A 72,089-nucleotide genomic window follows, 5' to 3' on the forward strand; every position below is an offset into this window, starting at 1 on the left:
AAACCTGCAGCTCTCTGCACTCGGGGTTGAGTGTAGAAAGGAGAGTACGGGACAGCGGAGAGAGAGAGCGCGAAAACATATAAAGTTAACAATTGCTATATTTAAACAAATATACTTGTTTCTATTTGTTTGGCCATCGCGCCTTTTTGTTTTGTGTTTTGTTCATTGTTTAAATCTTTTGTTTTGTTTATTAAACACGCTGAGTGCCATTGCACTCAGCTTCACCCGCCCATCCACTGTTTGATTTCAGTTACTTCCTGGTCCGTGATGTCATCAACCTCACCACTGCGAGCCAGACTGTCACAATAAGTCTCCACCCCTCTGAGTTATTACTTGGTGGAAGCACCTTTGGCAGCAATTACAGCTGTGAGTCTGTTGGGATAGGTCTCTACCAACTTTGCACACCTAGATTTGGCAATATTTGACCATTCTTCTTTACAAAACTGTTCAAGCTCTGTCAAGTTCCTTGGGGAGCGTTGATGGACAGCAATCTTCATGTCATGCCACAACTTTTCAATTGGATTTAGGTCGGGGCTCTGACTGGGCCACTCAAGGACATTTACCTTTTTTTTCCTTAGCCACTCCAGTGTAGCTTTGGCTGTGTGCTTTGGGTCGTTGTCATGCTGAAAGGTGAACTTCCATCCCAGTTTCAGCTTTCTTGCAGAGGGCAGCAGGTTTTCCTCAAGGACTTTTGTGTACTTTGCTCCATTCATTTTCCCTTCTATCCTGACAAGTGCCCCAATCCCTGCCGATGAGAAACATCCCCATAACATGATGCTGCCACCACCATCCTTCACAGTAAGGATGGTGTTCTTTGGGTGATGTGCTATGTTGGGTTTGCACCAAACAGAATGCTTTGCATTTAGGCCAAAAAGTTCAATTTTAGTTTCGTCAGACCACAAAACTTTTTGCCACATGGCTACAGAATCTCCTGAGTTTTTCTGCATGCTTCAAATGGGATTCAAAGTGGGCTTTCTTGAGTAATGGCTTCCTTCTTGCCACCCTACCATACAGGCCAGATTTGTGGAGTGCTTGGGATATTATTGTCACATGCCCACTTTGACCAGTCTTGGCCATAAAAGCCTGTAGCTCTTGCAAAGTTGCCATTGGCCTCTTGGCAGCCTCTCTGATCAGTCTCTTTCTTGCTAGGTCATCCAGTTTGGAGGGACGGCCTGATCTAGGCAGGGTCTCGGTGGTGCCATACACCTTGCACTTCTTAATAATCGTCTTGACCGTGCCCCAAGGGATATTTAAGGCCTTTGATATTTTTTTATACCCATCCCCTGATCTGTGCCTTTCAACAACTTTGTCCCGGAGTTCTTTTGAAAGGGCCTTAGTGCTCATGGTTGAATCTTTGCTTTGAAATGCACTACCCAGCAGAAGGAACCTACAGGAACTGCTGAATTTATCCTGAAATCATGTGAATTGCTGCAATTTAATACAGGTGGAGGCCACTTAACTTGGTGTGTAATTTTGAAGGCGATTGGTTACACCTGAGCTAATTTAGGATTGCTATTACAAGGTGGGTGGATACTTACCCAACAAAGCTATTTCAGTTTTTATTTTTAATTAATTTTCTACAAATTTCTAGAATATTTTTTTTTCACTTGGAAGTTGTGGGGTAGGATGTGTAGATAAATGACAAAAAAATATATTTTAATGCATTCGAATTCCAGGCTATAAGGCAACAAAAGGTGAAAAAAATGAAAGGGTGTGTAGACTTTCTATAGGCATTGTATATATATATAGTAAATGAACCGCACCCACTCGGGTTCGTTGCCCCTTTAAAAGCACAGACCCAGGACACAGGAATGGAATTTTTAAAGCACGGATGCGCTATTTTTAATTCACCAAACACAAAATCAAAATAAACAAAACAAACACCTAGCTCTTTTTTTGAACAAATAACTAATACACAAACAGGAACCTAAACTAACCCGCAAGACGACTAAGCCGTTTACCTGCCCAACAACAAAACACTCCGTTCTGTAAACTTACACTTTTTCTGTCCTTTTCACGACTGCTTGGAAGCAAAGCACCCCTTCTGCCTCCTTCTCCTCAGCAGCCCTGAGCAGACTGACTGCTTCTCTTTTATACCCTGCACCTGGCTCTAATTTAATAATAATCACCAGGTGCAGGGGATAATCACCAATAAAATAATTAACAAAACTAATTAAGCAATAAAACAAACTAAAAAAACTGTGCCTGCACACATGTCTTACGCAGGGAGGATTTTAACCCCCTGCCTGCTATGTTTATATATATATATATATATATATATATATATATATATATATATATATATATACAGATGTGCTCAAATTTGTTGGTACCCTTACAGCTCATTGAAATAATGCTTCATTCCTCCTGAAAAGTGATGAAATTAAAAGCTATTTTATCATGTATACTTCCATGCCTTTGGTATGTCATAGAATAAAGCAAAGAAGCTGTGAAAAGAGATTAATTATTGCTTATTCTACAAAGATACTCTGAAATGGCCTGGACACATTTGTTGGTACCCCTTAGAAAAGATAATAAATAATTGGATTATAGTGATATTTCAAACTAATTAGCTTCTTTAATTAGTATCACACATGTCTCCAATCTTGTAATTAGTCATTCAGCCTATTTAAATGGAGAAAAGTAGTCACTGTGCTGTTTGGTATCATTGTGTGCACCACACTGAACATGGACCAGAGAAAGCAAATGAGAGAGTTGTCTGAGGAGATCAGAAAGAAAATAATAGACAAGCATGGTAAAGGTAAAGGCTACAAGACCATCTTCAAGCAGCTTGATGTTCCTGTGACAACAGTTGCAAATATTATTAAGAAGTTTAAGGTCCATGGAACTGTAGCCAACCTCCCTGGGCGCGGCCGCAAGATTAAAATCGACCCCAGAGTGAACAGAAGAATAGTGCGAATGGTAGAAAAAGAACCAAGGATAACTGCCAAAGAGATACAAGCTGAACTCCAAGGTGAAGGTACGTCAGTTTCTGATCGCACCATCCGTCGCTTTTTGAGCGAAAGCGGGCTCCATGGAAGAAGACCCAGGAGGACTCCAGTTTTGAAAGAAAAACATAAAAAAGCCAGACTGGAATTTGCTAAAATGCATATTGACAAGTCACAATCCTTCTGGTAGAATGTCCTTTGGACAGATAAGTCAAAACTGGAGCTTTTTGGCAAGTCACATCAGCTCTATGTTCACAGACGAAAAAATGAAGCTTTCAAAGAAAAGAACACCATACCTACAGTGAAACATGGAGGAGGCTCGGTTATGTTTTGGGGCTGCTTTGCTGCGCCTGGCACAGGGTGCCTTGAATCTGTGCAGGGCACAATGAAATCTCAAGACTATCAAGGCATTCTGGAGCGAAACGTACTGCCCAGTGTCAGAAAGCTCTGTCTCAGTCGCAGGTCATGGGTCCTCCAACAAGATAATGACCCAAAACACACAGCTAAAAGCACCCAAGAATGGATAAGAACAAAACATTGGACTATTCTGAAGTGGCCTTCTATGAGTCCTGATCTGAATCTTATCGAACATCTATGGAAAGAGCTGAAACTTGCAGTCTGGAGAAGGCACCCATCAAACCTGAGACAGCTGGAGCAGTTTGCTCAGGAAGAGTGGGCCAAACTACCTGTTAACAGGTGCAGAAGTCTCATTGAGAGCTACAGAAAACATTTGATTGCAGTGATTGCCTCTAAAGGTTGTGCAACAAAATATTAGGCTAGCGGTCCCATCATTTTTGTCCATGCCATTTTCATTTGTTTTCTTATTTACAATATTATGTTGAATAAAAAATCAAAAGCAAAGTCTGATTTCTATTAAATATGGAATAAACAATGGTGGATGCCAATTACTTTTGTCAGTTTCAAGTTATTTCAGAGAAAATTGTGCATTCTTCGTTTTTTATGGAGGGGTACCAACAAATTTGAGCACGTCTGTATATATATATATATATATATATACAGGGAAAGCATATGTAAGGTTTGTAAAGCACAGCGAGGTATAAGGTAGCCCTTATAAAAGATCATAAAATCCAACCACAGGAACTGAAAAATCCTGAAAAACTGTCAGAGGCATTAACTGTCTAATTATATTGATGACTTTAATATGCCACACATGCAATTAATTTCAAATAGGAAGAAAAAAGGAACACAGAGCCACAAATGGGAAAATGCAGGAGAAACTTTAGAGGTTGTTTAAGATGCCTAATTCAAAGCAGCAAGTGGTCTAACATCAAATTACACCAGAGATTTTGAGAAAGTGCACAGACACAATGCCAAAAAGATGTCAAGCTGTTATTGATGCCAAAGGAGACCAGACTAAATATGCGCATTAAAGACACTGTCAGACTCATGTCAGATGAGTTTGCAAAAATGATTTCTGTATGAATAAATGTTTTTGTGTGTAAAGCACAGTAAATGACACATCTTGAGGTGTTATATACATGTATTTTTATTTAGACAGAGATAACAAATGTCCCGCCCCCAAAGTAACACAAGCTAGACCCCTGTTCTTCTGAGTCTGTATAAAGAGTATCTTTGCTTCTTTTCTACTGAAGCCTACAGGAAGCCTTTTAACCACACATAGCTTACCTGTCAACCTGCTAAAGCCTGCTGTAAACACTCACAAGCCCCCCTCTGCTACTGTGCAGAGCTGGGAGGGTATATAAAGACAGCACAGCTTTAGTCATCGATTGTCATTCGGTTGGAGTGAAAGACTAGTTGACTGCATTTGAATTTTCAGGTAAGGGCATTTCTAGATCCTTATATCAATTCTGCAGTATTCCCTCTGGATATGCTGCACATCTACCACAGTTTGCCATGTTTTTAAAGATGCATCTGCTTTCCACACTGTAAATGCCCTTATAAAAGTTTGCCGCAGTAAACTGCAAGGTAACTTTACAGTTTTCCTATTGCTTGCTAACGTTATTGATGTTAAGAGTGGTCATACTAAATATTAGCATGAAAGACACTTTCAGACAGAGCTGAGTTTCTATTTCTAAATTAGTTTCATGTAAGATGAGTTTGCAGAAATTAATAGATAATTTATGCAGCATATACAGTATATATATATAGTATATATATACAGTACTGTGCAAAAGTTTTAGGCAGGTGTGAAAAAATGCTGTAAAGTAAGAATGCTTTCAAAAATAGACATGTTAATAGTTTATATTTATCAATTAACAAAATGCAAAGTGAGTGAACAGAAGAAAAATCTACATCAAATCAATATTTGGTGTGATCACCCTTTGCCTTCAAAACAGAATCAATTCTTCTAGGTACACTTCCTGTAGTTATTGATTACTCTCTCATAGCGCCATGGAGGAATTTTGTCCCATTCCTCCATGCAGAACTGCTTTATTTGTGGGTTTTCGTGACATTTGTGGGTTTTCGAGCATGAACTGCTCGTTTCAGGTCCTGCCACAACATCTCAATGGGGTTTAGGTCTGGACTTTGACAAGGCCATTCCAAAACTTTAAATTTCTTGTTCTTCAACCATTCTGATGTAGACTTGCTTGTGTGTTTTGGATCATTGTCTTGCTGCATGACCCAGCTGTGCTTCAGCTTCATCTCACGGACGGATGGCCTGACATTCTCCTGTAGAATTCTCTGATACAGAGCAAAATTCATGGTTCCTTCAATGATGGCAAGACGTCCAGGTCCATATGCAGCAAAGCATCCCCAAACCATGACACTACCACCACCATGCTTGACCGTTGGTATGAGGTTCTTACCATGGAATGCAATGTTTGGTTTTCACCAGACATAACGGGGCCCATGTCGGCCAAAAAGTTCCACTTTTGACTCATCTGTCCATAGAATATTGTTCCAGAACTCTTGAGGATCATTCAGGTGCTTTTTGGCAAACTTGAGACAAGCATTCATGTTCTTCTTAGTGAGCAATGGTTTCCGCCTTGCTACTCTGCCATGAATCCCATTTTTGCCCAGTGTCTTTCTGATGGTGGAGTCATGAACACTGACCTTAGCCGAGGTGAGAGAGGCCTGCAGATCCCTGGATGTTGTTCTAGGGTTCTTTGTGACTTCCTGGACGATTTTACGCCTTGCTCTTGGAGAGATTTTGGCAGGACGGCCACTCATGGGAAGATTCACTACTGTCCCAAACGTTCTCCATTTGGACAATATGGCTCTGACTGTGGTTCAGTGGAGCCCCAGAGCCTTAGAAATGGCTTTGTAACCCTTTCCAGACTGATAGGCATCAATAACTTTTTTCCAGAGGTCTACAGGAATTTCTTTTGTTCGTGGCATGATGTCCCTCTAGAACCTGTGTGCTGACAACTTCACTCTGACGGTACATGCCCAAAATGTATGCGTCCCGTCCATCAGATACTAAACGATATCACAGAGGCTAATAAACTCCAGGGATGTGCATTTTGGTACATTGTTATGAACGATTAAACGCTCTGCTATATCACAGTTTAAGGAATCTCTGTCTGTGTATAGATATGCATATGAATACTGACACACTTTTCTTTATGCTTAGGGTGCGTTCGTAAACTCAATCTCAGAGTGTCAGAGAGCACTCTGACCGTTCGTAAACTCCCGGAGTGCTCTGTGGTGTCGTTTGTAAACTCAGAGGAGATGAATTTTGGAGTGCTCAGAGCACACGCTGGCCGCTCCAGCTTCAGAGCTGGATTCAGAGTGTTCACTTTCAAAATGGCTAATAGCTCTCTGTGGTGGATGCAGGTATATTGTAAACCTATGTTTTTATTATTTATTTCTATATTTGTCATTTTAATGTTTTTTTGAAAAAAAACAAAACATATGCCTTTAAAGATTGGGTTTTACATTTTGAAGCGAGTGAAGGGTAGAGGGGGGAGGAGTTGTCTACACGCTAGCCTTGTTCAGCACCAGTTAGTGCTGACCAGTTTTTCTTTCTTTCTTTTTTTAAACAGTACCACTGCACAAAACAAAACAAAAATTCAAACTGAATAGCAGCAGTAATAATTACAGTAGTATTAGACTCATAAAAAATATATAAATAAATAAATGGTTATATCGGTCTAAGAAAAAGCCATTAAAAGGCACAACTGTATAATGATCATAGTTAATAATAGTACTATCAATATTAAACCGTTTTAGGTTGTTCGAAAACTAAAGAGATTTCTCAAGGTATGACACAGGCCCGGTTTTTGGGATGGAACCGCAACAGTCTCGCGTTTTGATTGGTCCATGTCTGTCACAGGAACATGTCATCACACAAGTGGGGAAGCTTGCAGGCATTTTTAAATTTATCTTCCACACTATTATGGTTTTGTTACAGGATACATTAGTTTATCTCTAATGTAATCACAGTTTTACATATAGACTGCCCCTGTTTTCATTTACGTGACTACGTCCCAAATAGGCTGCTTTGCTTTTCAGATAACGTCATAAATTCCGGGCCGCTCTGATAATGTCCCAAATTCTGGGCCGCTTTGCATTTTTGAATTCAGCCCAGTTTCTGGGACTCCGCTGACAGCCGAGTTTCTAAGGCATGCATGCACAATTTACCATAAACTGGATCGTGAGTTACCCTTAGTACATGAATCAAAGTTAATGTATTTTTTACTATCCCCAGAAAACACTATTTTTTATGAAGAAACAGAAATAAAATAGAAATGTAAAAACAAAAACTTATTTCTTTATTACAATGAAGAAACTACATTGCACTGAAATAGATACATGAAAATTAATTAAAGCAGTCGTTTTCATTTATTAAAACCTAATATTAAAACACATTTTTGAGAAGGAACATGGTATTCCAAAAAAAGAACATCTCATTTGCTTATGTAACGTCCATCAATATATTGTAGCGTTTCGGGTTCTTTTTGGGACAAAAATGAGACTGCAACCGTAAGTAGATGAAGGCTGTTTATTTTGACAAAATTAAATCATAAAGTGAGGGAAAGGGGACTGGGAGTAGAAAGTGAAAATAAATGATTGTAGTAGTTTTTCTTTTACCCTACCCTTCCATGTCTTTTCCCTGCACCCCCTTATATGCCCTCGCCTCCCGCCCCCTCTTTTGCGCCAAACCTGCACTCCAATTCCCCTCCATATACATATACACACAACCCCTGCATGCACAAACCACCATGCGACCCCTGCACGCACACACCACCATGCGACCCCTGCACGCACACACCACCATGCGACCCCTGCACGCACACACCACCATGCAAACCCTGCACACACACACCACCATGCGACCCCTGCACGCACACACTACCATGCAACCCCTACATGCACACACCACCATGCGACCCCTGCACGCACACACCACCATGCAACCCCTACATGCACACACCACCATGCGACCCCTGCATGCACAAACCACCATGCAACCCCTGCACGCACACACCACCATGCAATCCCTGCACGCACAAACCACCATGCGACCCCTCTCTCTCTCCTGCTCTGTAAGTGTGAACAAAGTGAAACCTAAATTAGCAAATCTGGCGTTTATCAACACAAAACAATATTACAACTAATGAAATATATAATTAAAGTTCGGGAGGAGGGTCAGACACCAGTCTCCTTGTCACCAAATTGAATCATTCAATTTACACATGAGCTAATTAAGACTGTTAGCACTATAAATACTCTCTTTACTTACCTCTCAGTTGTGTTTTGATTTCATCGTAACCCACCACCTCCCCATCTCCACCTTTCTTAATAACAGTTTTTATGTTTTATCAATGGGGGTCTCAGCCTCGTCCAGTCGGCCAGGCAGCGAGCCCTCAAACCAAGCTAGGTTTGGTTCCAAATGAATGTGTATATACAACATACTTCTCTGTAAAATCGCATACTCCGCATTCTCCACAATAAATATTTGTACTAAAACATTTTGTGATTGGTGTTTGTCCCGAACTACTGAAATGAAATTTATAATTAAAATTCGGCACGCTCTGTATTTGTGGTTCATTTCATTTTAACTTTTCATTCATACTTTTTCTAAAAAACATGTTTTCATTTAAAATGAGTTATTCACCTGCTACTTTGTTGCATCCGATAAAGTGAATTAAACAGCCATGTTGAGCAGTTTAATAAAAGTTACCTCAGTGTGTTGCAACCTGGTGTCTGTCTCTGTGTCAGAAGTAAAAAGCTTAGCAAATTCCACTTTCCAAGAAATACAGACTGCCCAGTGAGTCCTACTGAGAGAAAACACAGTTTGGAAATGTTTTTTTTTTTTTAAAGTAAATGGAACAGTTTGAACGTGTGCAAGTCTAGTGCTTCTGCATTCTCTGTGTATACTAGAGAGAGTGCCTGCACCTGCGTTGCTGAACCACTTCCTTAGAGTTGACTGACTGCCAAGCCCCAGTGCTATGTGAAGGACAAACAAAGCTGGCTGCCTGCCAGAAAAGTCAACAAACAATGTAAACTAGTAAAAAAAAAAAAAAAAAAACTGTAAATCTAAAAATCTTAATATATAAAGAAGAATGTTTGTCTGTCTGTTGCTTTATGCATTCGGACCCTGCAGGAGCCAGTGCAACCAAACTTTGCATGGCCTCCTCTTTCATCCCGGGGAAGGTCGAGGGCTATGTTTTGACCCCCAGGGTACTTTATTTAGTAACCCCATTGCTGGATCACTACATTAGCCGTGTATCTCAAATTAAAGAAACACACAAACAACAAAAAATAAATAAAAAGAACAAAAAGTTATAAAAAGGGAAAAGTGTCCGAGTGCATTGTGCGACACCCAAGATCAGTAACTTATAGGAAACCATAAGGCTACTGTTCCCCAATTTGTCATGCGTGAAATATTGAAATACAACGCCAGGTACTTCAGCTAGTAATAAATAAAAATAATAAAATAGCCACAACCCCCCCCCCCCCCCCCAACAAATTAAAATATAATAGCATCAACAGTAATACAGATTTCACCTTTATAAAAGTTTGACTTCTCCTTTACTGGTGATTGGCCGAAGTGGATCAGACGGTCTGAACACTTTCATCTTGCATCAGACTTTAATGAAAAGTCTGACGAGTACCAGGTGAACTGTACACAAGGGGGGGTGAAGCCAATGACATTGTGTGTGTCCTATCTCTAAGTGATGAAGACAAGAAGTGCGAGCCAGTCAAAACAAGCCTTTGAACAGCATTGTGAGGGGCAGCACAATGCTATTTATGAGAGGCCAAGATTCAACATGAAACAACAAGAATCAGGTTAAAGTGTAGAAATATTTATCACACAGTGCCATCTGAATTAGTGTTATTGGTGTCTGATTCAGACTCCAAAATCACATCTACTGTGTAGTTTGGCTTCCCAAAAGGTCAAATTGTACATACAGTTGGTTAGTCATGTTTAATGCGATAACTTTAAATATGGTGTGACAGAGTGGCTAAGTGGTGACGTCAGGCCAGAGTGCAGGAACAGAAAAACACACAAAGGCAGTACTGCAGTTCCGAAAGGCGTGGCGTGCGCAGTTTATTTTCAAACAACAAAAATAAAATAAATATTTAAACACAAAACACTGCTCACATAGCAAAATAAAGGTTTAAACAAAAATAATCACGAACACAAGCAATACGATCCCAGGTCAGGCTGGGCAGTTGCTGTCACTGTTCCTGGAATCTTAGCTTTAAATAAATCTCTCTCTCTCTCTCTCTCTCTCTCTCTCTCTCTCTCTCTCTCTCTCTCTCTCTCTCTCTCTCTCTCTCTCTCTCTCTCTCTCTCTCTCTCTCTCTCTCTCTCTCTCTCTCTCTCTCTCTCTCTCTCTCTCTCTCTCTCTCTCTCTCTCTCTCTCTCTGTAAGTGTGAACAAAGTGAAATCTAAATGAGCAAAACGGGCGTTCATCAACACAAAACAATATTACAACTACTACTGTAAATGGCACGCTCTGTATTTTTGGTTCATTTCATTTTAACATTTCATTCATACTTTTTCTAAAAAACATGTTTTCATTTAAAATGAGTTATTCACCTGCTACTTTGTTGCAACCGATAAAGTGAATTTGCTGTTCCAGGGTTACTGAAACGGATCTGATGCCGTTCTATATTACTGTCCTACCGTGGCCAACTATTGGAGTGAATGTCCGACAAACCATTACCGTATATTCCAGCTTCAGTACCACTGAAAAAATACATGTTGCATTCCTCCATACTGATGCTCAAAAAGATAGAAACCCACGCAGCTAACATTGTTAATACCTTGAATTTGGCCACTCACCCATTTACAACACCAAATACTTCACAATCAAGAAGCAACCAATCAAATGATCAACAATTAAAACACATGCTTCAAATACTGAAAAATACCATTTACTTTGTAAAAATGACATACCGGAAAAACAAATTAAATGTGATATTAAACATCTCTTTGGGGCATAAATTTGTAAAAGCCCTTAATCTTGGAGGATGCATTAGTGGGACCTCCTGTTTTGTTCATTTGAGGTGAAACGAGTTTAATTGCCTCACTTAATCCTTAGTCAGTTGCATGATAGTTGGATGCTCTTGGGGATGTGCTTTCTTAGTGTCTAGAGGAATGTGGATAATGATAATTTTGAATTATAAAACACACTTAATATGTACATGTTAAGCACTGAATTCAAAGAATCCAAAATTATTATTATTATTATTATATTTTATGTATTCATAGTCAGTAATAACGAAACAGTCGTTAACATTTAATTCGTCAGCGTGTTTATGCCATTTAATATCACAGTACTGCAAGCAAATAAATTACTATTTTTATTTTTGCAATGTACAATCCATGTTGTCATTCTGGTTTGATAAATCTACACTTCCTGGTTATCATTTTACAACAGGCGTTACATATAGTATAGAAAAACCCACTGTTGGGGAACCTGATTGTCTGCTGGCAAAAATATGTTTCACTTCAGAGTCACAAACCTGAAAACTATTTGACCCAGACCCCCCCTCCCTACGCTGGCATCATATTACCAGAATCACTTTTGTGTAGCCAATCATGAAATTCTACACTGAGAGAGTTTCTGAGCAGTATATTCAGTTCCTGGTTGACAAAAGGTAGAAGGTTTCCGTTGCAAATATTCATTATACAAAAACTGTCATTGTTTATAACCGAGTATTGGATTGAAATATATTGCTTTCCTGAGATGATCCGAAAGACTGTACTCTGGATTCTCTGCTGGGTTCATGCAGCTGCCGCAGGTCAGTTTTTACACTAGAAATATTTAGTTTCTTCAAATACATATACAGCACAAATACTGGGACTTCCTCACGGCACTTGCTTGCTTTAAGAAAAAGAAAAAAAAACATTTAACACTGGTAGTAAAACTAGTTTTGGGTGAATGTTAAGAAGGCATTACTTCTGATGAGCCTGTTGCACTGTTGTTAGTTACTGTTTGTAGACCTGATTTAGACCTGATAAAAAATAATGATGCTTGTGGCGAGGAAGAAAAGCCCTGTACGTAATTACAGGGGGCCTGCATGTAAATACATGTGTTTGTTTAAGCACGGGTTAATGCAACGTGTTATTTAAAAGAGAAATGCATTGTTTGTTTATTTTAGAACGTATGGCTTAAATGTATTTTGTGTTTAAGAAATCTATGTATTATGATTCAAAAAGAGAAATGTATTTTGTCTTTGAGTTAAAAAAAAAAAACACGCCTCTTTGTTATTGTTTGGTTTGAATGTGGTCTGGCAGAGGCAGTGTTAGCAGCTCGTCTCTGACAGACAGCTCGTGCGAATGCATGGTCGGCAGTCTGTGATTATTGACTGTGTGCCATGCAAACTAAAACCCCGTGTAGAATATGACCATCTCCGAAATTGATTAATTTAGTGTTAATTCAGAGATGGTCAGAGGTACGGAAGAAAGAAAGAAAGAAAGAAAGAAAGAAAGAAAGAAAGAAAGAAAGAAGGAAATTGCTACTCGTGCTGGGCAGACCAGCTCAGTATTTGTTTGGTGTTTTGTGTTCTGTGTTTTGTGTTCAAACTTTTATTTTGCTCAGTGAGCAGTGTTTTTTTTTTAATATTTATTTTATTTTTGTCTAATAAAAACGGTGATGCAGTGCGCTTTTCACCTGAGTACCTGCCTGTGTTGTCTCTGTCAACTTTCTGGTCTGGGATCGTCAACCTTCGGCTACCCTAACATAGATGAACTGACTAAAACAGCCAAATGCAAAAGTATTGAAAGAAAATAGTCAGCTGAGGTCCTGAACAAGAGTGAAACTGGAAGAAGCAGTGAAGTGGGTGAAGCTGCACAACAAGTGAAAGGGAAGCTGCAAGCATGGAGCAACTTGATAGTAATTTGAGGAAGGTCCATAATTAGAAAAATAAGCAGCTGGATTCAAAGGGGCGTGTTGCATAGAGCCGAGTGCAAATATCTGGAAGGTGCTTTAAATTACTAGATGCTTCTGTGAGCACATCAGTTTGTTTGTTATTAAGCAAGGTAGTTTAATTTACTATGCATGTACTGTAGTTCTTTGTTAATTGTTGCTGCTTGTCGGTACATTGATCAAATTCAAGTGTAAGGATCTTATCCATAGATTCCTATGTATTGCAGTAACGGGCTACAATAAACCAGCAAACTAAACAAGAACTTTGCGTATGGTTTTTTTGGGGGTGGGCTGATGGCAGGTCTGCTACTTTGTTGCAACCGATAAAGTGAATTTGCTGTTCCAGGGTTACTGAAACGGATCTGATGCCGTTCTATATTACTGTCCTACCGTGGCCAACAATTGGAGTGAATGTCCGACAAACCATTAACGTATAAGAACATAAGAACATAAGAAAGTTTACAAACGAGAGGAGGCCATTCAGCCCATCTTGCTCATTTGGTTTTTAGTAGCTTATTGATCCCAGAATCTCATCCAGCAGCTTCTTGAAGGATCCCAGGGTGTCAGCTTCAACAACATTACTGGGGAGTTGGTTCCAGACCCTCACAATTCTCTGTGTAAAAAAGTGCCTCCTATTTTCTGTTCTGAATGCTCCTTTATCTAATCTCCATTTGTGACCCCATTTGTTGGTTTAAAAAAAAAAAAAGTATTGCGATTGAAGCTCTCTCCAATTTCCCTGCTATCATCAGTGATCTGTGTGGTAACAAAAAGGGACATCCATCACACTGATACTAGGTACGCGTACTGTACGTTTTAGTCACAAGAATTTAAAAATGCCAATAATATGTTTTCGTAGTGAGGTCAGCTGTAGAGATGCGTGGATAGTGAACTTTTCGCCTTATTTTCTGTAATTTTATTATCAATAAAAATACATGATTGCTATTTGGTATGTCATTTCTGAGTGATTGAGGCTAGCACTGAGGCTTCGTTGATTTCACCGTGTAACAAATGTTTTTTTTTTTTTTTTGGTTCCTGGGTAGTAAGTGTTATTTCCTAATTGCTTATGCCTCAAAAGTATAGAAAATGGCTATTATTCCCCACAAACTTTGCTTTTGTGACCAGGACAGTGATATTTTGAAATTTACCTATTTTCCAGAACATTCCAGATAGATTCAGTGCTGAATAAACTTGGAGTAACTTCTAGAACTTTCTAGAACTTTCCAGTAATATAAATAGTAGTATAAATACAGGGGCCTTAAGCCCACCAGTTCAGTTTAGTTCCAGCTGCCTAAGTGGATAAATATCTGCATTTTTCTGAGATGGCATCAAGAGGCTGCAAGCATCCGGCAGACGCATTTTGCTGTCTGCGGCCAATTTATCAAGACGAGCGAAAAAGTACTCCGTGGAAGCATCTGCTAAGATGTGTGAGGCCTACAAGGCATATTTCGGCATGCCTGTCGGGGATCAAGACAAACCCTGGGCACCTCATTTCACCTGCGAGCACTGCAAAAAAACTCTGGAAGGTAAGATGGACAATTGTTGCTCGGAATTTTATGTTATAAAATTTGTTACAATTTTTAAAATTGTAAAAGTTTTTAATTTTAAAATGTTTTACAATTTTCAATGTTATTGAAAAAATATATCATATATGAAAAATGTTGCGAGAATCTCTTACACATTAGTCATGGGTGAAATAAATGTCTTTTTGTAGGATGGTACAGAGGGGAAAAGAGAGCCATGAAGTTCGCTATCCCAAGAATTTGGCGGGAACCCACTGACCACTCAAGCAACTGCTACTTCTGCATGGTGGACCCTTTCAAACGTCGGACTGGCAAGAATTCACCTGCTATCACGTATCCGGACCTTCCTTCATCCATCGCCCGGTGCCACACTGCCATTAGCTCCCCGTACCCACTCCTCCGGAGAAAGAGCAGCCGTCTTTAGAAGAGAGCAGCAAGTCAGACAGCGAGGAAGACGTTGTAGATCCAGATGACAATTTCAGAGGTGGAGCTGAGGAGAGAAACCCATACTACCCCAACCGAAAAGACCTCAACGACTTGATTAGAGATCTTGGTCTCACCAAGGCCAATGCCAAGCTTTTGACGTCTAGGCTCAAGCAGTGGAACTTGTTGGATGAAAGTGTGCAAGTCGCAGATCAGAGGAAGTGTCACCAACCTTTTTCCAGCTTCTTCACCCATCAAGATGGGCTCTGCTTCTGCCACAATGTGACCAGTCTGTTCGAGGCAATTGGAATCGCCTGTAACCAGAATGAGTGGCGCCTCTTCATTGACAGCTCATCCAGGAGCCTCAAAGCCGTGCTGCTCCATAACGGTAACAAGTACCCGTCTCTTCCCCTGGCTCACTCGGTGCACCTCAAAGAGGATTACAACAGCATCAAGACCTTGCTGGATGCCTTGAAGTATGATGAGTACGGCTGGGAGGTCATAGGAGACTTCAAAATGGTGGCATTCCTGATGGGTCTCCAAGGCGGTTTGACCAAGTTTCCCTGCTATCTTTGCCTTTGGGACAGCAGGGACATCAAGGCGCACTACCACAGGCGGGACTGGCCACAGCGGACTGAGTTCTCTGTGTGGAGGAACAACGTCAAGTGGGAGCCACTGGTGGACCCCCGGAAGGTGCTGATGCCACCACTGCACATCAAATTGGGCCTTATGAAACAATTTGTCAGAGCTCTAGATAAGGAGTCGGCAGCCTTCAAGTACCTTCAAGACTTCTTCCCTAAGCTGTCTGAGGCAAAGGTCAAAGCCGGTGTCTTCATCGGACCACAGATAAAGAAGATCCTGGAGTGCAATGAAGTCCCCAAAAAGCTCACTAGTAAGGAGAAAGCGGCTTGGAACAGCTTTGTCGCAGTGGTTCGGGCTTCCTGGGCAATCACAAGGCCGAAAACTATGTGGAGCTGGTTGAGACTCTGGTGAAGAACTATGGCACAGTGGGCTGTAGGATGTCCCTCAAAGTCCATATCCTTGATGCTCATCTTGATAAATTCAAGGAGAACATGGGAGCGTACTCGGAGGAGCAAGGCGAGCGCTTCCACCAGGATATACTGGACTTTGAACGCCGCTACCAAGGACAGTATAACGAGAACATGATGGGAGACTACATTTCGGGGCTGATTCGTGAAAGTGATTTACAGTATAATCATAAATCTCGAAAAACTACTCACTTCTAAATCTTTTGTAGTCATTTTTGTATTACTTTAGTATAAATACATGTTAATTTGGATTCATATGTTGTTTTTTCTGACTTTATGTGAACGAAAAGACACAAATTCGTCCGTTTTCTCATTGGAAATAGGTAAATTTCAAAATAGCACTGTCCTGGTCACAAAAGCAAAGTCTGTGGGGGAATAATAGCCATTTTCTATACTTTTGAGGCATAAGCAATTAGGAAATAACAATTACTACCCAGGAACAAAAATTGTGTTACATAGTGTTTTAATTGATAATTAATTACAATAAAATGATGTTGATATTTCCAACAACTAGAAACCTGTTTGAGGGACTATTTTTATCCAAAAGTAAATATATATTTTTCCGTTATAATACTGTAACTTTTATAATTGTGTCCATCACACACTCCAAGGCTTGTGCGTTCTTTTGTTGTATCATGTTATTGTACAGACTTTCTTTCTGTTTTCATTTTATTATGCCCATCTCAGATGGGGGTACGCAGGGGACGACATTTTTTGAAAAGGGTTACGCAGCTTACAAAGATTGAAAATCCCTGTTCTAATGTGATTTGGTACAATCCTCTACTCAGTGGTACACCAGCGTCACTGTGACACATTTCCCAATATTTTCCCCAAAAGTGACAGTGAGTATTGTAGAGACTGTCACAAAGACGGCCAGAGTGGGTGGCGTCAGACCAGATCCAGGAAATAAAACGACAGAGACTTGGGGTTTTGGTGAAGCTGAGCGCGTGATCGCGCTCAGCATTTAATAACTAACAGACAGAAAATAAAAGGTTTGAACACAAAACAGGACACGGCACTCTACGCCAAAATAAAATAGACAAACAAAACGTACTAAACAGTAAACAGACAAACGAAACACGGTGAGCGAGACACTTCTTTTCTTATTATTATTCTTTTTACCTCCTTCTCCACACTTGTTCTCCACTCACCGAACACCCAACCCCGAGTGAGTGCTACGTGTCTCTATATATACTGTTGTGCTGGGATTCAATTACTAATTAATTATTCACTTGAATCCCAGCACGTGAATTGATCACATGCAACCTTGTGCGCGCATATTACTTACTTTAAATGCACGTGCAGTGATGTGCAATCCCGTGCCTAAATATAATTATACAATTTTAAATACACATGAAACACAGACTTGTTTATATCCCGTGTACCAATCTCTATACACCAACATTTACACACCACACGCAATATACAACATATAACACACACATGCACACAGGGGCGGGGCACATTGCCACAAGACACCTTGGTTGTATCTACAGCTTTACAGTTTTATTTTTTGTTCTTCAGAAACAAAAGGTCAGTAAACTCTGTTGGCATATTTAAAGCAAACAAAAATAAGAAATGGTGGTTGGTTCTGAATGAAACATATTGACCCCCTCACTAAAGAAAATGTCCCCCTAAAATGTTGAGAGGGGGCCACATTGACCCTCATTCTGTAAGTCCTGGAGCAAAAACTGACTGTATACAATTGCAGTTAACAAATTTAATTATTTCAAATGAGCCTTGTTACAAATACGACTACAGCAAATGAATAAATAATAATAATAATAATAATAATAATAATAATAATAATAATAATAATAATAATAATAATTTGTTATTAAGTACACTGTCTAAATTGTTTGTAATTCAAATAATTAAAACAATGTTTATTTAAAACGTAGACTGTTTTTGGAAGTTTTTGTTTGCTCCTCCTACCCTTCTTTCTCAAGATTGAGCATACCTCAGGGTTGCCTTCCATACAGCAGCTCAAAGGGAGAGAACCCGGTCGAGCTCTGAGGCACCTTTCTCACTGCAAATATTAGGTAGGGGAGGAGCTTCGCCCAATGTTTCTGTTTCAAAGTCTGATTAAAACATTCCACCAAACCGTATGTCTGCGGATGATAAACGGAGGTCTGAATGGACCGAATTTGCAACAATTTATACAATTCTTTTAAACATTGTGACAAAGTTTGTTCCGTGATCAGTGAGGATTTATTTTGGAATCGCTACTCTCGCTATAATCTGCACTAACTCTCGAGCAATTTGGGTGGCGCTAGTGGCTCTCAGTGGCACTGTCTCTGGATATCTGGTCGTGTAGTCCACCACTACCAAAATGTGCGTATATCTAGAGTCAGAATTTCGAGATATCAAGCAGAGCTTAGGTGGCTTCAGAACTGGGGGCCTCAGTAACCTGATAGACTTTGAAGTTTCCCCCAACAAACCCCCAGCCTTGTTTCATCGACATTCCTATCCATTTTTCAACCCTTTGCTCTCCTTTTGTCTTTTTATGGCAAAATTGGGAATGGAACAAATCAGCATGTAGCAGAAACTTTTCCAAATAGCTTCCCCTGCTGCTCCCATAGACTTACCGGAGACTGGCTTTACCGTTTTACTAATCACTGTTTCAAAACCTAAAATTTCTGGATATGGCATCTTTGCAGCCACTGCCTCAATTACACAGCGGGTATGACATCCAACAGTCAAATTTTGTGAGGGGGTAATCCTTGTTATCCACATGAATACAGGAAATGACCACATCCCTGCATGACCACCAAGGTACCCCCGTCAACAGAGATTGCTCAATTAAAGTCTGCTCACATCCTGAGTCAACTAATGCGTGTGTGCTCAAATTAACAACCCATACATCAACAATGCAAGGCCCCTCCCAATCATTACCCCGGGATTTACCTATTGCTTATGACACATAGTGGGAGGCCGCGCCAAACTGCTCTCGCCCCGCTGGGGGTCGAACTGGATCTCCATTGATGTGGAGGAAGGTTGCCCAAGGGGAACCGATGAGGTGTCGATCCGTGGGGGGAGGGGTGGATTGCAGTGGGGGGCCCGACCGTCTGGGTTGGTTGGGGGAAGGAGCGGGGGTAGCGACTGTGGGGTGGGAAACAGCCTGTCCTTATATCCATCGCACAGTCGGACTGCTGCATCCAGCGTGGTGGGACGATGTCGGGTGACCCAGCTCTGAGTGTCTGCCCCCAGCACATTAACAAATTGCTTAATGGCAACCATCTCTGCCACTTTTTCTGCATTGTTGGTGCCGGGCAGAGCCACCGGGTCACATGATCCACAAGCTGTTGTGCCACCACGCGGGGTAGCATTCCTGAGGGTCGCTGGTATTCCCGGAACCGGCGACAGTGCGTCTCCTCCATGATGTCGAGCCGCTAGAGAATGACCTCAAGGCTTGGTAGGATGCTTGGGCCTCCCCGATCAAATTGGGGCCAAATTGGGTAGCCCACCATCCCTGAGGCCACTGGGCTGCCATTGCCTGCCTTTCAAACATCACCAGGTAGGCCTCGGGATCATCCTCCAGCATCATCTTTACTACCCGCAGCTTGGGTAGGGGCACTGCTGGTTCTGCCGCTGGTTCCCTCCTCTGACTGGTCTCCAGGAACATGGTGTGCATCCTCTCCATCATCGTTACCATCCCTTCCTGATGTCACTGCTCCTTCTGTTAATATATCAATGCAACTGCCTTATCGATATAAACAATTTAAACATGTTTAAACAGGAAAGCATGCATAAAAGCTGCAGTTATTTTATCGCTGCATTGATCATTAATTCATTTAAAAAAAAAAAAGCATCAAAGTCACGGCATGCAGTATATTCGTCGGGCCGGGACATTTCAATTTGATGATAATAAGCAGAGCATCACATTAACAGAAGTGACGTTAAATATGACTGTATTATGGCTGCATCTTCTTTTCTTTTCATGCATCGCCATAATTACAGTGGGGTCTATCTTTAAATCCAACTTCTGATCACCAACTGTGAACTAGTGTGAGTGGTGTGATAAACAGAGTGAATGTTCAGACTATTGTACTCCCAAAACATCTGTGTTTTATTAAATGAAACAGAAAACTACCGCCCCTCTACCAGCGATGGTATCGGGGGGGGGGGGGGGGGGACCAGGCTGGCTTGCAGGCCAAAACAAAAACAATAACAGCAGCAGCAATTTACAATCCCCACTCCTGTGCACGTAAGTGTGCTCTCCAATTCCACGGTGTGGTGATGAGTGCTGGTGTCGTGAGGTGAGGGTAGTGCTCAATAGGTGGGGCTGGCTCCATGGCTGGTAGTGTACCTCCAACCTTACACAGTGCCCTTTCTGGTCAGGAGGGAGATTTACAGCATCGATTCTTTCTTTCTTTATCACAGTAACTGATTGTATTTCTCTTCCAGGAACTCATTCACTGCGGTGTTTTGGAGTGGCAACCTCAGAAGGGTCTGAGCTTCCAGAGTATGTTCATGTGGATATGGTGGATGATGTGCAATTATCATACTATGACAGCACCATGGAAAAACCTGTCCTCCAACAAGACTGGTTGAATAATACTATGGGTCACGAGTTCTGGGACAGACAAACTTGGTATATTCTCAGTGATCATGACATCATAAAACGGAGTCTAAGAAATGCAATCCAGCACTTTAACCACACTGGAGGTGAGTACGAACACAGAGCCGCTTCTATCACTGTTACAGACACAGGGACTATAGGACTGAGTACAGACACACAAATCCCCTTTTATCAGCACTGTTAGAGACACATGGACACAAACTGATTACTGTCATGGTATGCTGTATAAAACAGTTTAGAGGAAATTCAGTCTACATGACATAAAATTCATAGTTATGCAAATCAATATTCAATATAAAGTTGTTTCACTATTTTGAAGTGTTTTAAATCACTCTGGACTGGAGATCATTGTCTAGAGCAGCGGTTCAAAATCCAACATGCCTGTGGCTTCTCTGTGTGGCGCTGCTGTTTTTTTCTTTGTTGCACGAACCAGCCACCGATCCATCGTAATAAGAGCAAACTTAACACAGCAAATTACAGTTTACCGACAGTGACCAACGCTTACTACATAGTAAGCTGATAAACAACATACATTACCAGATGGCAGCAGACTTCATCCAAAAATATGCAAGCTTAAAAGGCACCAGCCAGATGCACAGCGCCACCTGCAAACTCTGACATGCCTGGAGGTGTCAGCACAAAGGTTTGTTTTAAGTTAATATATAACATATAACGGGAAATTTTGGTTGGTATTAAATTCGGCGGATTTATACGTTGGGGGGATTCTTTTCACAGCACGTTCACAAAAAAAGTCACAGTTTTGCATTTATACTTTTAATTCCAAAAACATTTCAATAAATGTTTACTTTATTAAATGTCTGCTAAAACAGTATCTCATTTACAGTAACTCGTTACAGCATCTACAATGTCACTGCAGCAACTTGGAGAACAACAAAGAAGGCCTTCTAATCAGTTACAGTATTTATCGTTCTTATATGGCCCTTCATTTTAAGAACCAGTAAGCTTTTTATTGATAAGTATTTGCTGTCTCTCAGTTTTAAAACTATGGTTCACAACATAACACAGTGGAACGATCACAGTGCTACCATGCAGTAATTGTAGGGCAGTATTGCCACGTGTGAAATCTTTAACAATAAAACCGAAACGAAAATGCTTTTATTTGCTTCGAAATCATTTCAAACTGGTTAATAGACTAGCAAGCACTGGCAAAAGCAGCTCAGTTTTATACAGTGCAAGTCATTTTGTTTCTGGACTGCGATACCTGCACGCTGCTGCATTAACAGTCGTATACAACGTATCGACAATAAAATAAAAGAAAACCCTGAACCTTCTAACACCCCCCCAGGATACGGTCGGTGCCCCCCCAGTTTGAGAACCGCTGGTCTACAGCAGGGATTCTTAAACTCTCAGACAGTGGGCCTCCCTTGGGGAAGAATAAATAACCCCACGCCCCCCTTACTTGACAAACTGAAAAACAACTGCAATGTGTAAAAGATTCCACACTTCTGTGCACACAACACACTGACCAGGAGGCTGTGTGGTCCAGTGGTTGAAGAAAAGGGCTTGTAACCAGGAGGGCCCCGGTTCAAATCCCACCTCAGCCACTGACTCATTGTGTGACCCTTGTGCTCCGTCTTTCGGGTGAGACGTAATTGTAAGTGACTCTGCCAGCTGATGCAAAACACTGGAAAAACCAAACTACAAATAAAAGGTACGGTAAAACCCGCGGCTCGTTACCTTCCCTAACTCTGGAAGCCCCGAGAAAATAACACTGCATTATCCCTTTCATATTAACAAAGGGGTTTGTTCAGTTCCCCCTACCTTTAGTCTTGCACTAAACAGTATTCACTGGACGGATGATACCATATCACCTGTTGAATTTACTTTTGCTTCTTTTTCTAGAAAGCTTACGGGACTGATGCATAGTTCACACACCCTAGTCTCTGTAAGTTGCCTTGGATAAAGGCTAAATAAACAAATAATAATAATAATAAGCAAGAGAAAACGTCTGTGCAGAGGCGGCGAGAGCAAATTTGAACTAATGGGTGCACCCATCAGAGGCAGCGCTTGTTTCTTTTTTTGTTTGTTTTCCCATTTAGTATAGATGCCTTGTTTAAATTCAATTAACTAAACATTTTTAAAAGGATAAATAAATTGGATAGCTGCCGATCTTTTGGAGATAACTGTGGATTACTTTACCGGGATGGAGTTGAGACTGGGCTGTGTTGCAGACTGTGAGAAGCCAACTGCTGGATGATGGACTGTAGAAACTATGACCGGTGTTGTGTAATATTCAGCATCCCCTGACTGATTGCTGCACATTACCCTTTATAAAAATACAACAAAAATTCTTCAGTTTAAAATATATTTCAGTTAAATTCACTTTGTAGCTTTATTTTCACATGACAAAACATACAAGATTTAAACTATTTAAACCAATGCAAATAATTTTTTTAATGTAAAAAAGATTGCCATGAGCAAATTACTCTAACTCACACAAGCGTGTACTGTTGGGTGACGGCTCATGAACGGGCAATCCTCCTACTCAAAACAATCAGGCGCACGAGTCAGATCACAACTAAAAATGAAACTTTGCATGCTGCAATCAGTCAGGGGATGCAGAATATTACACAACACCAGGCTTGCTAGAACACTGTTCTATTTATTTTTAGTTGTGTTGGGCTGAACTGACTGTGCCTATTTGGTGTGATACTATCTTGAATGTGGGTGGTTAAATGAGGAACTGTGGATTGATTGTTTTTCTTCAACTAAAAAGAAGATTCCGATAGATAATACAAAGACTGGTTGGGACAAAACACAATTAATATGGCTGTGTTTTCCGTGTGTTTCCCTTAAAGGACTGGTTTGGTGACTAAAGGGTGGTATCTTAAAAGTTGATGAAATCTGCTTATGTTTGACAATTGTCTGCTTTGCTTTTGTTACTTATTAGATCAGTGATGATGGGTTATTTTTTCTTTCTTGCTCTCTCTTTGATGCGGTCTGCCTACCTACTCCTGTGGGTGTGTGAATGTTGTTCTAGGTTACAACAGTAAATTACATCCTCTTGTTGCTGCATCTGTTGGGAGCGGGGGCATTTCCCAGTTAATTGCCCCCTCCCCGAAGAATGGGATTACAGCTGCAGAAGAGGAGTCAAGTGGGAGGAGCCCGAACGTCCTGCGCCTGAGTGGGAGGAGCCCGAACGTCCTGCGCCTAAGTGGGAGGAGCCCGAATGTCCTGCGCCTGAGTGGGAGGAGCCTGAACGTCCTGTGCCTAAGTGGGAGGAGCCCGAATGTCCTGCGCCTGAGTGGGAGGAGCCTGAACGTCCTACGCCCGAGTGGGAGGAGCCTGAACGTCCTACGTCTGAGTGGGAGGAGCCCGAACGTCCACAACCCAAGAGGGGGGAGTCGGTGCGTCCACAGCCCAAGAGGGGGGAGTCAGTGCGTCCACAGCCCAAGAGGGGGGAGTCAGTGCGTCCACAGCCCAAGAGGGGGGAGTCGTTACGTCCACAGCCCAAGAGGGGAGAGTCGGTGCGTCCACAGCCCAAGAGGGGGAAGGTCGAACAGACCACATCTCTGCCAGCAGAGGGAGAGTTCCAGCTGGTTCCACCTCCACCTCCATTGGAGGACTGTGTGTCGCTCCCACCTCCACCAGCAGAGGGAGAATACTTGCTGGTTCCATCTCCATCGTCGCCATCAGCAGAGAGCGCATGCCTGCTAGTTCCACCGCTGCAGCCAGAAGGGGAGGAGCTCCTGCCGCCTTCGCCAGGAGCAGAGCAGCAGGATCTGCCTCTGCTTCCACCACCACCCGGGGGAGAGGAGCAGGAGCTGCCTCTCCCTTCAAGACAGGACGAACCGGGAGAGGAGGCTGGCGGTCCGCAGCCTCCCTTGCATAGGTTGCTGAGCCGAGCAAGAGGGCCAACCCCAGCACCACCGCTGGTCCTGACTCCCCTCCTGCAATCGCCTCCCGAGGGTCCGCTGCCGCCGTCGCCTCCTGAGGGACCGCTGCCGCCCTGTCATGCATCGTCTGGGGATGCCAGTTCGCCATCACCCGGCGATGCCAGCCTTGCCATCGCCGGGGGATGCCAGCCTCGCACTGCCCAAGGATGCCTGCATCGCACTGCCCGGGGATGCCTGCCTCACACCGCCTGGGGATGTCTGCCTCGCACCGCTCAGGGATGCCACGCCTGGATCGCCTGGGGCTACCTGTTGCTCCGCATCGCCTGGGGCTGCCTGTTGCTCTGTATCGCCTGGGGCTGCCTTCTGCTCCGCATCGCCTGGGGCTGCCTGTTGCTCCGCATCGCCTGGGGCTGCCTGTTGCTCCGCATCGCCTGGGGCTGCCTGCTGCTCCGCATCACCTGGAGCTGCCTGCTGCTCCGCATCGCCTGGGGCTGCCTGTTGCTCCGCATCGCCTGGGGCTGCCTGCTGCTCCGCATCACCTGGAGCTGCCTGCTGCTCCGCATCGCCTGGGGCTGCCTGTTGCTCCGCATTGCCTGGGTCTGCCTGTTGCTCCACACCAGTTACAGGGTACGAGGGAGAAGTGTAGGGTTCTGCTTCGCCTGGGGTCGCCAGGGGATATGCTTCGCCTTGGGTCGCTACCAGTCCTGCAATGCGGCAGGAAATAATGTGGCTGGAGCCCCATGAAGGGGAGATGCCAGCCATGAAGAAAGAGGGGGAAGGTCAGGAGACCCGCTCCCCCAGCCACATTTTCGCGGCAGGAAATTGGGTGGCCGGAGCCCCACGGAGGGGAACTGCTGGCCATGAAGAAGGGGGGGGAGGTTAGGAGACCAGCTCCCCCAGCCGCACTTTTGCAGCAGGATAGTGTGTGGCGGGAGCCCCGGAAGAGGGAGCTGTCAGCCATGAAGAAGTGGGGGGCGGTGGACATTCCATCATGGCCACCCTCAGAAACACCTTGCTTCCCCCTCTTCTTGGACTTTGAGACTGAGGGGAGAGGTGGCCGTTGGTGCCAAGTGTGCGTTACACAAGGGGGGGGGGGCATATGTAGCAGGGCGGTAGTCAGCCCTACTCATTAAATGTATTTGTTGTGTTTTAGAACAGGATTTCCCCCTCCGCCCCTGTGTAGTGTTATATTTTGTATTATGATTTATTTTGTAAATGACGGCGAAACGCAGCAGGTTTGTTATTGTTTTTGAATTTATTATTGTAGTTATATATGACGGCGTTGCCGCATTGTTTGTTATTATTTAGTAGCGTGGATGGGAAGCCCCACCCACACAGTAATTAATAAACTTGTGCAGATTGTGGCTGAGGGGTAATAGAATAATTACTAGCCAGTTAAACCCCTCGGCCATGATATATAAACCTGCAGCTCTCTGCACTTGGGTGTGGGAGTTCAGAGGAGCGAGAGTAGAGAGCGAGGAGAGATGACTCTCTGGCACATGCGTAACCCTGCGGTGGGACGGGGGGGTGGTCAGAAACCCTGTTTGCCTCCACCTGTCAGTCATGGCAATGACACAAAGAGGCTGGTAGAAGGTGTGTCGGCTGGTGTTATTTGATTGGATGGGGGTGGAGCCTACGGGACTGCCTGACAGTTAAAATGACACTGCACTATACCCTTGCCTGCTTGCTCCTTCAGGAAATCTGACAACGATAGCATGTGCATAAGAGTTCTGAATCCTGACAGTCTGCATGTGGCGAAACTTTGTCGAGACTGTTGAATACTGACGTAAGCAGCAAGCGAGAAGCAGCCTGAGGGAGAGAAGCAAGGATGGTTTCTAGAAAAAGAAGCAAAAGTAAATTCAACAGGTGATACGGTATCATCCGTCCAGTGAATACTGTTTAGTGCAAGACTAAAGGTAGGGGGAACTGAACAAACCCCTTTGTTAATATGAAAGGGATAATGCAGTGTTATTTTCTCGGGGCTTCCAGAGTTAGGGAAGGTAACGAGCTGTGGGTTTTACCATACCTTTTATTTGTAGTTTGGTTTTTCCAGTGTTTTGTTTTCCTTTTTCCTTTCATAGTTTAATTTCATTTTCAACACCTGTGTGTGTTAAGAACTGTCACGACTCTTCCATTGTTCCATTGTGACAGAGAGAGGAGGCAGTCGAACTGCAAATCTCCCTCCCTCCCAGAAAAGGTGCTGTGAAAAGTGGGTAGTATGCTTCCTCCTAAACTGAAGGACTCGATGGTAGGCGGAAACCGGAAGTCGGCATCTTGGAGTGGGAGCAAATCTGTCAGTACGCGGAACGACCTCATTGTGATCAGCTGTGATTGGATAAGCCCTGGCGACAGGCGGGGGGGGGGGAGTTCTGGTAGTACAAAGGGGAAGCAGATGGGTGAATACGCCCCCTTGGGTCTTGCAGTGATTTGGAACTGTTAATCAGTGAAATGTAGAACGCGTTATTATGTAATAAAGAACACAAATACTGTAGCTCTTATCATGGTGGATGGTGTGGAGGATAAGTACTCGAAATGCCTTTAGTGACTTAACTCAAAGAAGAAACTTACTTCATGTCCATTGTCTCATGCGGATTCCCCCCATCCCATCCCCCGGGATCCGGTTTTGAAAAAAAGTTGGCAACCCTTCTACTCACAGTACCTGCCACATTATCAGACGACAATGCGTTTGAGAAGCAACAGGGAACCAATAATGTGGGACGTTTGAACGTTATTTGACCCTCTGACCCCCAAACATACCTGTATCCTTGGATACAGCAGAGGGCTGCTTATTACATTGCTGCAGTCCAAATAAAACTGGATTTTTATCAAAATATTGTGTATTTCTTAGAAATTAGTACCGAGAAAATACTAAATAGTACATTGAAACCGGGTAGAAATCAGTAAAACCCAAAGTTCAGTTAAAAAAGAAAAATCCTGTAATTTTTCGGTAAAATTTGGAATAAACTGGAAATACAGAATGCTACTTAAGCTATTTTGTTTCTAAGATAGGGTAAGGTTGCTGTTTGACTGCTTTTTAAGTTGCTGTTCTTAATCATAAACTATACTAGCAATCATGAATGGGTTTTGGAGCTGCGAATTGTACTTAATGTTTTTCTCGGACTGATAATGTATGCATATCTGTGTGGATGACTGGGAATTTAACTGCTATAGCTGCTAATTACTAAGAATTGTGTGCAATAAATGCTATGGTGCAATACCGTTGCATTTTTCCTTTCAATCATTGTTATTCTCCTGTGTAAGTACTGTTAATTGTGTAGTTACGAATTTCCCTGAGGTAAAATAGGGTGTAACTTGGATAATTTGGGTTTACTGCGATGTCCTAGTAACTGTTCTGGTGAAAACTATTTTGGTATATTAAATATTTACCTGTTGGGCTGAAATGACCATGGAAGTAAAGCAGTAACCTGGAAGGCATAGCATGCAAACTGAGAACTTTCTTTAACCTTGCGTACTACCAGATGTCTGTTTTAATTGTGAAAAACGTGTTTCAAAACTGCACATTTGAGACCTATATAGTAAATGAGAGTGCATGGCAGGTAAGATTTATGTAATTATTTTCTTAGCTACAGTGCAGCAAAATCAAATGGGCATTCAGATTTCTTTATTTATTTCTTAGCAGACGCTCTTATCCAGGGCGACTTACAATTGTTACAAGTTATCACATTATTTTTACATACAATTCCCCATTTATACAGTTGGGTTTTTTACTGGAACAATCTAGGTAAAGTACCTTGCTCAAGGGTACAGCAGCAGTGTCCCCCACCTGGGATTGAACCCACGACCCTCCGGTCAAGAGTCCAGAACCCTAACTTCTACTCCACACTGCTTATTGAACTAGCTAGATAAGGGTCAGTCTCCAATAGTTTGAACCAAATGTGAGAATACTAGGTCAGAATTTCTCTATTGCATGTATTTCTTCAGTCACTGGTATGTAACACTGATACCAAAAAGTGGGTGCTTTATATATATATAGAGCATGGCCTCATAATTTTAAGCACTTCACAAGTTCTGCCCCTTTGAAGACTTTTATGGATTGCTTACACTTCTTCCATTTATCAAAATATCATACAAATTATGTTTAACATCCTTAAAGATGTAATGCATGGAACTGTCTCTATTTACCTCATTGTGTTATAACTAGGCTTGCTATTATTCGTTTTTTTATTTTTTGCCAAATAGACGATTAATATCGACGTTTATTTTTGAAAGAATTGACCAGTTTTTTTTTTCTATCTTTATTTTTCAATTCAAGCAGAGCATGGGTGAAATCAACCTTTTTGCTTAAAAAAAAATACTTTTTATGCCATTGAGAAACGTCTCATTTAGAGAAACCCCTTCATCATATTCAACGCGCAACAAAACCATGGTTACCAACATTCTAACTGAAATAACGTTTGGTCACAGCGAATTTTAAAAAATGTCTCATATAAGCTGTAGAAAACGCAGCATATAAAGTGTATTACACAGACTTTTATAGCATACATTTACAAGTAAAAACAATATGCACAGACAGAACAAAACATTAGAGAGTTGAACAGAACTATCTTGCACTTATTCCGAGCTCCGCCCCTCTCCTTAAGCACAGCTGGACTCGCTGGAGGCAAAGCAGACTGGCCCGCTTCATCTGCCGTCGATCACGGTATTGTGCACAATACTCATTAAGTGTTTTCCTCTTGCGCCCCATTTTCAAATCAAACCAGTAACTGTCACTGTATATACCTATAATAGCAAACGCTTACCTACACCTTAACCCGCTAATTTCAAAGTAGGCGCTTTGAATGACAGGCGCTGTAGCTGGCAAATGAAAGTGCACAGTCGGTCTGATGATTGACAGTCATTTAAACGAATGAGAGCATTCTAGCGCTGCTTCAGCCAACGAGATGTCAGGACAGGATGAAATGACTGACGGTGAAACTACACTAGCCTATTAAGGAACCACTGATTTGACTGACATCGACACCTGGCCATTCACAGCGGAACGGAGACGGGACACACAGGAAGTATAAAAACTACACAGACGAGATGATTTCTTAAATTATTATTTTTGGTAAGAAAATAAAAAAAATAGCGAGTGGTTTTACAGACGTTTATCGTATATAAATTTATTTCAGTCAAATTCGACGTTTAACGAGCTTTACCGACAAAAATCCATGTTTGTGTCCACCAGAAACGAGATACTTGAAAAACACGTGTGCACTGATTCAACACCTCACCAGAATTTGTGCCACAGTTTCTAAAATGACAAAAGAAAAAAGAGCTCTGTTTGATGTGTGGGATAAATATATATTTTTTAAAACTGTTGGAGAATCAGGATACAGATGCAGGTACGTCACTCAGAAATGCTTGACTCTTTTACACAGTGGCGTAACTTGCTGGAAATGTTATGTGTGTATATTATTTTGTTGCGATTTTATGTATTGTGGAATGTAATAAACGAGAACCAAAACATTTATTTTATTTTATTTTTCAGTTTAAAAAGCTTGTTAGCTTGTTCTCCTACAAAAAGGCATTAGTAAACCTCAATAATGGTGTTACTATGGTGTCTATGGCCACTGTTAACAGCAATGGCAAGGAATAAAAAAGTAAAATAAAATATAATTAAAACAACAAACTCACTTTTAAAATGCAGTGCCAACTTTATGTACTATTTTTTCAGGGTTGAACAAAATCATGTTTAAATTAAACTGCTGTATGGCGTCCGTTTTGTAATTAATTTGTTTTGTAATAAACACAGGAGGCTGTGTGGTCCAGTGGTTAAAGAAAAGGGCTTGAAACCAGGAGGTCCCCGGTTCAAATGCCATCTCAGCCACTGACTCATTGTGTGACCCTAAGCAAGTCACTTAACCTCCTTGACTCTGCAGCTGATGCATAGTTCACACGCCCTAGTCTCTTGGATAAAGGCATCTGCTAAATAAACTAATAATAATAATTTAGGGAGATAAAGTGAGGCCTGCATAACATTTGCTTCCTCCTGGGGCATTATTCTACTTAAAATAATGTGTTACATCAAATGACTTTTATTACCTTTTGCAAACAAATGAATATCTAAATCTTGAACTGATATCCAAACATGAAAATTCCATATTCGTCCCAGCACAATATATATATATATATATATATATATATATTCCATATTCACTTCCATACTCTTTTTTATCAAATATGCATGTAACATGGGAAGTTCACATAACATTGTACATTTCAGAAAATAGTACATAGTAGATATTAAAACTAGCAATAAACTGTATTGATATATTTGAAGTTACGTATTGTGACTTCCAGAACCAGAAATTCCTAACCTGTATTGTTTTTATTTAACAACTAACATGCAGAAAACATTTACATTTGGTTAATAAACTGGTTTGAACAAATTATAATCTTTTGCTGAGTTTTTGCATGTCAAACTGAAAGGTTTCTAGCTAAGGCATACATATGGCAGGGATGGAAATAAGACCTTTCAAATGGGAAATATTAACTGCTAGTGAGTGCCTAACAGGAATAAAACAGTGCTGGCCCAGCGGTGGACGAAATGCTGCAGTGAGTTGGTGCGCCTTCTTGCTAAGCGGCCTCCCCCACCACACAAGCGGACAGTGCAATGGCGTCCCAGTTGCCACACAGACTGGCTCAGCCTGCAGCGTCCGCCACTTGGACTATGGAACCAGTGCACCACAGACACCTGGGTGCTCACCACTGTGCAGACCGGTTACTCCTTGCAATTTCAACACGGCCCTCCTCCTTTTCGGAGTGTGGTAGTAACGTCTGTCACAGACCCACAAGCCGCCACTCTGGTGGCTCAGGAGATAGCAGCTCTGCTGCAAAAAACGTCTATTCGCATGGTAGAGCCCCTCGACAAGAACGGGGGGTTCTGTTCCAGGTACTTCCTGGTTCCGAAGAGGGACGACGGCCTCAGACCCATCCTCGACCTCAGACAGGTCAATCTGTATCTGAGTCGGAGGCGGTTCAAAATGTTGACTATGTGACGGCTGTGTGGTCCAGTGGTTAAAGAAAAGGGCTTGAGGTCCCCGGTTCAAATCCCACCTCAGCCACTGACTCATTGTGTGACCCTGAGCAAGTCACTTAACCTCCTTGTGCTCCATCTTTCGTGAGACGTAGTTGTAAGAGACTCTGCAGCTGATGCATTGTTCACACACCCTAGTCTCTGTAAGTCACCTTGGATAAAGGCGTCTGCTAAATAAACTAATAATAATAATAATAATTTTTAAATTAAAGGCAGAATCATTTGCGCTGCGTCATGATGAAAATAGCTTGGAATATTTTACTGTAAAATGTAATTAACAAACCAAGAATCACAGTAACTATAAGAAATCAATTCAAGAATAAAGCCGAGGTTTCATTACTCCATCCCTGGCTCTTCTCTGGCAGGTATTGTTTGAAAAAGTGCTTAAGTAAAATCTCTGAAGGTGTCCCGAGTTTTTATTTACATCCTATCAAACAGTGAAGCCGCACTGTATCATGCAGTTCCCCAGACAATGACAAGAATGTTGCAGTCTATCAGGCCGGGCGACGGGTCCGCTATGGTGGACCTGAAAGACGTTTATTTCCACGTCCTGATAAAACCAGCTCACAGGAAGTATCTATGGTTGGCCTTTCAGGGTTTATGAGTTCCAGGTCCTGCCGTTCGGCCTTTCCCTGGCTCCACATGTTTTGACGGGGCCAGTATAGCTTCCATGCACTTTGTAAAGACTCAAAGGAATCAGGGTTCTCAACTACCTGGACGACTGGCTTACCTGTGCCGAGTCTCCAGAGCAAGCACAGCATCACACGGAGCTAGTCACTGACCACCTCCATCAAATGGTAAAGCATGCAAAGAGTCATCCCGAGGTTGTGAGCCTCAACAGGTTCAGGACCTGCTTGCTTCCCGGGAGTCGACCCACAGTCCCCAGTGGTTCTCCATAGAAGAAGCCGAGTGTCTGGGGATAGATGCGCTGGCACATCGGTGGCCGGCCCATCTCCTGTATGTGTTCCCACCGCTCGTTCTGCTTCCTCTGTGCTCGGAGAAAGTCAGACGGGACCGGGCCAGGGTGCCCCTAGTAGCCCCGTTCTGGCCCAGGCGGATCTGGTTCTCTTCCCTGGACCAGCCCCTGAGTGGTCATGCCGTAGGAACTGCCGAAGCGCCACGACCTGCTCTGCCAGGCGCAGGGCACTCTGTGGCACCTCAACCCTGCAGCTCTGGGTTTACATTTCAGCCATCTGGGGCTCTCCTAACAGGGTGATCGACACCCTGCAGAATGCCCAGTATGGGTACAAATGGGTGCCTGTCGCATGGGTTTGAACCCACGATGCGCCCCATGGCAGTCATACTGCAGTTTTTGTAGCACCTCTTTGATGAGGGGAAATCATTGAACGTTTACATCTTGCCATGTAAAAATTGACTACCCATTTCCTGGCGGGACAATTTCTGAAAGGGGCCCGGCGGCTGCAGCCACCGGTGAAGGATATTGTTCATGGATGGTGGTTGAACATCATGCTTAATGCACTGAAGAAGCCTCCATTCGAACCCTTGCATTCAGCAGAGCTGGAATATTTATCACTGAAAGCAGCCTTCTTGCTCGCAATCACTTCTGCTAAGCAGATTTTCTTGATCGATTGCTTGATTTTCTCAGAGGCCAGGACTAAGGTTACATTGCGTACCAATCCTGCCTTTTTGCCAAACACCATCTCGGCATTCTGTTTTAACCAGTCGGTGGAATGGGAGGCTTTCCAACCCCCTCCTTTCCAGTTTGCCAGGGAGCATGTTTTGGACCCGCAGAACCCTGGTTTCAGTCCACCCTTCCAGCAGAACAGTAAAAGTGAGTCCACTAGTAATTACTAGGTGGTATGCTCAAGGCGGCTTCGGTCTCGCTTTGTAGCTTTGAAGTCCTGCGACTGCCCTTGCGACAGCTTGGGTATACTTACCCATCTGTAATGGTTAATCTTTCCCAATTGAAAGGGAATGTTAGGTTATTATCATAACCCTGGTTCTGTGAAATAGAAATATTAACATACACCCAAGTCGGACCACATGGCAAGAGCATATTCTATAAAAAGTCTGTTAATAAGGGGCTGTGTTGTCCAGTGGTTAAAGAAATGGGCTTGTAACCAGGAGGTCCCTTGTTCAAATCCCACCTCAACCAATGAGTCATTGTGTGACCCTGAGCAAGTCACTTAACCTCCTTGTGCTCCGTCTTTTGGGTGAGACGTAATTGTAAGTGACTCTGCAGTTCACACACCCTAGCCTCTGTAAGTCACCTTGGGTAAAAGCCTCTGCTAAATAAACAAATAATAATAATAATACATGTCTTTTAATAATTAATAATACATTAATGTAATAATCGTGGGTCAGTTGTGGGGCCACTCACAAGGTATTTTCATGCCGCATTTGGCCCTTGGGGCTGCCTATGGAGTACCAGGGCTCTTTATAGCTCTCTGAAATACCAGTGCTAACGTCTATATAAAAAATTCAGAAAGCTTTACTTTTAACTGACACTAATGTCTAATTTATTTTGTGTCTTTGTGTGTTTACTCCAGTTCACACTTACCAGGGCATAGGTGGCTGTGAGCTGGATGATGACGGGACCAGGCGGGCATATTGGTACCACGCGTATGATGGGAAGGATTTTATCAGTCTTGATGTAAAGACCCTGACCTGGGTCGCTTCTGTGCCACAGGCCGTCTACTATAAAAGCAAACAGGAAGCTGACGCAGCCTTGCAGCAGATCCTTTTTCACTATTATCGACAAGAGTGTTTCCAGACGCTGAAGGGGTACATCCAGTATGGGATGAAGACCCTGCAGAGGAAAGGTAAAGTAGCAATCTTATCCAGTATTCCTTGTGTTTAACTCATCAGATACAAATTGAGTGTTTCAAATATGCAAGACATTACTGAATTACACTCAGTGTCTAAATAAATGGACACACCACATAGACACAAGGGGCCCTATTTTCATACGTGACTAAATGTCTAAAGTTATGTGTTGTTTTTTTTTTAGGCAGGTGTATTCAGGGCTGGTATGTCCCTGATTTTCGTAAATGGCTAAGTGTTTATGTAGGCGTTGAAGCGTCTAAATCACTTATGTTAGTCTAGATGATTAAATTCTCTCCTACAGGTAACATTGGATGTAGACTTGTCAATGCAGGTGCGATTTTCAAAACCTGTAGTCACTAACGTGTTACTGACTAGGATGTTAATGATCAGACAGGGCTCAGAATCGCATATATTGAGTCGTTTAGGCATTTGGAATGGTCATTTGCACTTCTGAAAAAAATAAATAAATACCCAAAGCAGCAAATGTATGAATTAAATAGGCTTATTTACTAATTTATATATATATATATATATATATATATATATATATATATATATAAGCAATTGTGTAAAATCTTCTTTTGTTTTTTTGTGACAACTGTGTATTTTTCAGAAAGCATATATATGTATTCACTCTCTTAGCCAAAGCTATTTTGGACATGGTAGGCTGTCTGGCTTACCCAAGTTGTCTCCGATAAATCTTTGAAAGCCCCTGTAGCATAGAATGTTAGGGCAGTATAATATTAATAATACTGAGCTAGGCATAAATATGTGAAGCACAGTATACATACACTTACGTGTGGTTTAATTACTATATCGTAATTAAACCATATTTTATGTATTTATTTACTATAAAGCCAAAGGTTCTGTCACATCAATGCAATGCAAAATATCTAGAGATGGTAAATTACAAAAGTAATACAAGTACCTACCTTATGATGAAATGCCAATAAAAAGTGTAAAAAATAATTTAGTCTGCCATGACCGGTACCTTTTCTAAAATGTAAATTCACTCTTTCTTTAAATTTTAATGAACTTGACGAAAACACACACACACTTTTGTTTTTAATAAACAGTCTATAATTAGGTCTTCTGATTTTCATTTTTAACCGATAAAACACCCCCGATACAGAAAAAACAAATCTCTGTTTATCCTATAAACACCGGAAAAACACTGAAAACGGTTACAGTACTCAATTCAAATGGTCTTTACCCCTTTCCGAGTGCAGCTGGGCAATGTCCCTCCGTCCTGACTTGTATCTAGCATTGATTCGTTCTGAATACTCTAAACCCGCCCCAACTACTGAGTGACAACACATTCCTGCTTTTCTATTGGAGACTCCGCAGAAAAGGCGGATTGAACACGCTTGCAAGAATGAAAACAAAATTACAAATTGTCGACAAACTTTAAAAACAAATGCTTAGACAAAAAAAGCCCCAGAAAACAGTCTCGGAGGAAGAGGAAGATGGGCCCCAGTGCAGGACCTTATTGTGTGCCCCCCTCCCCAACCGTTAATTTAACCCTTATTTATAAACATCAAACATACCGAATCAAGTGTTCAATATCGAACTATATTTAATTAGAATGTTAGGATAAATGAAACAATACGTAATAAGAACGTTTTCTACTCATCTACTTTATTTCATTTTGCGTGCATCTTTATATCCAACACTACACTGTTTTTTGTAGTGGCGCACTAAAGAAAAAGACATACAATGAGGGCTCATCCTCCACCGTTATTTTAGTAATGCCTACAGAATCTGTGTTTTGTAATATGGCATTCTGGTGTTTAACAATACTGGTTCAGGCAGTAGTGTTAAATTCGAGTTGGAAAGAAAACAATAAAAAAAGGACAGAGGGACAGATGACGCAGTTAGTTTGTAGCTAGTGCAAATACAGTACAGCTGGTTGTAGGCACATCTGAATAATGTAGCTATAGTATAGCGAGGGTACAATACTGTGCATATATTCTCGGACCTCCTAGGATAGCAGAGGTGACAAGTAGCTGGCTATTACAGCGTCTTTTATTTTTAGCTGTGTTTTATACAGTGGTTTTGTTTTACAAGATTTTTCCTGTATTTTATTTCCTTTTGGACACATTGATTAAATGACACTGGCTCATATCATTGCTGGTAGACCAGTGGTTAAATATTGAACTGCACCCACTATCATCTGTTGCTGCTTAATAAATCAATACGCCTGGGCGGCATGTCAGCAGTATTCCTGGTGTCTGATCACATCAATTCAGTGAACAATCCACACCCCCTTTCACAGGGAAAGAAAATAATGTTTCTACTCCTCACAAACGACCATGACGATCCGAGCACAGCTCCTTCTCAGGCAAGGCTGAACAGAAAAATGGCACTGATCCCTTCTGCTCATGGCACTTTGTCCCCTGCCTAATGCAGAGGGGGCTCTGAATAGCAGCTTTGACATACATGCTCAGGTAATTGAGCTACACAGGCATATCCAATTTGGTTCCGGATAATATTTTGTACTTGAAAGGGAACTGTCCCACTGTCAGTATTATTGACACCATGTTAGAACATAAGAACATAAGAAAGTTTACAAACGAGAGGAGGCCCCATTCAGCCCATCTTGCTTGTTTGGTTGTTCATAGCTTATTGATTCCAGAATCTCATCAAGCAGCTTCTTGAAGGATCCCAGGGTGTCAGCTTCAACAACATTACTGGGGAGTTGGTTCCAGACCCTCACAATTCTCGGTGTAAAAAAGTGCCTCCTATTTTCTATTCTGAATGCCCCTTTATCTAATCTCCATTTGTGACCCCTGGTCCTTGTTTCCTTTTTCAGGTCAAAAAAGTTCCCTGGGTCGACATTGTCTATACCTTTTAGGATTTTGAATGTTTGAATCAGATCACCGCTTAGTCTTCTTTGTTCAAGACTGAATAGATTCAATTCTTTTAGCCTGTCTGCATACGATATGCCTTTTAAACCCGGGATAATTCTGGTTGCTCTTCTTTGCACTCTTTCTAGAGCAGCAATATCCTTTTTGTAACGAGGTGACCAGAATTGAACACAATATTCTAGGTGAGGTCTTACTAAAGCATTGTAAAGTTTTAACATTACTTCCCTTGATTTAAATTCAACACTTCTCACAATATATCCGAGCATCTTGTTGGCCTTATTTATAGCTTCCCCACATTGTCTAGATGAAGACATTTCTGAGTCAACGTTAATGGCAAAACAGTAGACTGAAAATCAAAAAGAACAGTCTAATTTTAGCCTCAGATCAGCCATACATTACTTCACCATTTACATCCACCCTCTCTGCCAATCAGAGTGTAGTGTGTTTCTATAGTGTGATTGAATGCTGCATAAAACAATACTGGGGGTCTGACTTTAACAGCACTGGTATGCTCTTTCACCAGTCCGCCCTGAAGTGATGCTGATACAGAGGAAAGCACGTAAATCTGCAGGAATGGACGTCATTTGCCATGTGACGGGGTTCTACCCCCGAGAGGTTGAGGTGAACTGGATCAGAGACGGAGATCATGTGCTGGAGGAGGGGGTGTGGAGCGGGGAGGTGCTACCCAACGGGGACACAACCTACCAGCTGAGAAAGACCCTGACAGTGAGTCCTGAGGACCAGAAGAAACACAGCTACTCCTGCCAGGTGGACCACGCCAGTCTGGATGAGAAGATGGATGTGAAATGGGGTGAGAGAGGGAGATCCTGCTACTGAAATACACTGTGAGCAGGGGAGGGAGGCTGTACCAGAAGTATAACATGAGAATACTTGTTTAGTCCACAAAGGGGTCTGCTTTAAAAACAGTTGGTGCTAGATCAGTTTATCTACCCTTATGAAGGTTGACTGTGGTATACCTTGGTATTAGCTAAGTGTAGCAACTTTATTGCTGTACATACACAGTAAAATTGTGCTTATCCAAAATGCTGAACGTTTACCAAAACCAAACAAAAAGAGCTAAGTGAAAATTAAGAATCTCTGTGTTGCTTTTAAGTGGCATCTTTACTTTTCAGAGTATCTCAAATGGTTTGCCGAGGATTCTTACAAGTGCTAGACAGCTCATTGTGTGGTTGTTTAGACATTTTATTTGCTGTTCAGCAACTGCACAATTCAGAACGGCGACGGCAGGACATGTGAGCATATAGGCAACTTTGACACTTTGTACACTATTTGTGGGGTCTAAGCGATGTCTTCAAGGTAAGGAATCACACAGCAGCCATTTTGCACAGCTCACAGAACTACGTTTCTCTTTTCCATTCATTTAACCCCTCCTTTACCTTCCAGGGTGAAAACCGTACAACATTTGGGGACCTATGTAACTTCCCTCTACAACTTTACCCCATACTTTGTTACATTTAGAAACTAAAAATAACATGACCTGGTGCCGGATTGCACAGTCAGATTTGCATTGATTTTAGGCAGAAGAGACTTAAAAATCAAGCTGGATTTCAGAGTAGATGGGTTTTAGAGGGTAAGACACCATTCATTTGGTCGTGACCCAATAATAATTATTATTATATTTCTTAGCAGACGCCCTTATTTTTACATATTATTTTTACATACAATTACCCATTTATACAGTTTTTACTGGAGCAATCTAGGTAAAGTACCTTGCTCAAGGGTACAGCAGCAGTGTCCCCTACCTGGGATTGAACCCACGACCCTCTGGTCAAGAGTCCAGAGCCCTAACCACTACTCCACACTGCTGCCCCCAAAAATAATGCAGAATTACACAGAATGTCGGTATGTAGAGGGGATGGATTAGGGTTTACTGTAAATAATTTAATAATATAAGCATGGAAAAGGGTGCTAAACTGCAAGAAGAATTACTGTGGTAAACTGTCACACCACTTTAAATAGAGCCTAATCACTATTCCTTTTGCTAAATAGTCTCCTCTGTGTTTGCAGTTCCAGAGGCTGGTCTGAACATGTGGCTTGTTGCTGGTGGTGTGCTGGCTGCTCTGGGTCTGATCGCAATGATCATAGGAGCTCTCATCTGGAGGAAAAGAGCATCAGGTGAGAGAGCGGGAGGCGGGGTTAAGAGCTGCATTATTAATGCTACATTTCTAATTCCTTCATGAATTACGTACTGTATACAGAATAGTTGACAGGTCGTGATGGAGAAATAGAAATATTTGTGAAAAAACTCCCATTTCTATTTTATCACAGTGTTTTAAGGTCCCTGGTAAAAGTGTAAAAGGTAGCTGTGTTAGTCTTTGCACTGGGCTGCTAATTTCTCAATGTAGGAATCTGAAGAGCTGTCTTCTACAGTCATCACCATGGGTTGGCACTTCTTTTCAAAAAGGGACTAGTAGATATCCATACGCCGCTAGAATTTTTGAAAAAAAAAAAGAAAAAAAAAACGGCAAGCATATTGAAATTTATTTTAATAAGCGTGACTAACCAGATTTATGTACATTTTGACCTTTTGTAAAACCAAACCATAAATTACATTTTGGAGGAGTCTGAATTGGCAAAGGCATTAATTGAAGTTGGGGAAAAAAAAGAAAAACGAACTTACTGAAGCGCTGCTTCTGGACCTAGAAAAAGAAAAGGAAACAAAATACTCGCTGCCTGGACATTGGGTGTCCTATTGGACTGGTTTTAAGCATTTGAACGTAATTCTTCTGCCTGGTCTAAGTAATTTGCTCCTGGAGTTTTATGCCAGTGTCTGTAGCCAGTTTTTAATTCAGTCACCCTCCAAACCGTTTTAAATAGTCCAGCTATAAACTGCAAATCAGTTTGAAAAGTGACCGGGTATTTCAAAATGCAAACGCCTTTAAGGTTGTTGCCACTGTGAAACGGTAACGCAAATCTAGCACGGACACCTCCTGCACTACCTCAGATCTCAAAAAGGTCGATTTAAAAAAACAAAACAAAAAAACTCCTCCTCCTAGCCCTAGCACTGTCACGTGACTGCCGGAGGTCTTGGGTGCGTTCACAGAGATCATTCTGCACAGCTTATGTGCAGAACCTGACCAATTTAGCCAATGATCTTCTAAGAATGATCTCCGTGAGCGCACCCATTGTGAGGAGGAGTGTTTCGTTTGATGTGCAGCTGATTACCAAGCGTGGCAAACAAAGGGTCTGCATTTTTAAATTAAAGGCAGACTCATTTGCGCTGCATCATGATGAAGATAGCTTGGAATATTTTACTGTAAAATGTAATTAACAAACCAAGAATCACAGTAACTATAAGAAATCAATTCAAGAATAAACCCGAGGTTTCATTACTACATCCCTGGCTCTTCTCTGCCCTGTGCTGTTTGAAAAAGTACATAAAATCTCTGAAGGTTTCCTGAGTTTTTATTTACATCCTATCAAACAGTGAAGCCACACTGTATCATGCACTTCCCCAGACAACGACAACTACAGCAAATTATCATTACTTACTGCAGCGCCACCTGCTGTTTAGAAGGAATATCTGGAAAAAAATGCCTTCAATGGCAGTGTTCAATTCAACATTCATAAATATCTCCTCTTGTTTTTAATCACGTCAGTATCTATTAATATATTTTTTTAAATTAAGTTAAGTTAAGGGTTCAAACTTACTTTGGGGGCAATTCATGAAAATTGGTCTCTGCTGATTCTAATTATTCAATAATGATTATTAAGCCTTGTCTCGGTAGGTGTAGGGTGGTGATGTTTGGTTTGTTAGAGGGATTCAACCTTCTGAGCTACCGCTAACAAAACTCTGAAAAGAAAACATTCCTGATGTGCGTTTTTTGTTATTTTCTTTAAATTAGAGTTAATGTATACAGAAGCATATTGCAGCCATGTAGAGCAAAAAACATTTCGGTACATCTCATTAAAAAGAGAATGATTTCATAATAACAAGAACTATTTGTTTTAACAAGATATGTGCTGACATTTTTTAAAGTAAAGGGGATTGGAATGGAGTTTATTCGAAATGGAAAAACACATTTTCATCAGAAGATTCCAAAATACATAACTAAAAAATAAAGCAATTACTAAAGAAATATGGGCTTTCTTTGTATTTACATTCAGTGGTCATAGTTTTGTTATGCCATTGGCAAATCCTTTTCTTTGTTTAACCACTGATGGTACTCCAGTTTTGGAGAGCACCGGAAACGTCATCCAACCTGAGTTTAACACACATTCTATGCTCTCGGAAAACAACATGTAAATAATATGTGCTTATAAGCTCAACAGGACTCTTACAGGTGCTGATAAGGACATTAATCTTTCATTCTTTCAGTCTTTGTCTCATTGCAGTAGATATAACTCAAAGGAAACTGGGATATTTTGGGATGCCCTGGACACGGACACTGACCCACAATTTTCAGGGAAGTCCCATTTAAAGCTGGACGGGTCACCCTGGTCACCAAAGGAGAAATGGCGAGCCCCAGTCATGACTTTATTTGGGCTGTGATTTTTGTTCTTTTAATGCATGAAAAATAAAAAATGCACATGAAGGAGAGTAACTGGTAGAATCTTCAGAAAAAAATATCTGCAGTGGTTTAATGCATTAGGATGCCATAAATGGGTCAGAATTTCTGGGTGATTTTAGGGAGTGCTTTTAGTAACAAATCTCAACAAGCTGCTACATTTCTGAAAAGCATGGCTGGGTGCAGGGAAAGTAAATGTGTCCAGCCCTGACATGTGTGTACTAATAACATGATTGTAATCATGACCTTTTCCGGTTTAACAAAATCTTGGAGGTCAAGCCAATTGGATGAATTTTTTGCAGTGTGTGGAATAATGACAATACATTTCTCAATGCTATGAAGCTGCTGATAGATCCTCTTGTAAACACAGTAACCCTGAGTTTTGTCATTCTCTCCTAGGTGTCAGGAGCCCTGACTACACCCCAGCGCAGAGTGAGTATTTCAGATGTGTTTTAATTATATAGCCATAAGTAGAAGAAAAAAAAACACTTCTGATTTATTCAAGATCAAGACTGGAGAAAAACAAACAGAATTTAATTTAATAATTACATTCATTTTTGTGGTTAAGAATGCAGTTCTTTAAATAGCGGTCTTGTGAGCAATTTAACTTGTGCTACATGAAAACAGATTTGTAGAAATTGCCTGTACCTCCTTTATATCTTTTCTAATTATTCGGAGTGGTTCAGAGTTTTAATATGTGTTTCTGCAGAGCTGTCTCCACCTGGTTTGCACTGCTTTTAGGAGATCATTCTTTTATAATGCCACGCCTGCTAGATACTAAACTACAGCAAACATTAAAATATAAACCCAAGTGAGAAGGGCTTTAAAGGCTCAGTTTTTCATTCTGGATTTATTTATTTATTTATTTATTTATTTATTATTGTTTCAGCAATGGAACAAAGTGATACATCATCCAACTCCACCAATAATGACTCAGGTAAAGATCACATTTCGTTCTCTCTTTTGTGATCAATTGTTTTTATTTGAGCACACACATGCCACATTCGGAGTCATACAGATATACAGAACTATACACAGAGAAACCAGAGCTCGCACACACATAAATAAATAAATAATAAAAAAGAACAATATCCCTAAACATACATAGCCAGGAGCGGGCTAGTGCTGCATCAGGTGTAATCCAAAGCTGTGACCTTGGATTTTTACAAGCAGAGTTCTACACAGAGTCAAAGAAAGATTGAACAATGTTCAGCTACTAACTGTGAACTAGCCAGTTTAGATAACACTGGAGCTACGTAGTTCTAAACAGTGGCAATGACAGGACAGTCCCAGAACATGTGCATGCCAAGTTTACAGCTGTTACATGCAGGGTTGGGAATGGTTTTCATTTGGAAGCCTCTGTGCAGGGTTGCATAAGCTCTGTGAATGAGATTAAAATGCATTAGTTGATGGGCAGGACTTTTAGATGTCACAAATGTATTTTGCCAAACAGTCACCCAATTAGGAATATTACCTCGACTCCCAATTCCCGCTTCCAGGTTTTAGTAACAGTCAGGGGTTTATAAGATTCCATTAACAAATGGTCATAAATAGTAGATACCATCCCCTGGGAAGGGCTAGTAGGTTCGATCACACCTGCCAAAGGAGAGGGTGGCAGAGCTGTGTCCCATGGCACACCACAGGCTTGCATAGCTGATCTGAGCCTGAGGTACATAAAGTAAGAGAAGTCGGGAAGGGAGCAGGTTTATTTGAGTTCCTGGAACATACGAAGGCCTCCATCACATGTCGCCAAGCAACCCGAGTCATGGTCCAGCCAAGTTCTCAATGCTTTAAGTTGGAATGCCCGGTAATAGAATTTCAAATTAGGAACAGACAGTCCACCTGACAATCTGGCTCATTGAAAAGATGTAAACTGTATTCGTGGGCTACTGCCTCCCCATTGTAATTAAAAAACTTGTGCAGAAGGTGGCCATCTCCTGAATTAGTTAAGTGATTTAATTTGTTGCTAATCGGGAGATGGTCACCTGTTATAAAAGCCTGCAGCTCTCGGCACTCGGGGTGGGGTGTTTTAGGAGCGGAGAGAGCGAGAGGAACGAGAGCGGAAAAAGAAACTAAACTTAGACATAGGAACAGTGAAGGCAACCTGCCCAGCCTGACCTGTGTTTTATTTAGTATTTGGTGCGAGATTTTGTTTTATGTTTAAACCTTTTATTTTGCTCTGTGAGCACAGTTTATTTTGTTATTAATAAAAACGGCATCCAGCCTTTACCTGAAGTACTTCCCTGGTGTCAGTATTTTTTCCCTTCCTGCTTCTGCCTGACATCAGACCACCAGTCACCCTGTCACACCCATACATAATGTTCATTGGTGGTCGTATTCGAATTGAAAGGGATTGGTGGTTGACACTAAAAACCAAAAAAAAAAAAAAAAACAATACAGAGAAAATTAGTATCAACCACACTAACCAACAACGAAACAAATGAAATACAATTTAAAAACATTACCTCCAGGCGAGACGCGGCTGTAAGTGGCCACAACACTCCATGTCTGTCCTGCTAATAATCATGAAGAAAAACACAATGCTAAAAGACTACCTAAAACAAGGGGAAGGGAATCTAAAAGCATCGTCAGGCTTACCCGATCCTAGCAGTGGGTGGAAAACACACATTATTATTATTATTATTTGTTTATTTAGCAGACGCCTTTACCCAAGGCGACTTACAGAGACTAGGGTGTGTGAACTATGCATCCGCTGCAGAGTCACTTACAACTACGTCTCACCTGAAAGACGGAGCACAAGGAGGTTAAGTGACTTGCTCAGGGTCACACAATGAGTCAGTGGCTGAGGTAGGATTTGAACCGGGGACCTCCTGGTTACAAGCCCACTTCTTTTAACCACTGGACCACACAGCCTCCTTAAGAACACAGGAAGTATGACAAATGGATGACTACCAGTCACGACTACCTACAAAAAAAAAAAAACACAGACCCGAAAGGAAAGCCTGTCCAACACAGCTGAAGTGAGTGGCTTTTATTTGGTCAGAGATAATTAATTGATTAACAATAATTAGTGTTCCATTACCTTCAAGTGCGTGTATGTTTTGTCCCACCAGCTACATTCGGAAGGATGTCGGTTTTCATCACAGAATTAATGAGCCCTGGAGAAACTAAAATGTAATCAATTTGAGAATAAGATTTGTGTCTAGTGGGGAAAAAAACTCAACACTACACAAAGCCTCTCTCCCTCCCAGCCTCGCTATCTTACCAGTTGAGAAATTTCAAGAAACTGTTTGTTAAACAATTCAACTAGTTTCTTCAACAACAACAAAAAAAATAATGGGGATGGGACTTCACCCATCCAGGTAAGAACGTCCAATTATCACAGCCACTTCAGCAAATGGGTTTTGTCCTTCCTGTGTCAGTGGAAGGTACACAGACTCAGGCTGTCTTGGATTCAGGGTGTGGTCAGTCCCTAATACAAGAAGGGTTGATCTCTCTGGGGCATAGACGGTTAATGGGACGGGTTAATATAAAATGTATTTATTTGGATATGCATACCTATCCTAAAGGGAAACGTAAAAATTGACAAGGAAGTGACGGGTATACAGGTAGGATTGTGTACACGATTGTCAGTGCCTGTCATTCTGGGGCGGGACTGCGAGCAGTTAAAAAATTGGTTGGCTGCTGCGACAGCCCCGGCCCCTCCATTGGCTAAGATGGAAAAAGTAATTGGAGAAATCTTTCCCTTCTGCGACTTGGTTTTGCCACAGATTTAAGCCCAGAAAAACAAAACAGAAGCATTGGGCCACTAAGAATGAGGACTGGCAATGGAGGGAGTCCGGTTTTATTCAGCTGGGGGCGGTTGGTGAAAGTTCTAGGGGAGAGGCAGAGGAGCCAGGACAGAGGCCTGGTCCTTTTGCCTCCGCTTGGGAATGACCCGACCCCAAGCTGGAAGCCATGGGAGCTGATTTTTTAGCTTGCTCCCGTGACTTTCGACTCAAGCAAGGACGTGACGTGATCAAGCAGCCGTAGTTAATGGTCTCACTTTGAAATTGATCGTGATATGCTGTATTGTGTTGATAAATTACATCAGACCGGGGAAGTGCGTTGACAGTTGCTCATTCCTAGGCCCTTCAGGGATGACTTGTTACATTTGGCTCACTCCGTTCCCCTGTCTGGTCATTTGGGCAGGGATAAAACCAAAGTGAGGCTTGAGGCACGGTTCAATTGGCTGGAGCTGATGGCTATGTGTGGCGGTTTTGTGAACGGTGCCAGGAGTGCCAGTTTGCCAGCCCCAGGGCCGTGCCGCAACCCCCTTTGGAGAGGAGTGAGGCGGGATACACGCACCTGTTGGTCATTCTGGCCATACCACTTCGCTCTGCTTCCGCTAAGTCCGTTGCCGACGAGCTCGGGTATGTATACCCTGGGAAATGCTCACCGACCAAGGAACCAATTTTATGTCACGGCTGGTCCATGAAACATGCAAGCTTTTAGGAATTAAGACTATCCGGACACCAGTCGAATCACCCTCAGACTTCTGGTAGAGCGATTTAACAAAACCTTAAAAGGCATGTTGTGTAGATTCATTGTGAGTGACGTGCGCAACTGGGACAAGCTGATTCCTCCCCTGCTCGTTATGATTAGGGAGGTGCCCCAGGCTTCTATGGGGTTTTCCCCATTCGAGCTGCTGCATGGGAGAAGACCCCAGGGCGTGCTCAATCTCATCAGAGAGATGAGGGAGGAACAATAGGACAATTCGACCAAAACGGTCCGGTATGTGTTGGATCTGTGCAGGCGTCTTGATGGGCTCATGACAACCTGCTGCAGGCACAATGCAGACAGGAGACACAATATAATAGGGGGGCCCGGTTGCGCACGTTTCAGCTGGGGATAAAGTGCTTCTGTTGCCTCCCAGCTCTGAGTCTAAACTCCTGGCAAAGTGGCAAGGACCCTTTCAGGTTACACACAGGGTTGGGGCGGTGGACTATGAGATTCCCCAGCCGGGACAGTGGAGAGAAAAGCACATTTATCACGTGAACCTCTTGAAGCCCTGGTTGCAACAGGAGCCTTTGTTAGTGACGCAGACAGATGACATCACAGATTTGGGGCTTGATCTTTCTGTTTTGACAAGGATGGGGTCAGTTCAGGTTGCAGATAATCTGACACCAAGACAGAAACATCGGGCTCAAAATCTGGTGGCTGCTTTTCCTGACGTGTTCTCTCCAGTCCTGCGGCAGACCAGAGCAGCCTATCATCACATTGAAGTTGAACTGGGGACGCGAGTTCGTCAGAGGCCATACCGTATACCTGAAAGGAAAAGACAGGTAGTAAAAACAGAGATTGGCGAGATGCTCAAGCTGGGGGTAATAGAAGAGTCACAGAATGACTGGAATAGTCCGGTCGACTCGGTTTTGCATTGAAATTCAATGCTATCCCATGCCCCGGGTATATGAGTTGCTGGAGAGTCTAGGCTAGGCTCACTTTATGACGACACTGGATTTAACGAAGGGGTACTGGCAGATACCCCTGACCCCAGAATCACGGGAATGGACAGCGTTTTCGACTCCCCTCAGGTTATACCAGTTTATTACCATGCCCTTTGGATTGCATGGAGCCATGGCCACTTTCTAGCGGATGATGGATCACATTTTGCGACCCCATCAGCAGTATGTCGCTGCTTACACAGATGACGTGGCTATCCACAGTAAGGACTGGCCGAGTCATCTGTGTAAGATAGCAGCAGTACTGCAATCCTTGTGGGAGGCTGGGCTCACTGCTAATCCAAAGAAATGTGCCATTGGGAAGAGTGAGTCAGAGTATTTGGGGTATCGAGTAGGGAGTGGCCAGATCAGACCGCTGATTGCAAAGGTGAAAGCCTTGACTGACTCCTCGAATCCTATGACTAAAGCCCAGGTGCGCTCCTTCTTGGGATTGATGGGTTTCTACCGTAAGTTAATTTCGAACTTTTCCACTCTCGCTGTTCCCTTGACAGAACTCACCCGGAAGGCTGCCCCATAGTACCATCAATAAGGAGTGTCCAGCAGTAAATTGGGCAGTGGAGGCACTCCGGGGGCCTGGGGTCCCCTGGGGCAACACTTCACCCTTGTTACAGATCATGCCCCCTTAGCGTAGTTCCACCATATGAAAGACAATCATGCCCATATCACATGGTGGTACTTGGCTCTGCAGCCCTATGCCTTCAGGGTAGTCCACCGAGCAGGAGAACTGCATAGGGGTGTAGAATTTTTTAATGTACCAGTGGTGCCATTCTGGGGGGGGGGGGGGGAGGAATATGTGAAAAGGGACAGGACCTGTGGTGACTCTCGGGCGCACGCGCAGGTCTGCAAGGGAAAGATCGAAGATTCCCGGGTGGTTCCACCTGTCAGTCATGGCAGTGTCACAGGGAGGCGGGCCGGGCTGCGTTGGCTCGCACTCTGATTGGTGGGGCGTGGAGCCAGCTGGGACCTCTGATCAAATAAAATGCTACTCTTCTGTGTCTTTATGTTTTATGGCTCATCAAGGAAGTATGGCAACTGCATGGACGAAGGATTCGGAAACCTGAGACTGCTCAACTGTACTGTGCGGCAGGAGCAAACCGCTGAGTGAGAAGCCGGGTTATTTTGTGATACTCAAATAATTTAAGGGAACCTGAGCCATTCCAGCTGTGAGATAGAGAACAGTGGCATTTCTCAGGGCTTCCAGTATTAGGGGAGGCGACGAGCCGCGGCAATACCGCACCTTCATTTTGTAGTTTTCTTTTACAAGTCTTTATTTTCTCCTTTTATTTACCATTCTGTTTTGGACTTTACGATTTGTGCTTTCTTACACACCTGTGTTTGTGTGTTGTTGACATAAACGGAGTGCAGTACCGTCGTTGGCAGAGCACTCACTACCGCACTGTAAAGGAAGCACCTGCCAACTGAGCGCTGTAAATAAAACATGGGCGTTGGGTGACTACAAACATCTTGTCTGCTTCTTAAGTGAACCAACCACACTCCCCCTCTCACACACTTGCATTGCTGTTTCTCAGGTGCCACACACCTGCAATATTTAAATAATTTATAAAGTTACATAGGGCTTGGGATGAATGAATTGTGGCAGAATCTAAACTGGACTTATCCAAATCGGGGCTGATTACTGCATTAAAACCAACTCCTATTACACATAAGTATTCTGAAAAATTCAACATGGTATCAGCAATCCCTGATAGCAAATTTGCATCGTATTCAGGGGCATAAACTGACCCCATAATGAAATCAACATTATTTAACATGGCCAATGAATATATAAATCGGCCCGAGTCATCACCCCAGACCCTTCAATAGATAACTGCAGTTTCCTATCTGTAAGGATCAGTACACCCTTAGTTTTGCTTGTTGCGCAGGAATAGGCTGCAATTCTAAAAAAAAAAAAATTGAAAATGGTGGACATCACATGATTTAAGATGTATTTCTTGTAATAGTGTGGAGCAGTGTGGAGTAGTGGTTAGGGCTCTGGACTCTTGACCGGAGGGTCGTGGGTTCAATCCCAGGGTGGGGGGGGACACTGCTGTTGTACCCTTGAGCAAGGTACTTTACCTAGATTGCTCCAGTAAAAACCCAGCTGTATAAATGGGTAATTGTATGTAAATATAATGTGATATCTTGTAATAATTGTAAGTCGCCCTGGATAAGGGCGTCTGCGAAGAAATGTAATAATAATAATAATAATAATAATAATAATAGTTGTCTGTGATGCAGAAAGTCAAGGCATTTTGTACGTTTCATGGGAGAATTCAATCTCTGCACCTTCCAGGACACAATATTAACATCCGTCATTATAATGGTTGAAATGGGACATGGGACTCCTCCACAGACACATTCTAAAAAGCGACTTGTGAAACAGTTTCCATTCTGAATATCACAAAAGGTGCAACACAAAGCATTAAAACAACAACAAATACAAACAAGCCACAGGAGAATTCCAGCATTGAAAACTCCCTTGGTTTGAAAAAACTGTCAACTCTCAACTCTTTAGAGCTGTGCCTCTCTACCGGCAATGCATGTCCGATCCCAGGCCCTCCTTATGCATCACATACAGTCAACCCCCTGAGCCACCAGATAACTGTTTCTCCAAGAAAAGTACCACAAAAGCACAAATAAAATGAAATATATTTATCTCCATACTGAGTTTACCAACTGTAGCCTTATAATTTAATTAAAACATGTTTTCTTCCATTATCAATACTATTTCCAAGTCGAATGTAATATGATTTCTTGTGTATTTCTTTGTGGTAAGAATTTTAATTACAACAACAACAATAATAATATGAATGTAGGAACACACAAATAAATTCAATAGTTTGAAAAGTATTCGTGTGGGTGAAGTAAATCCCAGATGATATGTGACTGTGATCCAAAGCCATGCCGGTCGATCAGCTGCTGGTCACACCACTAACAACAAGAACATTCTTCATGTTTAGGAATCCAGTGCTCCCAATCCACTACGTCGCTTCCCGATGAAGATGTTCAGAAAGACACAGCCGCTGTCTCCATGCCCTCCCTAGCAGGGTCAGCTGAGGAAGCACGAGGGTTTGACCTGAAGTTCGACATTCACAGTCCTAGATAAGCTGGTAGAGATGCTTTGTTTGGTTTCAAATTTGAACCACAAACAGATGTATTAAACACTTCATAATCTGTGCTTTTTTGTTAAATTGAATGTAGGGATTTTTAAAGTTCTGTGCTTACAGTATTCTCTCAGAACCAGCTGAGAGAGGTACTGTAGACTACGGTTTGCCATGTTTTAAGTTGACGGTTGCCTAACTCTTCTGAGCTACATGAGATTTTGTGTTTCTCACATGAACAACGGACGCCAGTGCCAAAAGTACACTTTTGTGTCCTCTACATAGTCAAATTCTGACTGATCTCATCTGTTTTAATCCCATCAAAGCTTATGAATTATTGGGTACAATTTTCTGTTTGCAGCAGAGCAAAACTAGCCCCCATCTTCTGCAAGTATGAAACAGTGTAACTGTAACAGGTGAAGATAGCCGCAGTTTAATTAGCATTTTGAGTTGTTTCTTTCTAGTTTGAGAATGTAAAACAAAGGGAGCACCACCACCAAACAAAAAAAAGTTCTCTTGTGCTTTTCTCTCCCATGTGCTTTACTAACCACAGTCTCTCTGTTCCATTTCTGTATTGTTCCAGGTGTGACTCCATTGACACAGAAATGAATAAACGGCTCAGCTGAGGCTTCATCTTTTACACTTCATTATACCCTGATATTGCCCCACAGAAAGCGATTGGATAAACCGATAGACAAGGAAGCTGTGTTGCAGTAATCTGTGTCAAATTAAGAATTTCTAGACATTTGGAGAGTTCCTTATCAGACTTACAGTTTTTTTTTTTTTCTTTTACTGGAGTATAACTAATGGTTACTATGCTATGGGTTTGAGATTTACAGAAGATGTTAACTTTTCAGTGTACTTATTATATTTGTTTAACTAAATAAATAAATAAATAAACAAACAAACAAAAATATATAAATATAAATAAATATATTTTAAAAGCAAAGTCAGATGCGAAGCTGTGGCTGTGGCAGCACTTTACCATCTTCCTTCACCTTTCATGAGCACTACACTCACAAGTACCTAATTAAAGGTAACTTACGTAAGAACATAAGAAAGTTTACAAACGAGAGGAGGCCCATCTTGCTCGTTTGGTTGTTAGTAGCTTATTGATCCCAGAATCTCATCAAGCAGCTTCTTGAAGGATCCCAGGGTGTCAGCTTCAACAACATTACTGGGGAGTTGGTTCCAGACCCTCACAATTCTCTGTGTAAAAAAGTGCCTCATATTTTCTGTTCTGAATGCCTCTTTATCTAGTCTCCATTTGTGACCCCTGGTCCGTGTTTTTTTTTCTGGTCGAAAAAGTCCCCTGGGTCGACATTGTCTATCCCTTTTAGGATTTTGAATGCTTGAATCAGATCACCACGTAGTCTTCTTTGTTCAAGACTAAATAGATTCAGTTATTTTAGCCTGTCTGCATATGACATGCCTTTTAAACCTGGGATAATTCTGAACCCCATATACTCCCACGCTGTCAGGCAATGCGTTTTGACAGAAGTCAGCTGTGTGGGTGCAGCGGCTGGCGCTCTAGTTTGACAGGTGATTCTGTGTTCTTTATACAATTATGTATCTGTCTCTCCTACTTTTCCTTCAGTTGAAATATAAGCATTTAACACATATCAGATTAATTGCATTTCTGAAATGTCAAGATTTTTTTAAAACACGTCTTACAAAATAAACTCAATACACAAACCAGTACCTCTTACACAAAACCTTTAACCTTTAGACCGTCCACTGAAGGTATTTATGACTATTTTTGCTATTCAAGCTGCATATTATTACATTCTAGTAGTTTGCATTTCTACATTACAAGTACAAGGGACACTAGAAAAGTTATCTACGTGAGTAAGGAGATGAGGTGAGGCGAGATTCCTTCCTTGCTGTTCAATATAACACCTCCTCAGTGCGATGCACTTGCTCCACTTTGAATTTAATGAGGATATCCCAGCAGAAAAGAACTGCTTGGGCTCCCATCCAGCCAGACAGCCGCTTTGACTCCTTCACCATTTCAAAACTGACACCCATGCAGTGTTTCTTCTGATGAGCCAGAGTGTTCTTCTCTTAGGAACAGTGAGTCTAACTTACCAGGATCTATTTAATAACCTGTACAAAAATGTGCAATGGCAAATAATAGTGTAGCTTACCCGTTTGTTTCAGAGTTCACAGAAGAGTGAAACAGAAATGGAGAATAATGTGTTTACATAAAACATTTGCTGGTTATTTGCTATGTATTCCTGTTTATTAATATTGCCTGTTGAGTATATTATATGTATATGCATTTGGTACCAAAGAAAAAGAAATATATATATATATATATATATATATATATATATATATATATATATATATATAGTTTAAAGGTGTATTATAAATTAACTCTACTGTCATGAGCCCGTGTTTTTCACAGCGTGTTGCTCTGTGCATTACCATCTTCTACCACAAGAGGGCGGTATTGCCTGATATACTGTTTATTTTTATGCGATCCATTCACAACAGAGCAAATGTGCTTCATTACAAAAAAAACAGCAGTGCCTCTGTCTGTCTGCACTGACATTGAAAGTAATCTAGTGTACAGGTGGCATACTGTGGTCCTATTCTACCAGCCTCACCCCATTGTACCTGCCCTATACTTGAGCTACCATTGCCCCTTGGTGTAATACAGAGCCATTATTGCATTGCCATTGTAAGATCTATTAAGGGTGGACTCCGCTGTGTTCTGTGTTTTCTCCCACAGGAGTAAACAAAAAAACATCTTCAACAGACGACAACCTTCCCGCTGTGTACGAGGAAGAATCCGAGGACAGAACTCTCAATAAACAAATATCGACACACACCAAACTACTGTCAAGTAACAAATGTACACATAATGCTTACTTTCAACTGACTGGACAATCTTGCATCTGGAGAATCCGCCCTCGAAATGCACAGATTAGAAAACATCACATACTGTGAGAAAGTGGGGGGGGGGGGGGTTGCAGGTACTAATTTGTAAAGATATACAACCTTAGAGATTTTTCAGAAATAACACATATTATAGTTCATAGATTGTTAACAGTGTTTAACATGTAGTAATAATTTGTCAGATTTTGTTCTGCGTCTGGGATCTGAACTTGGGGGGCACGGTCCCTCAAGGCCTCTCCTTGGCGCTGACCCTGCCAGAATGTATAGAGCACAGCAGACTCCTGCTAAACACAGTGCACATCTGCTATCAAATCCTTGTTTAAAAAATGAATATAGGAGAAACAGTTATATATTATTTACAGGTTGCCTGAATATACAGTATATGAAATACAAATAAGTAGCTTTTTCTTTGCAACAGTCAGATTCAATGCAAAACATTACAAAAAAAATAAGAATGCAGCCCTCCCTGGATAATTGTTGTAGTCAGTAAATAAAAATAAAAGGTAAATTGCATGATTGAAATTTGATTCTTTACAATTGAATCCTTCCAGCTACTGTTTTACAGCCCTGCGCTCCCCTGATTGTGTGACTCACCCAGCAGACAACGTGGTTGTGCCTTTACCAGGGGAGACCCTCGGGGACCCCTGCGCTCCCATGACTGTGTGACTCACCCTGCACACCACATGGCCGTGCCTTTACCAGGGGAGACACTCGGGGACCCCTGCGCTCCTCTGACTGTGTGACTCCCCCCTGCAGACAACGCGGCCGTGCCTTTACCAGGGGAGACTCCTGGTTATAGGAGGGGTGATCGACTGAAAGATCTGTGCAGCATGGAAGAAAACATCGCAATGATACTTACAAGAAACAGACAGCTAGAAAAAATACTGACTTTTTGTGTGTGTCTGCCTTCTTAAAACAGAGCAATTGTGCTGAATTCAGTGCTGAAGCCAAAAAGAACAGTAATAGAAACAGACAAGATAAAATGAGCTGTACTGAGGAGCGCAGTGTGTGTGTGTGTGTGTCTGTGTGTGTGAGAGTGTGTGCGTGTGTGTCTGTGTGTGAGTGTGTGTGTGTGTGAGACTGTGTGTGTGTGAGGTGAGAGTGTGTGTGTCTGTGTGTGAGTGTGTGTGTGTGAGAGAGAGTGTGTGTGTGTGTGAGTGTGTGTGTCTGTGTGTGTGTGTGTGTGTGTGTGTGCCAGATACAGAGAGCGCAAGTGACAAGTCTAGGAAAAGCAGTACCAGGGTTACTCTCATCAGGTGCTGTGGAGTTACCAGCCAGTTCAGCGAAGTCCAAGAAACCTAGGATTACCTCCATTTGGAATGGCTTCAACCTGTCAAACCTGAAGGGAAAAAAGCAAAAAATACCGTCAGTGGAGGGTCTAGTGCTGTGGATCTTAAAGGGTTTGTGCAAGAGGCACGGGTTTGTAAATTGAGTTTATTTCGTGAGACGTGTTTTTAAAAAATCTTGACATTTTGGAAACACAAATAATCTAATACATGTTAAATGCTTATATTTCATTATATTATATTAATTCAATATAATCTCTAACTAGGCATCAGAGAATACTTTTTAATAACCATTACAGTTTTTCACTAATTACTTTTCAAAATTCTGAATTTATATATATGATTAGCCCAGTTTAGCCGGGTCATGTATCCTAGGGTCAAATAGAAGCCCTGCTTGTAAATATATGGATTGTTTTGATGGTGGAACGGGTGAATGTATTATGATTTCAAATGTATTGTGTTGTGTGTGTCTTTTAAAGTAATGGTTTATTATATTGTATGAGTTAAATGTAGTTCGTGTTTAGTTAAGAACACGGCGCGTTGTTGTTACTGTTGGTTTTGTTGTGGTCTGGCAGGGGCGGTTGTTAGCAGTTCGTCCCTGCCAGACATCTCGTGAAAATGCAGAGGATTAATTATAAACTGAGTTGCTGTCGACCATGCAAATATTAAAAACCCTGTGCAGAAGGTGACCATCTCCAGAGGAATTAAACCTGCGTCGTTTATTGTTCAGGGTGGTTCAGGGAAGGAACGTGTGCGAGAGTGAGAGTGAGAGTGAGAGTGAGAGTGAGAGAAAGAAATCAAAACGAAACCGCAAGTAAAACTAGGGTTAGAGGATCAGTGAATGCAATTACCCAGCCTGTTTTGGTTTATGTGTAGCGAGACTTGTTTTGTTTAAAACCTATATTTTCGCTCTGTGAGCGTGGTTTTGTGTTAAAATATTTTATTTATTTGTGTTTAATAAAAACGACGCACAAGAGAGCTTATCACCCGAGTACCTGTGTGTGTTGTCAGTCAGGATTTGGTGTATGGACGTCAGCAACGACGTCACCACTCGGCCACCCTATCATAGCACCTCACTGCTTTCCCTTGACAAAGGTGTGTTATACTGAAACACTGGGAGTTGGCTCTTTCAAGCAGAAACGTATTGTATAAATATAGAGAGATTAAAAAAGGCTATGATGTAGTATGTACTGTATATTAGGTCCGGGATCAGGGTTAAAGCCCTGCATTTTGCTTTAGTTGGAAGGGATCTGAAGCCCCATGTGGCCAGGTTAATAGAAGGACAGTGTCTGGTCTCCATGTCTGCTGAACCTCCGCGCACGGTTTTCGAATCCCACCGTGACCGCTATCTGCTTGGCTCTGCATTGCAACTGCAGACCCAGCTTTAAAAGGACAGAACTTTTCATTTGAAGTTGTGTGTCTATTTTGCTACGAATTAAAATGTGCAACCCTTCGCCAAAAGACCTATTTTACACCCCTTTTTCAGCTTGGATCATGCAGTTAAAGAAAACGCACGTGCAGTGTTATGTGCAGAAGTGTTGGTTTTGTTCGATAAGCAACTGGACAAACAAAAAACAAAAATCTAAGAGAAAATGATTTATGAACACATACATACAGACAACCATTAAAAACAAAATACAGCTTGTAAATTGGTCAGAGATGGCAAGAGTTACATTCACTGGCCTAGGAGTGTAACGATACGCTAGTGTTAGGATACGCATCGCAGTGCTTGAGATGGTCCTGATGGGATACTTGGATAATGCATGCTGAGATCAAATGGCCATTTAGGCCCAATAGTGAGCCAATTTAGTTAAAAGTCAAACATTTAATGCATTTGTAGCAGCTATCAGAGCCACTTGGTGAAACAGACAGCTCTGTGATGTGCTTTGGGGTTTTGAGTCACAATACAAACAACAGATACACAATGAATCATTACACCCCTTCTGGCCTCACATCCCAGCTTATTAATGCTTTAAGCTGTTTACTTTTGCTACTTCCTGTCACCACAGGTTATTATTCAATACTGGAGCGCGACAAGGAAATGGTTTCGTACCAGGAAACAGCAGCAGCTTTCCACCTGCGTCCGTGTCTTGAGGTAGAAAATGGATCTTAAAGCCTTGGTTAGCAATGAATGTTGTAATTTTAACAAGTAGCAAGGCAGGAGGTACAAAGGAATATTCTCAAAAACATTTCCTCAGAGTTTCATTTCCTCCCAATTTCTCCGAAAGGATACAATTCTTAAATCGATATAACATTTTTACATTCAAATTTTAAATGTACGTCATTGTAAATTACAATTTTACAAGACTGGAAATTAAACAACTTGATCACTTTTTAACAAGTAAGAAAATATTATGGCTAGCATCGCTTTAGGCTGCATCACACTGCATTTCAAATTTCAGCCTCAATGTATATTATACCCACTGCCATCACCCAGCTTGATAGTTAATTATAAAATAAATATGCAGTATTAGTGCAAGAAAGCAGCTGATAGGAAAGAGCATTATTAATTAATTAATATCTATTTCTTATCAGACGCCCTTATCCAGGGTGACTTACAATTGTTACAAGATATCACATTATTTTTACATACAATTACCCATTTATACAGTTGGGTTTTTACTGAAGCAATCTAGGTAAAGTACCTTGCTCAAGGGTACAGCAGCAGTGTCCCCACCGGGGATTGGACCCACGACCCTCTGATCAAGAGTCTAGAGCCCTAACCACTACTCCACACTGCTGCCCTTCAAAGACACTTCAAAGACATATGTTAAGAATACTGAACCCTGATTCCACAAGTCAACTGCTTGGTGTAATTCTCTAATGAAAAAAGTTACAGAAAACATTCAATTCCTATAAAAAATGCACAGCAGTGTGTTTCAGTAGTTTCAGTAAAGTCATTCAGCAGTTTTTGGGTTTTTTTTGACCTTTTAATTGTACAACAGATCATCATCTTTCACTCAAAAGAAGAACAGTTTGTACCCCACAAAGTGTGTTTAAGGTTAATAATACCAATCCGATTCCACAAGCAAACTGCTTAGTACAGTGTAATTCCCTAATATACTGCAGTTTCATCAGTAGGCTTTTGGAGGCCATGTTATAAATAACATCACCATTATCTAAAACAGGAAGTAAAGACATTTAACCAGAATGTGACTCAACAGAAAACAACATACAGGCTGAATCTCAACACCACGAATAGCACCCCAGTTAAGATAACTAAGTACTGAGTGTCTCTTTACATTTGCTTAGGGCTGGTCTTGCTCGTACTCAGTTGGGAGATTGGGGTCTGTCTGCTGGCCGGATTAAAGACCAGTTTCATCAATCCTATGGGAGGAAACACAAGATACATGAATACAAATTAAAGCATAAAAAAGTCAAAACAATTCCAGTTTCCATGATCCTGGTCATAATCGATATTTACAGGATTTGGGACCCTGGTCAGGAAGATCAATGGTGCAATTATAAACCCTGGTCAGATTTATAATAAATATTTGAGTAATTTTAAAGGTATTGTGAAGAGGCTGTTTTTCTGTTCTAAGACAATGAATTTCAGAGATGAGATGCTTGATATACAAAGGCACGCTGGCCCAGATTAGATCTCAGTTTAGGGATTTTAAAAGCAGGCACATCATTTGATCTTAGTGCACAGGTAGAGTTGAAAGTCTCGTACCAGAGATGCAAGGTAACTTGGAGCATTTCTGGTGTACACCCTATGGACTAAACACAGAAAATGACACAGCCTTCTATTCTCCAGGCTGAACCACTCTAAAGTTTCACAGGTAAAACAGTGACGCTAAGAACATAAGAAAGTTTACAAACGAGAGGAGGCCATTCAGCCCATCTTGCTCGTTTGGTTGTTAGTAGCTTATTGATCCCAGAATCTCATCAAGCAGCTTCTTGAAGGATCCCAGGGTGTCAGCTTCAACAACATTACTGGGGAGTTGGTTCCAGACCCTCACAATTCTCTGTGTAAAAAAGTGCCTCCTATTTTCTGTTCTGAATGCCCCTTTATCTAATCTCCATTTATGACCCCTGGTCCTTCTTTCTTTTTTCAAGTCAAAGAAGTCCCCCGGGTTGACATTGTCTATACCTTTTAGGATTTTGAATGTTTGAATCAGATCGCCGCGTAGTCTTCTTTGTTCAAGACTGAATAGATTCAATTCTTTTAGCCTGTCTGCATACGACATGCCTTTTAAACCTGGGATAATTCTGGTTGCTCTTCTTTGCACTCTTTCTAGAGCAGCAATATCCTTTTTGTAACGAGGTGACCAGAACTGAACACAATATTCTAGGTGAGGTCTTACTAATGCATTGTAGAGTTTTAACATTACTTCCCTTGATTTAAATTCAACACTTCTCACAATATATCCAAGCATCTTGTTAGCCTTTTTTATAGCTTCCCCACATTGTCTAGATGAAGACATTTCTGAGTCAACATAAACTCCTAGGTCTTTTTCATAGTTCCCTTCCTCAATTTCACTTTCTCCCATATGATATTTATAATGCACATTTTTACTGCCCGCATGCAATACTTTACACTTTTCTCTATTAAATTTCATTTGCCATGTGTCTGCCCAATTTTGAATGCTGTCTAGATCATTTTGAATGACCTTTGCTGCTTCAACAGTGTTTGCCACTCCTCCTATTTTTGTGTCGTCTGCAAATTTAACGAGTTTGCTTACTATATCAGAGTCTAAATCATTAATGTAGATTAGGAATAGCAGAGGACCTAATACTGATCCCTGTGGTACACCACTGGTTACCTCACTCCATTTTGAGATTTCTCCTCTAATCAGTACTTTCTGTTTTCTACCTGTTAACCACTCCCTAATCCATGTGCATGCATTTCCTTGAATCCCTACTGCGTTCAGTTTGAGAATTAATCTTTTATGCGGGACTTTGTCAAAAGCTTTCTGGAAATCTAAATAAACCATGTCGTATGCTTTGCAATTATCCATTTTCAATGTTGCATCCTCAAAAAAATCAAGTAGGTTAGTTAGACACGATCTCCCTTTTCTAAAACCATGCTGATTGTCTCCCAGGATATTGTTACCATATAGGTAATTTTCCATTATGGATCTTATTATAGTTTCCATAAGTTTACATATAATAGAAGTCAGGCTTATTGGTTTGTAGTTACCTGGTTCGGTTTTGTCTCCCTTTCTGTGGATCGGTATTACGTTTGCTATTTTCCAGTCTGTCGGTACAACCCCTGTGTCAAGAGACTGTTGCATGATCTTGGTTAGTGGTTTGTAAATAACTTTTCATTTCTTTGAGTACTATTGTGAGGATCTCATCCGGCCCAGGGGATTTGTTTATTTTAAGAGCTCCTAGTTCCTTTAACACTTCTGCCTCTGTTATGCTAAAGGTATTTAAAATTGGATTGGAACAGGTTGACATGTCGGGCATGTTGTCCGTGTCCTCCTTTGTAAAAACCTGTGAAAAGTAATCATTTAATATTTTTGCTATTTTCTTTCTTCATCTATGATTTCGCCAATTGTGTCTCTTAGACATTTAACCTCCTCTTTGAATGTTCTCATGCTGTTATAATATTGGAAAAACATTTTGGAATTGGTTTTAGCCCCCTTAGCAATATTGATTTCTATCTCTCTCTTGGCCTTTCTAACTTCCTTTTTGACTTGTGTTTGCAGTTCCAAGTACTCTTTCTGTGTGCTTTGTTTTTGGTCCCTTTTAAACGCTCTGTAAAGTGCCTTTTTTTGCTGAATATTTTTTTTAATTGATCTATTAAACCATTTTGGCCATTTTGTTTTAGATTTAGATTTGTCTACTTTTGGGATGTAATTGTTTTGTGCCTCTAGTACTACATTTTTAAAAAACAGCCACCCTTTTTCTGTGGATGTTTTCTCTATTTTACTCCAATCTACTTCTGTTAGTCTCTGTTTCATACCTTTGTAGTTTGCTTTTCTAAAATTGTAAACCTTAGCTTTAGTCATTACTTTTGGGGTTTTAAAAAATATTTCAAATGAGACCATGTTGTGGTCTGAGTTTGCCAATGGCTCTCTGACCTCTGTTTTAGTTATTCTGTCTTCATTATTTGAAAAGACTAAGTCAAGGCATGCCTCCCCTCTAGTCGGTGCCTTGACAAATTGCGTTAGGAAGCAGTCATTTGTCATTTCCACCATTTCAATTTCGTCCGTCGTGCCCCCCATTGGGTTTTCCCATTTTATACAGGGGAAGTTGAAATCCCCCATTAGTATGGCTTCTCCTTTTCTACACGCATTTCGAATGTCATTGTATAACAGATTATTTTGCTCAGCGTCTGAATTTGGCGGTCTATAGCATGCTCCTATTATTATGCCCTTTGAATTTGTGTCCATTATTCTGACCCATATTGATTCTGCATTGTTTTCTTTGTCCTGATTTAACACCTGGGCTTCAAGGCTATTTCTTATGTATAGCGCTACCCCTCCGCCTCTTCTGTCCTGCCTGTCTTTCCTATATAGTGTGTACCCACTAATATTATATTCGTCTCCATCACTCTCAGACAACCAAGTTTCTGTAACACCTATCACGTCGTAGTTACTTGTTAGTGCAGTAGCTTCAAGTTCTAACATTTTGTTTCTGAGACTTTAGCATTAAGATAAATACATTTAATAGTGGTCTTACCTGAGTTGTTGCTCTTGTTTTGATGTAGTCTCCCTTCTGTTTTTTTGTTTTCTCCCCCCTTCCTTTCTAGTTTAAATGCTTCTGTACCACCTGAAGGATCCTTTCTCGGAGTAGATTGGTTCCCTTTCTGTTTAAGTGCAGTCCGTCCCACCTGTATAGATAGTCCTTGTTGTAGAAAGTGCTCCAATGTTCAAGAAAGGTGAAGCCTTCCTGTGTGCACCACGATTTCAGCCATGCATTTTGATTTTGTATTTCCAGCTGTCCATATGGTCCTTTGCAAGGCGCCGGCAGTATCCCAGAAAAGACCACAGTTTTGGTCTTGTCTTTTAATTTCCTTCCTAGCTCTCTGAATTTGTTTTGCAGGGATCTTGGCCTGTCTCTTCCAATGTTGTTTGTACCAATGTGGACGACTACTACCGGGTCATCTCCTGTTCGTTCTAGGAGCCTGTCCACATTCTCAGTGATGTGCTTGACTGAGGCTCCTGGAAGGCAGCACACTGTTGTAGTAAGGGGGTCCAAACTGCGAACTGAACTTGCTGTGTTTCTCAGTATGGAGTCCCCAACAATCATGACCTCCCTTCTTTTTGCTGCCTGGTCAGCACTGTTTATAGGGTCCTGAGTGTTGTTTCTTTCATTCTCGTGATGTTGGTTTTGGTCATCTAAGTGTTGAAGTGGCTCAAATTTGTTGGATGTCTGGATTTCTGGTGGTTGTGTTTGACGAAGTTTTTTTCCCTGCTTCTGCCTATCTGAACCCAGCTGTTTCGACTCTCTTCCATCTCCCTATTGGCTTTCAGTCTGCTAGGGGTGCAGACTTCCATGAATTGTGGGTGTGTCAGCTCCTCAAGCTCCTGTTGCTGTCTCATTTCCTCCAGCTCCTTTTCTAGCAGGCTTAATCGCTGAAGCAAGTCCTGGATCGTGCAGCACTTTACACAAACTTGGTTGAGCTCTGTTGGGTTTTCTCGGATTTCCCACATCATGCAGTTGTCACAGATTACTGGCTTGAATACCATTTTTTTTTGTTTAGTGTAGCTTCTGCAGCTGTCAACCTGCTTTCAAACTGCTTCTAACTGCGTTGTACTTGTCCACTCGTACTTCTCACACGATGTCGCTTCCACACGCTGTCGCTTGGAAGTCTGCCTGCCTTTTGTTTGTTTGTGTTTGTGCTGCGTGCTCCGCTCCTCCCCCGTGTCCCAGAACGCCGTGGGATTTGAATCAGCTGCTCCGAGTTTCAGCTGATCAGAAAAATACAGGCAGCTGCAAGGCTTTAAGCTGCAATGTTTTCTGATTAAAGCAACTCCAAATTTAAAGATGTAATTCCTCCTTTCTGCTTCTAACTGCGTTGTACTTGTCCACTCGTACTTTTCCCACGATGTCGCTTCCACACGCTGTAATCTGCATTCAACACTGAGGAACTTGAGAGCGGATGTCAGCAGGCTTGTCCCTGGAGGACAAGAGCCAGCCCAGGAAATCTCCACCCCCAAGCTCACTCGGCCTGTAGGGGTCGCTGAAGAGCGATGTGGAGAAACCGTGTCTGCCGGAACCCCACCTCCCTAACCCGGAGAAGCCAGAGCCAATGCGGCGCCTCTTTGGAATCCCCAGCTGCCTCGCACAGGCTGGATTCAAACCAGCAAGCTCCAGACTGTTTGGCTCACCCCGCACGCCACGCAGCAGTGTTTTTACCAGGTGAGCCACTCAAGGACCCCATGGGGTGTATTTTCAAAGCGTTTCCTCTGTTCTTTAATTCCTGTTTTTTGAAAGGAAGAAAAAAAATCATGTCAGTGTACAAAATTTAAAAAAAAAAAAACAACTGTAGAGTGTTTAAGAGGACATGAAGTACTGGTTGTTTGGTTCCAGTTTTGTAAAAATGAACAAGCGTTTTACCTCTTTCAAAAAATAGGAGTTCATTGAAGCCTGGAGTAAACGCTTTGAAATCCTGGCCCGACATGCTGGGTATATAGCCAAAAGTGTAGAGCACAAATCAAAGGGGGAAACTAATCCCAGCAGGGCTTGAAAGACTGAGCGATGAAGACAGGCTGAACAAACTGAATCTATTTAGTCTGGAACAAAGAAGAATTAAAGGAGACTTGATTGGTCTTTACATTCTTAAAAGGAGTTGACATCGTTACCCCGAACCAATACTTTAAGCGCAACACAGAAACCAGGATTGGAAATTAAGTGCAGATAGAATGAATGAAACACTTCTTCACACAGAGAGTGGTGAGGGGATGGAATGGGTTACCTAGTCATGTTGCTGAAGGAGACTCTTCTTCACACAGAGAGTGAGGAGGGGATGGAATGGGTTACCTAGTCATGTTGCTGAAGGAGACTCTTCTTCACACAGAGAGTGGTGAGGGGATGGAATGGGTTACCTAGTCATGTTGCTGAAGGAGACTCTTCTTCACACAGAGAGTGGTGAGGGGATGGAATGGGTTACCTAGTCATGTTGCTGAAGGAGACTCTTCTTCACACAGAGAGTGGTGAGGGGATGGAATGGGTTACCTAGTCATGTTGTTGAGGCAAAATCACTTGGATCCTTTAACATAGTTCTGAGATCAATCGTCTGCTAGGAACTGGATTAGCGCTGATGGGCCGAATGGCCTCCTCTTGCTCGTAAACTTTCTTCTGTTATTATAAATATTTTAAAAAGCACTTGGTGCCCCCTCTTTCTAGTATGCATGTGGGATTTTTTGCAGTTTTTTTGTTTTATGTAATATTTTGACCTTTCAACTCTGCTGAAGCAGATGGTTGTTGACGGTCCTTATTTGAATACTGTGCCAGCAGGGTGCATTGTAACGAAGGATTGGCAGCCAACTTGCTTGCTTTCAGTATCGTTTCCTTTCAGAATCTGCCCTACTCGGTCAGAAGCTACCACATTAAAGAGCAAACCCCTGATAATGCCTACCTGTCTTCATCCTGAGCGCTCCCCTTCTTCCAGACCCACACACAGACTGCGATGACGACTCCAGTCAGCACTATGAACACCAGCACCCTCAGGATGAGCTCAGTGTGGCCTCCTCTTTCTGTGACCAAAGGAATGTGTACATGTAGGTATATGTGTGTATGTATGTATAGATAGGTAGACAGACAGACAGACAATAGTGTGCAAATTTATTAGACACCTCAAGGTTTGGCATTTATCGAGCTTTGCACACAAAAACAAATAATTATTAATTTACTAGAGAAATTAGTTGTTTTTTGCAAACTCATATAACATGAAACTAATTCAAAACTAAAAACACAGCTGTGTCTGAAAGTGTCTTTTGCTCATATTTAGTCTGGCCACCTTTGGCATCAATAAGAGCTTGACATCTGTTTGGTATTGTGTCTGTGTACTTTCTCAAAATCTCTGGTGTCATCTGATATTAGACCACTTTGTGTGCTATAATTGGGCATCTTGAAACAGCTTCTACAAAGTCCATTTTACCATGTGTGGCTGTGTGTTTCTCTTACTATTTTAAATGAATTGCATGCGTGGCATATTAGTCATCAATAGAATTAGACAATCAATTATTTACCTATTTTTCAGTTCCAGTGGTTTGATTTCTGCACAACAAATCAAAACTACAGAAGCAATGGGGTGTTTTAATAAATGAGTACACTGCTGTATATATATATATATATATATATATATATATATACTGTATGTGGAAAAAGATACTGTACTGCTTTCCTAGAAAAGCAGAATATTTCAGGGTACCATTGTACTTGGAACATGCCTTGCTCATTAAAATATTTAGCATATTTTTAAAGAGGAGACGATTTTCTATTCAGGGATACCAGGATATTTAGTAAGTAACGGATCCCCCCAGTCGTTCTGTAAATCATTTGTTACTTGTTCTGTAAATCATTTGTTAGTTGTTCTGTAAATCATTTGTTAGTTGCAGAATTTGTGCCGTTGTCTGTCAGGGATGCAACTTTACCAACTTTCACAGCCGGACCCTGCTCTTCCATTGTTTTCTATGGAGGCCAGCAGTTCTGTTGTTACTCAATAATGGACACATGGGGAGGAAGCTGCTGGTTATTGACAGGTAATAAGGTTCTGAAGGGGTGGGGACGATCCCACCCTCTGAATGAAGATAGAAGTGCAACACTATCTGAAAGTAAGACTTGTGTGTCGTAGCAGACATCGTGCTTCAGAATGGTTGTTGTAACTTTTATTTCAAAACTGCACATTTGAGACCAGTTTAGAAAATGGAAGTGCAGGATAGGGAAGATTTAGGAATTTTCGTTTACGACAATCATTCACACGAAGGTGTCTGTGTGTGTGTGTGTGTGTGTGTGTGTGTGTCTGTGTGTCGGTAGGACTGCTTTCAGTTTGCCTTGTATATAATAATAATAATAATAATAATAATAATAATAATAATAATAATAATAATAATAATAATAAACTGTACTGTATTTTTAATCTTTAATTATATTTCTGCACAAAATAGTTCACTGTATTGGACAACGACTGCTATGAAACTTGATCAAGAGAGCCACTGAATAGAGCTGCATCCCGCTGTAGTAACTAAAATATGGCAGAAGCTAAAATAGGTTTCTGTAACCCGGAAAATATGAAGTCACTATCTCAAAGGGTCACTGAGAGCAGAGGCTTTGACAGCGCTGCTTTGTAAAATTACAGACACAAAGCTCATTTAGTTTTGTATACCTAGCACTTCAAGACAGTGGCTTGATACTCAGTACACAGCTGTATTCTATGATTCTCTACCATCCAGCAAGACAACAGTCACGTGACACCAATACCCTTATAAAAGTTTACCACGGTGACCTAGCATGATTTTCCCATGATTATACTATATCAGAGTATATATATATTTTTTAATATGCTTTACCATACCTCTTTGGCAGCCAGCTCAGGTCACAGGTCAAGGGTGAAACGCATACCTTTGAGAGGACAGTAATCCGAAGGTGTGACAGTGATGGTCTGATTGCTGACAGGGTTGCTGGCCACACAGGTGTACCTGTAGGTGGCATTTACCCCCCGTATTTGGTGGTGGGAAAGGTCCAGTTGGGTTGAGTGTTGTGAGGTTGGTTGGGTCAGTGCAGTCCCGTTTCTTTGCCAGGACAGAGATGTGTTGTTCCAGTTTTCCACCGAGCACAGCAGGACGCAGTCACTCTCCCCTCTTTCACTTCCCCTTTTAACTCGAGGGACGGGCGCCACGTCTGTCGAGCAGAGAATGGAAGGACATAGTTGACAAATGGAAGGACATGTAGGGAAACTAATTCAGTTCAGCCTAGGAATTAATACAATCAGATCAGAATCTAATTAAGGGATAATGGCAATAAAGCCCAGGACTGGAGGTCAAGTGTATTAGAATGAGATAGTTCTATTATCACTGAGGAACACGCCACAGCAATGCCATTATCAGCATTGTACTGTAGTCTGGAACTGTATTAGAACACCCCATTGCTTCTGTAGTTTGGATCTGTTGTGCATTTGAACTCCACTGACACACAGAGCTAGCACAAACCAGGTTCAGCTTCACACACACGTTTAGGAATCAATAAAGGAAATTCTGCTTAAATCCTGGTTGTGTGCTCATTTAAACAAAAATACATACAGAATGTAGTTTCCTTACACTGAGCTTCAAATGTATAATGATAAAAGTGAAATCGCAAATAGAGAAAATAAATATTCAGTCATAAGAAACCTGTCATGTTTCATCAAAAATGTAACTGAACAAAATACGTAGGAGAGACAGGTGCATCGTTATATAAAATACAGAATCACCCGTCAAACAGAGAGAGAGAGAGAGAGAGAGAGAGAGAGAGAGAGAGAGAGAGAAAGAGGGAGAGAGAGAGAGAGAGAGAGAGAGGGAGGGGGAGAGAGAGAGAGAGAGAGAGAGAGAGAGAGGGGGGGGGGAGAGAGAGAGAGAGGGGGGTACTAACATCATTTCAAACATAATTTAAGATAATCGTGATCATTTTTAGCAGAAATTAGATAATTTAAAATTTTAAAGGCCTACCAGGGTAGAATTCATTTGTTTTAAAAAAAAATTAAATCAACAACAACAACAAGAATACAGGTCTTGGAACACTTTAATACATACTTACTGTAAAGAGACAAGAGAAATATTTTTTTAAAATAAATTTCTTTGTAAATCTCCACTTGGTAAAACCCTCTGTCTGCTGCCTGTACGTTGTTAATCCTGAGAGTTGGTAACATTGTCCAGCTGCAGCCTTGCTTTGAATCTCTCGTCTACAACAGCGACAATCTTTCTGTTCTGAATTCTCGCAATGGGCCAGTATCTCCAGTTTATTTCTGTATCTGGCAGCAGGTTTGGTATTACCACAGGAAAAGTGAACGATTCTCCCACAATCCCCTTCACCTGCTGGGCTGCCAGCTGAGCTGCAGAGAGGGAAGATGCTACAAGCAGAAAGAACGAATGTTATTTGATTTAGTAATCTGCTTGTTCCATCTTAAAGTTTTTGGGTTTTTTGTATCTGAAAGTTAACTAAACTTGTTATAAACACAGACTTTGTATCAGAAAGAAAGAAAAGATTGAACTTACCATAAACGTAGGAAATGCCCAGAAAGAAGACTATTTTCCCAGAAGAAATCATTTTTATGAAAGCAAGACTTGTGCCCAAGCGTGCATAAAGTTGAGTGCAAGGTTTCCTGTGTGTTACCACATTGTGAAGTGACTACAGGACTTCCTGACTTCCTGTAGAACAGCGTAGTCTAGACCAGGGCTGGGCAACTCTGGCCTTTCCTCTCGTGGTATTTGTTCCAACCCCGTTCGAAATTGTTTACTTGAACCAATTAAACCTCCATCCATTTAGGGCTTAGGTCAGCTGAGGAGTCCTTGACTCACGGCACACCAGCGACCCCTGTGGCTGTCCATTCTCTTACCTCTTACTAGCTTTATTAATATTATCACTGCCCCACCCACAGAGCGGTTTTATGTTTTTACATTCTCTGTATATACACATAGCGATCGTAATAAGACTCCTGTTGCACAGCAGTCTCACCCATTCCATGTTTTACTACAAGCTTGATTAGCCCCAGTGTGTCTAAGTAACAAGCTGTGGCGTGTCTTTTTGAACTCAGTGAAACCAAGAATGGATCAAACTGCTATGAAATGGGAGTCTTGTTTCCTTATATGTTAAACATACTGAAACGTTGGGAAGTTGGCTCTTTAGAGCAAAAACATACTGTATATATAAAGCGGTGTGGTAAAGCATAGGGAAGCATTGTAAAGCACAGAGAGGTCTGGTAAAGCATAGGGAAGCATTGTAAAGCACAGAGAGGTCTGGTAAAGCATAGAGAAGCATTGTAAAGCACAGAGAGGTCTGGTAAAGCATTGGGAAGCATTGTAAAGCACAGAGAGGTCTGGTAAAGCATATGGAAGCATTGTAAAGCACAGAGAGGTCTGGTAAAGCATAGGGAAGCATTGTAAAGCACAGAGAGGTCTGGTAAAGCATAGGGAAGCATTGTAAAGCACAGAGAGGTCTGGCAAAGCATAGGGAAGCATTGTAAAGCACAGAGAGGTCTGGTAAAGCATAGGGAAGCATTGTGAAGCACAGAGAGGTCTGGTAAAGCATAGGGAAGCATTGTAAAGCACAGAGAGGTCTGGTAAAGCATAGGGAAGCATTGTAAAGCACAGAGAGGTATAGTAAAGCATATAACAAACAAATAACATGGTAAACTAACCCTTATGAAAGTTTCCCCCAGTAAAATCACAGCAAAGTGTGAATAAGCACAGTGACATTATGGTAAAGCACAGGGAAGCATTGTAGCTGAGGTAAGCATGGTAAAGCACAGGGAAGCATAGTAAAGCACAGGGAGGTATTATATATGTTTTAAGTTGTCTTAAGATATATACATCACCTATGTCTTAAGATGTCTTAAAATGTCTTTAGACATGTTAATGAAATTGTCCATTCCAAGACATCCTAAGACATCTTGAGACACATCTTCAAGACGCAGTTCATTGTGCATCTGTAGTGTTTTACGTGTCTTAAGACATTTCATTTAGAAAAGACCATGTCTTTAAGACACTTCCATATCCTGTGTGAATTTTTTAATTTATTGTAGATATCTCGATTGTATATGTACAGATTTTATTGAACACGTAACCTTCACTTGCACGTTTCAAATGTATTTTCTATTCTTTTAACACACACTTTAAAATACATAAACACATACAGAAATACCTAGCCTACAATAAAGGTAACAAAGTGAAATGAATTTATGATGCACACAAAAAAATATTAAAACATGTTTATTATTATTTTTAAAAATATATATTTACAGGGGAAACAAAGAATTCTCAGATAACAAATGCCAAAAATGATAAACGATTGAATAATTAATAAGAAGCTATCTATATTTCAATTTGACTATCCACCGCCATCACAGCAGACACTGCTTTCTCCTCCAGTTCTACAGCCCAGTTTTGACTGCTTCAGCCCACACCTCCATGAATGCCTGTGAAGCAGCGTAGCAATTCTCACTGAGTCCTGCTCCATCTTCTGACACATGTTCGAAACATACTGGCGTGGCCCTCTTTGAAACCCACCGCACCATTCCTCTGTGTACCTCTCAGGCTTTGACGAGTTTTTTTTATCACCTTCTCTTTTAAAATTTTGAACATGGTGTACCTGAAATGTAAATATGTATTTAGAACCATGTTTCATTACCATTATTTAATTAAAATGTTACCCTGTACACAAATCCAAATGTGTTGTATTCTGCATAGTTTATAAAGGTAGATTTAAATATACTATATAGTATATTATTCGATAGGAGTGTGAGTGATTTTCTATATTTTTAAGAAATATAACCCAGTCTCTTCAGCAGTGTTAGACTGAGGGGTGGACGGCGTCCACTCACTTTTTTGGAAGGGTGGACAGAGTCCACCCACTATTTTTGGTGAAATGCAATTTTAACACGCCATCTACGTTGTTATTTATCTTGAATAGCAGCCTATTTTATTTCTCACGAATACTCGATCGTTTAATGTTCCCGACGCAACGTTTGCTTTTACTGCGCCTGCGTGCGCACTCCAGCGAAACAGCAACTCGAGTTCGAGTGAAATTGACAAAAACTGCACCAGGAACTGAAAGTGACGTGACAACTGGTAGAGGGCGAGCTCACGTTCTTTAAAGAATGTTATCACATAATAATAACATGGGTTGATTCAGTTCAACATTTCTAAAATAAACTAAGTGAAAATTACTATAACAGCTGATCTTGTTTTAAAATGACAAACACGATCCAAACAGATTCGATGAAAAATAGCATCTGCTCCAAACAGGCACAGCGTTCCAAGCAAGATCTCTGGACATGCTGAAAATGATTGTGAAAGAGCAGAATACAAAGCGACATGTGTTTAATAGCATCTCCGTGTGTACAAAGACACTGCACAGCTGTTTACTATAGCATATAATATAAAGCCTTCCGTTCTTTATTTTATTGCAGAGACACAGTCGTGTTGTTTTTTATTTGTGATTTGCTATATTTTGTCCGATTTTTTTTTAAATTTATTTTTTAAATGGTATGCATACAACCTAATACGATGGCTTTGTGCTTCATTGTGTGTTGTATAGGTATAATTCGCAATATATTTTGGTAGGCTCCAGTTTTTCATTATTTGTGTACTTCTAGGGTGATTTTTTAAATTTTTGTTATGATTTTCTAAAAGCGTTTATTTTCGGAAATTAAAAAAAAAAACAGTCAAATACATTAGGCTACAGTAACTTTCGGTTTCTATAAAATAAAAGCATGTAGAGTCTCATTTGAGCAACGCATAAACCTTCCCCATATTACATGTAGGTTTAATGTTAGACTAATACATATCATGTAAGGTAATAGTCTTGTGCACCTTTAAGAGTCAGGTAATGCTGAAGCGCAGTCCGGTCCCATTGGACAGGCTAGACGGAGCTCTTCAGCGTGGCCGCAGATGGTGATTGAGGAGCTGAATCGGTGCTGAAGCAGGATGAGAGAAAGCTGGCTGCCCTTCACCTCACCCCAACATCAGTGATGTGTGTTTATTTCATTTGTGGTCTTTTATTATGTTTAGAAAGGCATTAGGTATTGTAATGAGTGCTGTTGAGACGGGTGATTTCGTTGGTGTGTTTTATTATGTTTAGAAAGGCATTAGGTATTGTAATGAGCGCTGTTGAGACGGGTGATTTCGTTGGTGTGTTTTATTATGTTTAGAAAGGCATTAGGTATTGTATTGAGCGCTGTTGAGACGGGTGATTTCGTTGGTGTGTTTTATTGTGTTTAGAAAGGCATTAGGTATTGTAATGAGTGCTGTTGAGACGGGTGATTTCGTTGGTGTGTTTTATTATGTTTAGAAAGGCATTAGGTATTGTAATGAGTGCTGTTGAGACGGGTGATTTCGTTGGTGTGTTTTATTATGTTTAGAAAGGCATTAGGTATTGTAATGAGTGCTGTTGAGACGGGTGATTTCGTTGGTGTGTTTTATTATGTTTAGAAAGGCATTAGGTATTGTAATGAGTGCTGTTGAGACGGGTGATTTCGTTGGTGTGTTTTATTGTGTTTAGAAAGGCATTAGGTATTGTAATGAGTGCTGTTGAGACGGGTGATTTCGTTGGTGTGTTTTATTGTGTTTAGAAAGGCATTAGGTATTGTAATGAGCGCTGTTGAGACGGGTGATTTCGTTGGTGTGTTTTATTATGTTATGAAAGGCATTAGGTATTGTAATGAGTGCTGTTGAGACGGGTGATTTCGTTGGTGTGTTTTATTGTGTTTAGAAAGGCATTAGGTATTGTAATGAGTGCTGTTGAGACGGGTGATTTCGTTGGTGTGTTTTATTGTGTT

The 72,089-nt window shown here is 41.5% G+C and overlaps 2 protein-coding genes across 3 annotated transcripts; one reads left to right on the plus strand and one right to left on the minus strand.

Annotated features, from left to right (window-relative positions):
- Positions 1 to 11,940: 11,940 nt before the first annotated feature.
- Positions 11,941 to 52,748, plus strand: LOC117402105 (major histocompatibility complex class I-related gene protein-like). Of its 2 annotated transcripts, XM_059006835.1 has the most exons (9): positions 11,942 to 12,131; positions 20,658 to 20,918; positions 34,239 to 34,511; positions 37,906 to 38,193; positions 39,411 to 39,518; positions 42,311 to 42,343; positions 42,801 to 42,848; positions 50,334 to 50,483; positions 51,058 to 52,747. In XM_059006835.1, exons 1-8 carry the CDS (start codon positions 12,077 to 12,079, stop codon positions 50,477 to 50,479), a joined length of 1,212 nt encoding a protein of 403 aa, XP_058862818.1. In that variant the 5' UTR covers positions 11,942 to 12,076; the 3' UTR covers positions 50,480 to 50,483; positions 51,058 to 52,747. The 2 variants fall into 2 exon arrangements, with proteins under 2 accessions (XP_058862819.1, XP_058862818.1); XM_059006836.1 differs by lacking the exon at positions 42,801 to 42,848 and having other exon boundaries at positions 11,941 to 12,131; positions 51,058 to 52,748.
- Positions 52,749 to 63,022: 10,274 nt separating this feature from the next.
- LOC131704998 (natural killer cell receptor 2B4-like) lies at positions 63,023 to 67,482 on the minus strand. Its single transcript, XM_059006846.1, has 4 exons — positions 67,352 to 67,482; positions 66,182 to 66,460; positions 64,197 to 64,314; positions 63,023 to 63,038 (listed from the first exon to the last, which is right to left on the minus strand). Exons 1-4 carry the CDS (start codon positions 67,461 to 67,463, stop codon positions 63,032 to 63,034), a joined length of 516 nt encoding a protein of 171 aa, XP_058862829.1. The 5' UTR covers positions 67,464 to 67,482; the 3' UTR covers positions 63,023 to 63,031.
- Between the last annotated feature and the right edge of the window lie 4,607 nt (positions 67,483 to 72,089).

This window comes from Acipenser ruthenus, chromosome 34, assembly GCF_902713425.1.
Source record: "Acipenser ruthenus chromosome 34, fAciRut3.2 maternal haplotype, whole genome shotgun sequence".
NCBI lineage: Eukaryota > Metazoa > Chordata > Actinopteri > Acipenseriformes > Acipenseridae > Acipenser > Acipenser ruthenus.

Bases quoted from the DNA above. Each gene is read 5' to 3' on its own strand.
- LOC117402105 (XM_059006835.1), top strand. From the start codon at position 12,077: ATGATCCGAAAGACTGTACTCTGGATTCTCTGCTGGGTTCATGCAGCT. The intron at 12,132-20,657 runs GTCAGTTTTTAC...TTTCTCTTCCAG, and splicing joins GGTTCATGCAGCTGCCGCAG to GAACTCATTCACTGCGGTGT. The intron at 39,519-42,310 runs GTGAGAGAGCGG...ATTCTCTCCTAG, and splicing joins CTGGAGGAAAAGAGCATCAG to GTGTCAGGAGCCCTGACTAC.
- LOC131704998 (XM_059006846.1), bottom strand. From the start codon at position 67,463: ATGTTACCAACTCTCAGGATTAACAACGTACAGGCAGCAGACAGAGGG. The intron at 66,461-67,351 runs GTAAGTATGTAT...TCTGCTCGACAG, and splicing joins ATTTCTCTTGTCTCTTTACA to ACGTGGCGCCCGTCCCTCGA. The intron at 64,315-66,181 runs GTATGCGTTTCA...CTTTGGTCACAG, and splicing joins GGATTACTGTCCTCTCAAAG to AAAGAGGAGGCCACACTGAG.